Source organism: Pan troglodytes, chromosome 21, assembly GCF_028858775.2.
Source record: "Pan troglodytes isolate AG18354 chromosome 21, NHGRI_mPanTro3-v2.0_pri, whole genome shotgun sequence".
Taxonomy (NCBI): Eukaryota; Metazoa; Chordata; class Mammalia; order Primates; family Hominidae; genus Pan; species Pan troglodytes.
Window position 1 is genome coordinate 70,655,829 of NC_072419.2, and position 59,172 is coordinate 70,715,000.

Here is a 59,172-nt window from a genome sequence, read left to right on the forward strand (position 1 = left end):
AGAGTGGGGAAATTGTACAGACAGGTTTATGTTCCTGTTGGTTAGCAAGCAACAAAGCAAATCAAATACATTTAAAGTAGTATTAGTTCCTTTTATTCCAAAAAGTTACCAATAGATGTTTAGGTGGTGCATCACAGGTCGAGGAAACAGAACTGAAACATGCTTATCTGAAGACAGATTTTAAAACTCACCCAAGCTCCCTGCTTTTGCCCATGCTGGGCTATGGCCCTGGTGAACCCCTCCTCTATGGTCTAGACTGAGCCTAGAAAGCCAGCCCAAACCCTAGTCATTCTTCAAAATATCTGGGCCAACTTTGATTAAGTTAGACATTACTTAACTTTAAGCTCCAGTTTTTTTCACCTGTAAGATCGGGTTGTTGAGTGATTACCTGAGAAAATGCTTTTATCCATAAGGCATTGAGACTTTGTTAACTTTCAGCAAATTTGAGCTGTGGTTACTCTGGTTTCCTCAACTGCTCCCCATCCTGAGTTCCCTTGCCTGTGCTGCCTATGGCACCACTTCACACAGGGTATTAAAATCAGAGGGATGGGCTGGTCTCTTTCATTAGATTATATATTCTCTAACCACAGGAACCGTGTCTTCATCATGGTCACACAAGATAGTGGCGGACAATGTGGGCCTTGGACCCAGACTGCCTGGGACCTTCCTGGCTCCATCACTTACTAGTTCTGCGACCTTGGGCAAATTACTTCACCTCTCTGTGCCTCGTTTCCTCATCTGTAATAACGGTGTCTTGGGGCTACCCTAGGGCTGATAATAGTATCCACAGGCCTCAGGAGCTGCAGAGTTAATATACGTGAAGCATTTAGAATCACCTTGGCACCTAGAAAGCTGTCCAAAATGCTATCTACTGGTTATTTAAAAAATCGTTGTATCCAGTGCCTGGCATACAGGGGGGATGCAAGAAATATTTGTGGGAGAAGCACAGTCTGCAGTTATAGAAGGAAATAAAATTATTTAGGGTGAAGGCGACAGTGCACTGATGCTTGAGCCAAGTGAGAGAATCAGTGCTCAGAAGTAGATAACAGAAGACACCAAGGGAACAAAAACGCTGCTCATATGCGATCAACAGAGCAGCAGACTCACAGAAGCCCGGTGGCCTTCCTTTTCTACCAGCAGGTCTTAAAGATTCCAGCTTGCTCCTAAATTGAATCTATGATTTTAATCACAGACACTCCCCAGCTCAGGAAAGTCCTATACATACCCATGCTGGCTGGGATAACGCAGGGCACACATTTGTACCCAGAAGGATGAGAATAATGCATTTCTCCAAAGGTTCTATTAGAGGGTGGTTAGGTTCCCAGGAACACTAGAGGTTAGCTACACTGTGCTAAGTAGGCCTGTGAAAGAAGCGATCACTTAGAACAAGGTTGAAAACCAGTGGGCCTCAGACTGAATGTGGTGCTCAGCTGCTGTTTTGTTTGGTCTGCATAGCAGTTTGTTTGTTTGTTTTAAGACAGGGTCTCACTCTGTCATGTGGGCTGGAGTGCAGTGGGGTGATTATGGCTCACTGCAGCCTTGACACCCGTGGCTTAAGCAATTCTCCTGCCTCAGCCTCCCCAGTAGCTGGGACTACAGGTGCCTGCCACCACGCCTGGCTAATTTTTGTATTTTTAGTAGAGATGGGGTTTCACCATGTTGGCCAGGATGGTCTCGATCTCCTGACCTCGTGATCTGCCAGCCTCAGCCTCCCAAAGTGCTGGGATTACAGGCGTGAGCCACCACTCCTGGCTCTGTTATAATTTTCATTTGCCTGCTCAAGAGCGATGGGGTGCAGAGTTTCCAGAGCCATCTTGCTTTTGTCATACTTTTTTTTTTTTTGAGACAGAGTCTAGTTCTTGTCGCCCAGGCTGGAGTGCAATGGCATGATCTCAACTCATTGCAACCTTCACCTCCTGGGTTCAAGCAATTCTCCTGCCTCAGCCTCCCAAGTAGCTGGGATTACAGGTACCCACCACCACACCTGGCTTATTTTTGTATTTTTAGTAGAGATGGGGTTTTACCATGTTGGCCAGCCTGATCTCGAACTCCTGACCTCAGGTGATCTGCCTGTCTCAGCCTCCCGAAGTGCTGGGATTATAGGCATGAGCCACTGTGCCCGGCCTGTCATACTTTTTAAAACCCTCCTGACTGTGACATTCTAGAAGGGGAAGCAGGAGACTAGAAGGTGGTATAAAAAGAGAAAGGAGTTCAAGACCAGCCTGGGCAACATGGCAAAACCCCATCTCTACAAAAAATACAAAAATTAACTGGGTATGGTGGCATGTGCCTGTAATCCCAGCTACTTGGGAGGCTGAGGTGGGAGGATTGCTTGAGCCCAGGAGGTCAAGGCTGCAGGGAGCTGTGATGGTGCCATGGTGCCACTGCAGTCCAGCCTGGGTGACAGAGCGAGACCCTGCCTCAAAAAAAAAAAAAAAAAAAAAAAAAAAAATGAAGGAAGGGCTGAGCCAGGGTGGCATGAGCCTGTAATCCCAGCTACTTGGGAGGATGAGGCAGGAGGATTACTTGAGCCCAGGAGTTCAAGACCAGCTTGGGCAACATAGTGAGACCTTGTCTCAAAAAAACAGAGAAAGGAAACAGGAACAAGGAAAGAGTAGGAAATGGAGAAAGAAGGAGGAAAAAAAAACAGGAAGAGTTGAGGGGTTAGAGGAGAAAATGATGTGACTCAGGAATTTCACAGCTGTTGGTCAGCCTGGCAGTTCTGGGCATATCTAGTCACATCGGAGGTCCCAGTGTCCCCAAATTTGCATATCGAAGTGGTTTATTGAGCCCAAGATGCTTAGCCCTCACTAGCAACTTGCACCTACCTCCCTTCAAGTTTCCAGCCAGTAGTGGCGTTCAGATATGGGGGCTGCAGTGGGGTCCCACTAGGGAAAATTAGGTCTGGGGGAAGAAGCTGTCTCCTCTTTCTCTCCTCCCTGCCTTTCCTATTCGCAGTCTCCAGGCTTGCTCTTGTCTGCTATTTCCAGTGCTAATGAAGAGTTGAGGCAGAAGGGGCAACGGGCCAGGGCCTGCTGACAGCCAGGAAGCCTAAAGAGAAGCTGCCTGGCTATTGGCCTTTGGCTTCTTGCCCCCGATTCCTACTACCCAGCTTCTGTCTCCGGAGCTGCCTCTGGAAAGGCAGGACCTGATTCCATCCAGCAGCCTTGCTGCCTGGCGGGAGAGGTTGCCCCCACCTTCTCTGTGAGGCAGGCAGAGTCCCTGATTCTGCTTCTGGCAGTCGGGGGGCTCTTCTCAGGTTTCTTGGGGCCAGAGATTCTCAGGGTGGGGCTTGGGACCTCTGTGGCACTGTAAGGCTTTCCCAGGCCTTCTCAGGCTATCTCTATCCCCCACCCCATCTTACTGAGCCTCTCTGCTGTGTGGCCCCTGCCTCGCCTCCCATTTCCTTCCTTATTCAACACATGGAGGGTGTGGGGGGCCAGCTCTTGCCAAGTACACACGTGGGTGCACACGTGAGAGGCCTTACATCTTAAGGCACACATGCCTGATACACGTGTGGCCCCAAGCCTGTGAACGGGCTGTGCACCCGAGGCCTGCTTTGCCCAAATCACATTTCTTCTTCCCTCCTACACCCCTTTCTGGGGTATGCACAAGGGCTGCGGGATGGCCTGTGTCCCTGCTGCCCTTTGTGGGTATGGCCAGAGATAGAGCTGGTATTTAGGGGCCTGGGTGGGGGGACAGGCTTCCAGGGAACACTTTCACCCTCATGGGGCTACAGAGATAGTTCCTCTTGGGTGGGGAAAAGGAGCAAGAACAGGTTGCCAGGAGAAAGCAGTGGAGGCTGGGCACGGTGGCTTATGCCTGTAATCCCAGCACTTTGGGAGGCCGAGGCGGGTGGATCACGAGGTCAGGTGATCGAGATCAGCCTGGCCAACATGGTGAAACCCTGTCTCTACTAAAAATAAAAAAATTAGCTGGGCGTGGTGGTGGGCGCCTGTAATCCCAGCTACTCGGGAGGTTTAGGCAGGAGAATCGCTTGAACCCTGGAGGTAGAGGTGGAGGTTGCAGTGAGCCGAGATCGCGCCATTGCACTCCAACCTAGGTGACAAAGCTACACGCCATCTCAAAAAAAAAAAAAAGAAAAAGGGTTACAAAAGGTTCCCAGCTCCGGGGCATCAGCCTGAGTGCGCTTGAGCTGCTCCAAACCTGGCCCTTCCCCACTCCTCTAGCATCGCCACCCGCATGGCCCTGGAACTCCCGCGGCGGCGGGGGCGGGCCCGTGCCTGCTGTGCCCCGACTTCCCACACCAGCCGCGCCCACCGCAGGTGGGACTCAGGTTCGCCCTCTGGGCCAGGTCCTTCACGAGGAGGGAGCTACCCTTCGCCAGAAGTTTGTGAGAATGTGGCCGCCCTTTTCCTGCCCTCTGCGCCATGTGGGTGGGGGGCCTCGTGGCCCGGCCGGCGCCCCGTCCCCTTCTGCATGTCTGAGGCCACCGGCAACCGCCGCCCCACTCCAGATTTGCCCCCGCCCTGTTTTGAAAGCCCCTTATTTATAACTTTTATACTTTGTGCAGGTCGCGGCGCTTCCCGCCTCATCCTCGGCTGCATGGGGCGGGGGGGCTGTTTTTAACGTGCCCGTTTGTACTGATGTATGAACTTGTCAATAAACACAATTGTTTGTTAACCCTGGGATGCCGGCCAGTGGGGCAGGCCGAAGCGGGCGCTGCCAGTCGCTCCACCGCTTCGCTGGCAGAACCCGGTGTGTGTCCAGGGGCAGGACGGGGCGGGGTGCTGGGGGTGTGGCCTGCGGCGGGGAGGGCGGGGCGAGTGCTGGGGGTGTGGCCTGCGGCGGATGCCTCTGGAAGGGCGGGGCGAGGGTCTGGGGGTGTGGCCTGCGGCGGGGACTCCGGGGAGGGCGGGGCGAGGGTCTGGGGGTGTGGCCTGCGGCGGGGACTCCGGGGAGGACGGGGCGGGGTGTGGCCTGCGACGGGTGCCTCTGGAAGGGCGGGGCGAGGGTCTGGGGGTGTGGCCTGCGGCGGGTCCCTCTGGAAGGGCGGGGCGAGGGTCGGGGGGTGTGGCCTGCGGCGGGGACTCCGGGGAGGGCGGGGCGAGTGCTGGGGGTGTGGCCTGCGGCGGGTGCCTCTGGAAGGGCGGGGCGAGGGTCTGGGGGTGTGGCCTGCGGCGGGGACTCCGGGGAGGGCGGGGCGAGTGCTGGGGGTGTGGCCTGCGGCGGGTGCCTCTGGAAGGGCGGGGCGAGGGTCTGGGGGTGTGGCCTGCGGCGGGGACTCCGGGGAGGGCGGGGCGAGGGTCTGGGGGTGTGGCCTGCGGCGGGGCGTCGGGGAAAGGCGGGGTCTCGGCCGGCGCTGACGCAGCCGTGGCGGAGGCGGCTTTGGAAGCCGCGCGGAGCGAGTTACGAGAATTCCCGGCCGCTGCGAGGGGTGAGTGTCTCTCCCACAGGCTGCGGCGATTTCCGAACACGGGAGGGGCCCTGGGATGCCGCTGACACCGGGGGCTCGGAACCTCGTGTGTGCGACTGCCCTGAGGCCCCGCTCGGGTTGCTCTTCTGTGGCAACCTGCTTCCCTTCTCCCGTGTTCGCGCGCTCCCGCGGCTTCCTGGGTGATTCTGTTCACGTTATTCCCAAGGCCCGGTGCCGTCTTGACCGTGGTCGCGGCGAAGCCCTGTGTTTCCTACAGTCTTGAGCAGCTTGCTGTGGCCCTTGTTGAAAGCTCATCGAAGGCACACAGGTGGTGGTCGGATTCCTCCCCCACGTGCGCCGCCTCCGACCTCAACTCCCTTGTCGCTCTTTGGGAGGATTGCAGGCTGACCAAATGGTCCCTGGCTCTTCCCCTGCTTGGTTTTTATTCCTTTTCTTTCTTTCTCTCTTCCCTCCTTCCTTCTTTTTTCTATTTTTAAATGATTTCTTACCACTGAACAGCAACACAGGCTCATGTGTATGTGATGGGTATGTAATATACAATGGTGCGCAATGTAAATGAAGCAAGGTTCCCTCCCAGCCCCAGTTTGCATTCTTACAGAAAGATTGTTTATATCCGTGCACACACGACTTTTTACCCTTTTTTTGTACAAATAGTAGCCTGCTAAACACACTCTTCTGCACCGTGTATCTTGGAGATCATTTCACATTCCTCTACCTCAGTCTTTTTCACGTCTGTGTGCTAGTGCTGTATTCACTTAGTCACTTAGGTCATGTCCAGTCCGTTGTTTTCAATAATGCTGCAACGAATACTTTGAGGATTGATTTAACAAATACTTATTCAGCATCTCTGTGTGCCAGGCTCTGTTCAGTGTGTTTGAGATACATCACTGAACAAAACAAATCTGTCTTTTACAGTCTATGTCCTGTTACATTCTAAGTGAGAAGGTGGACAATTAACCACAGGTGTACTGAATGAGTACATTGTAGAGTAGAAGAAGTAGGTTAGAAGGTAAGTGCAGGCAAAGCCCTCTGTGGGAGTGTGCCTGATGTGTTTAGGAAACAGTGAAGAAGCCAGTCTGCAGGAGCAGCGTCTTCTGCACATGTGTGAGTATGTTTGTTGGTTAAATTCTTTATATTTTTTGAGACAGGGTCTTACTGTGTCACACAGGCTGGAGTGCAGTGGCACGATCATAGCTCGCTGCACCTCGACCTCCCAGGTTCAAGAGATCCTCCTGCTTCAGCACCTGGGAGTAGCTGAGACTACAGGCATGCGCCACCACGCCTCGCTAATTTTTTTGAATTTTAGTAGAGACAAGGCTGGTCTCAGATTCCTCAAACAATCCTTCCACCTCAGCATTCCAAAGTTTTGGAACGCCATGGAACACATAAGCCACTGCTCCTGGCCTTGTTAAATTCTTAGCAGAGTTATGGGGTCAAAGCAATTGTTTGGATCCCTTTTGAAATTTTCTCACTTGGAAGCCCCAGGAGAGGAAAGCAGCCATTCTCTAAAGGAAATGGTGAGCAAGTAAAACAAATCCCTAATTGCAGAAGTCCAAAGGGTGAAAAAATGGCAGTTTCCATGCATTTTCAGAATCCCAGGCTGTGTGCAGGACTCACGCCTGTAATCCTAGCACTTCAGGAGACCAAGGTGGGAGGCATCTCTTGAGGCCAGGAGTTCAAGACCAGCGTGGGCAACATAGTGAGACACCATCGTGTGGTGGCATGTGCCTGTAGTCCCACCTCCTGAGGCAAGAGGATTGTTTGAGTCCAGTAGTTTTGATGACAGTGGTGGGCAGTTTGAAGCAGATGCTGTCATCATGCTGGCTGCAGTGGGGAGGCACAAGTCGGGCAGCAGAAGCGGCTCTGGGAGCAGCAGTGGTGGTAGTGAGTCCCCTGTTCCCTGCATCCCCGAGGCAGCCGACTGCACCACCCCCACCCTCACATGGCTGGGCAGGACCTGCTCCTAAGCCCAGACCCTCTGCTGCAGCCTGAACCTCGCTCCCTGCCACATCCCAGAAGCCTGCGAGCACCCTGCCAAAGATGCAACTGGGACTTGTAGGGACTTGTACTTGTGAGTACAAAAATACTCACACATGTGCACAAAGACCCTGCTCCTGCAAACTGGCTTCTTCACTGTTTCCGGAACACAGGACTACTAGGCTCATTTGTTTGGGGTGGTCAGAGCTGCCATGCCATATGCACCTTGCCCGCCGCCGCTGTGGGGAAAATGCGAAGAGGAGAGGCAGCTGGGGCCACATGTTCCACAGACCTGGCGGGAACTGGGGACAAGTGGGAGCCCCACCCCTTCCAAGTTGGTGGAGTGGGAGCTCCCTAGGCGCAATTACAGCCACCCAAGCCAGGACTGCAACTCAGGCACCCCTGTGCTCTTAGGAGCCAGGAGCAGGCAGGAGCCCCACCCTCCTAGATGCAGCTGCAGCCTCCCAAGCTGCAGCTGTGGACCCAGGCATGTCTGCACTTTTGGGGACCCAGGAAGGTCCCTTCCTGCTGCCGCAGGCTTGGAAGTGCCTGATCCTGCTGTCTGGCTTCTCCCCACTGTCAGCACCTGATCAGATCATGGAGCAAAGTTGAGGCCGAGCCTGGGTGCTATTGCAGTGCTGACACACCAGCCCCCTGCCTCCTTGGCCCCCTCTGGCCTTTGGGTGCCAACGAGCATGGGAGGGAGGCCAAGAGGGGCTGAGGGCAGCTCAGTGCTGGCCTGCAGGCACCCCTTGGCACAAACAGCTTGGGTGCCGTGAATGGTGGCAAGAGGCAGACAGGTTCCTGGGTGGAAGGTGGCGGGTCCCGGTGAAGCCCGACCTTCAAGGCAGGGAAGGCCTGAAGCCTGGGGGCTGGGCTGCCGGTTCCATGGACCGGAATGGGAACTTTTGGTGCTTTTTCCGGCCCACCCGTGGCTGCCCATGGACCAATAGGCATGTACATCCTCCCCTGTGAGACCCATAAAAAGCCCCTGACTCAGCCAGACCAGAAGAGACGATGGGACGACCAGCTGCGGGGAGGAGCTGCCCGCTGTGGGTCTCCTCTGAGCTATTCTATGGCTCAGTAAAGCTCCTCTTTGTCTTGTTTACCCTCTGCTTGTCTGTGTGTACCTCATTCTTCCTGGATGCAGGACAAGAATTGGGACCTGCTGAGTGGCGGGGCTAAAAGAGCTGTAACATGAAGAGGGCTGAACCATGCGTCTTGCTCGCCACATTGTGGGTGACCAGAAGGAAAGAAGAGCTGCGGCCCTTTGGGGAGTCCAGACCCAGGAGCTCCCCAGGCTGGGGTTCTGACACCCTCTTTAGGGCTCTGCGGTTCCTGGTATCTGCAAGCTTCCAGGCACCACCATGCTTCCCAGTGTCAGCTGTGGAAGCTGCTTATGGTACACCTGGTCTAGCTGCAGCCTTGCAGGAAACCAGCGCCTGTGTTGGCACCTGAAGCTGCCTGCCCCACCGCAGCCCACACGCCTAGCTGTGCACAGTGGCCAAACCCCACACTCATTCGCTCACACACCCCTCGCTGCCCCACTCGCCCTTGGCAGGTGTGGGATCCAGGCCGGTAGCATGAGCTGAGCACAGCCTGCAGGGCCAAGTGGGCCCAATGGGCCCGAGCAAAACAGGCAAAGGCATCACTGGCCACAGAGGTTTCCAGCTGGTAAAGCAACACCCCAAAGATCCCATGACAGTTTATGGCTGCGGTGAGCTATTATTGCGTCACTGCACTTCAGCCTGGGCAACAGAGCAAGACCCTGTCTCTTAATCTCAGCGAGTACAACAGGAAGATGTACTGAGCCCCAGACCACCCCGTCTCTCAAGGTGACTGCTTGGGTGGGCTGGCGTGACTGGGAAGGCCTTTGCCACTTTGCTGTCTCCTGGATTCCATATCTACTGGATGGGTGCCATCTTGCCTCTAGCCAGGGAAGCAAGCAGGCACACCAACTCTTTCCAGTATTCCTGGGCCCAGTGGGGTCTTCTCACTCAGTTACAATATTTGATCTAAGAACATTCACTTTCCAACTGATCAGAAAGTAAAGGTGACTGGCATGGTGTTGCTGTGAGAGGTGCAGCGTAACCTCAGAGGTGAACATCAGTGCTGGGACCATTTGGAGCAGCATGTGGTAACCACCAAATGGGAACCACGGCCTTCTGGCTCGACCTAGAGCATGAATGTAGCAAAGCGAAGCCCTGTACACTTTATAACAACCAGCAGAAAGACACTCCAGTCTGAGTGAGCAGCTGGAACAAAGGTACCACCTGAATAGAGGGTGTGTGGCAAGGGCAGGCACGAGACAGGAAATCAGACTGGAAGAGTAGGTTGGGCCTGGTCGTGCATGCCAAGGCAGGCGGCATTCTCTAAGGAGCAGTGGTAAGCCATCGAGGCATTTGTTACTAGGGGTATGACAATATGAGATTGTATTTTCAGAAGATGACTGGGGCTATGATGATGAATGCTTTGGGAGGGAGTGGAATTAAGCCAGAGAAACCAGCTAGTTCACTACTGCAACCATCCAGCCAGGATACTGGAGACTTTTATTCAACATTAGGCAAATACTTGCTGAGCACATGCTGTGTGCTAGGTACTGTTCTAGGTCCCAGGGGTGCATCAGTGAACAGACAAGTGTCTCTGCCCTTGTGGAGTTCACATTCTAGCAAGGGTGAAAGAATGATAAACAGTTTATGTAGGTGAAATATATATATATATATATAGAGAGAGAGATAAAGTCTTGCCCTGTCACCCAGGCTGGAGTGCAGTGGCACGATGATAGCTCATTGCAGCCTCTACCTCTTGGACTCAAGTGATCCTCTGGCTTCAGCCTCTAGCGTAGCTAGGAGTATAGGTGCATGCCACCATGTCCAGTTAATTTTTAATTTTTTTGTAGAGATGGGGTCTCCCTACGTTGCCAAGGCTGGTCTTGACCTCCTGGCCTCAGCAATCCTCCTGCCTCTGCCTCCCAAAGTGCTGGGATTACAGACATGAGCCACCACATCTAGCCCTAAAATATATAGCATGTCAGATGGTGATGAATGCTAACGAGAAAAAATACGGAAAGGGATATAAAGATTTGCGGCAGGGGGACAGATTATAAATTTAGAAAGTATAGTCGGAGAAGGAAGTCTTATCAATGTGATATTTGAGTGAGGACCCAAAGGAGGTAGCTGGAATGTGGATGCCAGCGGAGGAGAGGAGACGGTGGGTTTGAGAGACATAGGAGACAGAATCAACAGGACTCAGAGCCAACCAGTAGGATGATGGGAGTGAAGGAGAAAGCTGAGTCAAAAAGATTTTGATTAGAGGTGACACAGGGCCACTGTAGACCCCTGCGCAGGCGGCACACCACGCAGCCTGCCGAAGTGTACGTGGTGGCCCTGGGTGTCTGGAGATGGTGATGCTGTTCAGCAGGACCCAAACCATAGCCGAGCCCTTCCTTTTCCTCCATTGGTGTCATCTGGTAGTTTGTCTTCCCGGGTAAGAAGGTTGTAAATTTCTTAAGATGATGATTGTGTCATCCCTGATAGCCCCAGATTAGCCAAGCCAAGTGCTGAGCACATTCCTGGTGCTCAGTAAATGTCACTGTTAAAGGGGGCTTCCCAGAGCCACACAACACCCAGAATAGCCCGTGGCCATGGGGCCTCAGCCTTACTCATTCTGGAGCTCCCAATGCCACTTCCATGGTGGCCTTTCCTGGTAGATGCTAGGAGGCTGGCCTCTCCAGGGTGGGAAGGCATAGGGTCCACTGTGCAGACACAGCCCCACAGGGGATTTGGCTTATGGGCTGGGTAGCAGCCTCTGGCCCCGTGGACGGTCAGAGCCCATGCTGGTGTGTGTGCATGATGCTTTCTGCTTTCATTTTTCCATCCTCATCTTTCTGTTACTGGTTGTCCAGGGTCCTTTGGTCACCAACGAGCATTTCCCAGTGACACAGCGCGGCCTTTCCAGGGAGGGCATCTCTTGGGCAGGGACTGGGTGCTGCAGACATCAGCCCTTCCATCCCCTGTCGTTTTCTTTCTCTCAGAGCTCTGCGTGCCTCTTGCTGTGCCCTACCTGGACAAACCCCCAACTCCGCTCCACTTCTACCGGGACTGGGTCTGCCCCAACGGGCCGTGCATCATCCGCAACACTCTGCAGCACTGGCTGGCCCTCCAGAAGTGGTCCCTCCCCTATTTCAGGTGGGAGCTGCCCTGGGGTCAGGTGTGAGCAGTGATTACTGGCATCTGGGCATGGGCTGAGTGTCCATTCCTCTAGAGCCACAGTGGGCTCCACAGAGGTGAGTGTGGCCGTGACCCCGGATGGTTACGCGGATGCCGTGAGAGGGGATCGCTTCATGATGCCAGCTGAGTGCTGCCTGCCCCTGAGCTTCGTGCTGGATGTGCTGGAGGGCCGGGCCCAGCACCCTGGAGTCCTCTATGTGCAGAAGCAGTGCTCCAACCTGCCCACCGAGCTGCCCCAGCTGCTGCCTGATCTGGAATCCCATGTGCCCTGGGCCTCCGAAGCCCTGGGTGAGTGGAGGTGGGGTGGTCCTGGCCCTGGACAGGGAAGATATGGGAAGGAGGGGGGTCAGCCTGTTTGCCCTTAGGTGATGACCTGGCCTATGGGCTTGGTCCTGTCAGCATCTGGTGCAGCTCACTAAATACATTCCCAGGCCTTGACTTAATCATAGATGAACTGCCAAAGATTGTTGTCCTTCCTTCTGACCCAGGGAGGGAGGACCCCTTCCCCAAGATTTCCCAACCTCTGCCTCTTCTCCCTGACCCCTTTCTTGGGATTCTCCTGTGCTCACCCAGGTTTTGGCTCTGGCATCACTGGATGGCAGCTTTCCCCAGCCTGGCCTTCCTAACTTGCTCTCTGCCTTCTGCCCTGCAGGAAAGATTCCCGATGCTGTGAACTTCTGGCTGGGGGAGGCGGCTGCGGTGACTTCTTGTAGGTGTAAGGGGAATACAAAGGTGGGGAAGGAGCAGGTTGGGGCAGAGGGAGGGAAGACGAGGCCAGGAGTGGAGGGATGGCCCTGGGTGGAGGTTGGGCTGTTCTCTAAGATTTCTTTTGGCTTCTAGGACTCGGGCACCACAGAGGGTTTCCCCTGACAGCTGAGGTCGGGGAGTGGACCCATGGCATTGGGGGCGGGTGCATTGTTTCTTCTAGACCCAAAGAAACCTCCCTGAAGGCCCGCTGGGCCAGGGGGTAAGTGTAGGAGAACTTCCCCTCTTGTTGAAGAGGAGTCCAGGGCCTGGTGAGCATCAGGTCCCTGGTAGGCAGAGTTCCAGAATGCCCATCAGAGCCCCTGGCATCTCCAGCCCACTGGCTCTGTGCGTGCTTCTCTTTTGTCATAGGCTGTCTTGGGGTGCAGGGCTCTCAGCATGATGGTTTGCCTCCTCCCGTGCCCCTGCCCTCCATACCCTGCCCCCGGGCCTTCTTTCTGTTGGCAGTGCACAAGGACCACTATGAGAACCTCTATTGCGTGGTCTCAGGAGAGAAGCATTTCCTGTTCCATCCGCCCAGCGACCGGCCCTTCATCCCCTATGGTAGGGGATGTGGCCTGCAGGGAGGGGCTGGGGAATAGCTGGCCCAAGGGGGAGGGAGGCAGCAAGAGCCTGGGAGGCCAGTTCCCAGGCCTGAGGTGTGGCTGTGGCATCCCCAGTGTACCAGGGCCCCTGATCCCCTTGCCCCTGCCCAGGGCTGGCTGGGGTGGAGGAGGGTCTGGCAAGTTCCAGGCTGTTTGCAATTCCCCCACACCCTTCTCCCTTGGGCTCCAGAGCTGTACACGCCGGCAACCTACTAGCTAACTGAAGAGGGCACCTTTAAGGTGGTGGATGAAGAGGCCATGGAGAAGGTGTCTGTCCTGTTCTTGGGCTCTAGGGAGGGAGAAGGGCAGAAGCCTGGCTCTGAAGAGCAGGCACAAAAGATCTGGGGAGAGGTGGCACCTTGCTCTGAAAAGTCCCTAAGTCTGAGGCCTTTCAGTGTGAGCCAAGCAGGGCCTGTGGTGTTGACCTTTGGAAGGGACAGAGCCTGAAGTCCTGGGGGGTCTGGGGGGCTGCTCCCTGGCATCTGATGTGTTCCCAGGTGCCCTGGATCCCACTGGACCCCTTGGCGCCAGACCTAGCACGGTACCCTAGTTACAGTCAGGCCCAGGCCCTTCGCTGCACGGTGCGGGCCGGTGAGATGCTCTATCTGCCGGCTCTGTGGTTCCACCACGTCCAGCAGTCCCAGGGCTGCATCGCAGGTGAGGAGTTGCCCAGGCCGCCTGGGGACAGGCCCTGCCAAGGTCCAGCAGGGCCTCTGGGGGGAGGCTTGGGAGGCTCTGGGTCAGAAGAGGGATCTTCATGCTCAGATCCCCATTCTTCCCACAGTGAATTTCTGGTATGACATGGAATACGACCTCAAGTATAGTTACTTCCAGCTGCTTGACTCCCTCACCAAGGCTTCAGGCCTTGACTGATGGAGCACTGGTGAACACGACCAAGCACGCCTCGGGGGACGGGGCCAGCCCCTCCCTGGCCGGGTCAATTCTCGAGAGAGCCTGGAGTGTGCATGCTGGCTGCTGGCCCCGGGTCCAGCATGGCTTGAGATCAGCTTTGGAGGATCTTGGAATGTGGTCATAAGGACTCAAGGTGCCAGGCAGGTCTGGGTGAGGGTTCTCAGGAAGTTGCCACACAGGTGAGCAGAGTGGGGATCAGGTGCAGCGGCACCTCTCCCCAGCGCTGTGATATTGGGCGAGTCACTGCGTCTCGGGCATTGGTGTCCTGTCAGTAAAGAGATAATAATGGCTGTACCTTGTGGGGCTGTTGTGGGCTTGGAGATGATGTCTATGAGGACCAGCATGGAGCTGGCACACAGGACATGTTGAATAAAAGGTAGCTGTGAGTCGTATGTCCTTTTTTTTTTTTTTTTTAAGATGGGGTCTCGCTCTGTCACCCAGGCTGGAGTGCAGTGGTGTGATGTCAGCTCACTGCAAGCTCCGCCTCCCAGGTTCACACTATTCTGCCTCAGCCTCCCAAGTAGCTGGGACTACAGGTGCGTGCCACCATGCCCGGCTAATTTTTTTGTATTTTTAGTAGAGACGGGGGTTTCACCATGTTAGCCAGTATGGTCTTGATCTCCTGACCTCGTGATCCACCTGCCTCTGCCTCCCAAAAGTGCTGGGATTACAGGTATGAGCCGCTGCGCCTGGCTTATGAGTCGTATGTTCCCTCTTGAATTTGCCTTCTGTGGTCTAAGGAGGGCCTGAAGGTTCAGGTAAAAACTTCAGGGTGACCTTCACTGGGGGTGAGGGCTGGATCCCAGCCTGGGCCCAAAGAGCCGTCAGCTGCCCAAGTCCCGCTGTCCATGAGAGCCACCGCAGCCCCTCCCTGGGACAAGCAAGCAGACCTGAGTCTTGTAGCTCTCTGGTCCGGACCTCTTTGGCCCAGGACCTTGAGAGCTATTCCTAGCTCTCCTATGGTTACTGTCCTCCCCCAGTTCAGGGGCAGCAGGTGGGACCTGGTGCCCTGGGGATAACCCCTGTTTCTCCCATAACAGGCACAGGCAGGAAGGGACGGAAGCCCCCGCCTCTCCTGGGGCTGTCCCTCTGAGGAAAGAGTTGGTCTCCACACGCTGACCCCCCCACAAACCATGCCCTGGAGGCAGAAGAACCCCCTGCCCCTGAGTGCCAACCCACAGGCCTCATCCCTGGCCACTCAGCCCCTAGCTTTGAAGGGCTGTTTTATGTGACAGCCACTCCCCTGCCTGTCGTGAGGGGGCCCGGGTGTTCATCTCAGATTGATGGAGCCCTGCCATCAAGACTGGGCATTCCTGTCCAACAGGTGCCAGAGTTGCAAAAGGCCTGTGACAGGGAACTCCACTCTTCCCTTGGCTGCTGTTCTGGGACTCACCCCTGCTTTCCTTCTGCTCAGCCCCTGGCAGCAAGCTCTGCAGGCTGGGATTGCAGGGCTGGGTGGGGCAGGCCCAGCTGGTAAAGGCTGGCGAGTGCCACAGAGGTATCAGGAGCTCTAGTATAGGCTTAGGGTGCCTCATTTCCTGGACAGGTGGCTGGTTCAGGAGTGGGTGTGGAGCTTAGGTGGAGCAGAGGCGGCGGGTAGGAGGGACTTGGGACCAATTGGGACATCACATCCCTGGCTCTGGGTTAGAAAGCTGACAGTCCTTGATCCTGTGGCCACTGCCCCATCATTCCTGCTCCTGAGGACTCAGTCTCATGGCTGTGATAAGGCCTGGCAGGGCCCTGGGTCCCTACTGGGACCCCTGGTCTCTACCTGGGGCTAGTTAATATGTTTCTTATGGGAGCTGTGGTCTTCTCCAGGGGTAGGGAGGGGAGTTTATTGACCACAAGACCAGGGTAGTGGGCGGAAGCCAGGGGAGAAGGAGGCTTGGGGATGAGGGATCCGTCCTGAGTGTTTTCTGTCCTGGGAACGGGCTCCTGGCAGAGCTCCCTGGCACCATAGATTTGGGCCCTGGAGACTCAGAGGCTCCCAGCTGCCGCCCTGAGGCCCTGGAAGCAAGTGGCTCCTCCATGCTCCTCTGACTCAGTTGCCTGGAGTGTGAGGGCCCTGGGCTGACCCTGGTGGATGAGGCCCTCCAGCACTGCCCTGGACCTGGTTGCTCCCTGGACTTGACCTGTTAGGGTCCTTGCGGAGGCAGGTGGAAGGCTGAAAGGAAGCAGTTGGCACAGGCTTCCCTGGTCCCGGTGCGCCTGCCAGGCTGCATTCCCAGAACCAGGGGCATGGGTTTGGAGGGAGCTACCGGGGGACCATCTTCAGCCTGACCTGGCAGGACCTGGAGGACATGACAGCCTATGAGGGGTCTGAGCTAGGAGCCGCCTCCCCTGCCCAGGAGAGAGCCCATTTCCAGGATGCTCTTCTGACCGGGGTGGAGGGAGGGTACGAGAGCAGCTCAGCCTGGGGCCCAAGGCCCTGATGTGCTACTTCCCCTCCCTCGATAGCTTATGTCCCCTGCCACCCAAGACCAGCCGGAAAGCTGCTTAGCTGGGGTGTGGGCTGGGGATGTGGGGTGGAGAGCCTAAAGGATACTAGCCCGAGAAGGTGGAAGCAGGTCTGTGTGAGGCATAAATCTGGAGCCAGCCTGCCCGGGCTCCAACCCCAATTGTGGACCTCAGGCAAGTGACTGCTTCTCTGTGCCTCAGTTTCCTTGTGGAGTGGGCCATCGTAAATAGTATCTGTGCATAAGGTGGTTGTGCGATAAATGAGTTAATGTATGCAAAGCCCTTGGCCCAGAGCCGGCGCAGAGCATCGTGTAAGTGCTGGCAGGCGTCGTGATGGAGATATCATGTCTCCTCTTGTTGATTCAGGATTCTGATGAGATGGAGGATGGGCCTGGGGTTCAGGATTAGGCCTTGAGGCACTGCTCCAGCCTCCTTTGTGGCCCCTGTCACCCTTGGCTTCATCAGCCCGTAGCAGGTCTCCCCTCTCCCACCTCTGCAGGCAGAGGTGTCCAGGACCTGCCTGCTCACGGTTCGTGTCCTGCAGGCCCATCGCCTACCCTCTAAGGACCTAGGTGAGTGCGCACCGCCCTGGCCCCTGTGCTGGGCTGAGGGAGGAGGAGGGTGCTGTGGCTGGATTTGGTGGAGGTGGGTGGGCCGGTGGGCAGGGCCTAGAGGAGGGAGCTGAGAGGAGCTTCTGGGTGGAAGGTGGCAGCTGGGGCTCTGCCTCTGGCCCCCACTTCCCCCCACTTCCCCTCCCCCTCAGTCTTAACCCACATGGGGCTCTAGGTGATGGAAGGAAGTGGGTCTGGGCGGCTGGGAAGGGCTCTTGTCCACCGCTGGGCACTTGTTCCTTCCCGCAGTGACCCCCTCTGACTGCTACGTGACTCTCTGGCTGCCCACGGCCTGCAGCCACAGGCTCCAGACACGCACGGTCAAGAACAGCAGTAGCCCTGTCTGGAACCAGAGCTTTCACTTCAGGATCCACAGGCAGCTCAAGGTGGGCCAGGCATCAGCGCTGACTCTACCCACATCCTCGCCAGCCACTGCCGCTGCCCTGCTCACCTTTCTGTCCCCTCCCTCCTGCAGCCCTGTCACTCTTTTCCCCTCCAGAATGTCATGGAACTGAAAGTCTTTGATCAGGACCTGGTGACCGGAGATGACCCTGTGTTGTCAGTACTGTTTGATGCGGGGACTCTGCGGGCTGGGGAGTTCTGGCGTGAGAGCTTCTCACTGAGCCCTCAGGCAAGGCGGTGTTTCCACGGCAGCCCTAGCTGGTGTGTGGGTTGAAATCTCCACGCGCACACATGCACACACACGCATGTCTCTCATACTCACTGACATATGTGCACTCCTTCTGACCCTTTCTAACTTACTTCTGGCTCTCTTCCCAGGGTGAGGGGCACCTGGAAGTTGAATTTCGCCTGCAGAGTCTGTGAGTCAGGGGCCTGGGGCAGTTTGGGTGGGAGTGCCTTGTGGGAAGGACAGCACTAGTGCCTGGGGGATGCCCAGGTCTCTGTGGGGTGGGAACCTGGACTCCTGCTAAGGGGGCTCTGGGGGCTCTTTCCAGGGCTGACCGTGGTGAGTGGCTCGTCAGCAATGGCGTTCTGGTGGTGAGTGTGCCAGTGCTCTGGGAGGCGGTCTGGGGTCCCCGGGACTCCCTCATGCCAGTGACTTGAGGTACAGGCCCACCGCTGCCTCAGCCTGGGGACCCTGGGATTTCAGTTTGTTAAGGGAATACAATCTCAAGGGCCCAGGTAATGAAGTGCAGACCAGCAGCAGCCAGGGTGCTGTGAGGGTGGGGTCCCTGAATGGGGGGTGGGGTTAGTGTCTGAGGGGCTGTCTTCATGACACAGGCCCGGGAGCTCTCCTGCTTGCACGTTCAACTGGAGGAGACAGGAGACCAAAAGTGTGAGTCCCCAACCCACTGGGACAGCCCCTGGCTCTCAGCTCTTGTCTTCCCCCTTTAAGCATTGGACAATTCTCCCTGGGGCCTGAGCTTTCCCCTTAGGCCTTCTCAGGGGACCGTGGTGGGGGATCCATCTCCACCAGACCATTTCAGCGGGGAGAGGGAGGTGCCCTCCAGGACACGCAGCAAGATGGGTTCTGTGGGCAGAGATACCGTCCCCAGCCTCTCTGCTCTGGTTCCTGTTTCCAGCCTCAGAGCACAGAGTTCAGCTTGTGGTTCCTGGGTCCTGTGAGGGTCTGCAGGAGGCCTCTGTGGGCACTGGCACCTTCTGCTTCCACTACCCAGCCTGCTGGGAGCAGGAGCTGAGTATTCACCTGCAGGTAGTGTGCCTCGCTCCCTCGAGGTGGGGCCCCCAGAACTTCCTCCCTCCCTCTGCACCTCCTCCCAGTCTGACCTCTGCTCCACCTGGCAGAGTGGGCACCCTGGCAGCATGTGTGGGCCCATGCTGGCCTCCCCTTCCCGTCCCTCCCATACCTCTATGGCTGCCGGCGGGAGTTTGGTGAGGTCTTTGCTAGGAGTGGAAGCGTAAAGATTCTTAGGTCTCCATCCTTTGTCCCCTGCAGGATGCCCCCGAGGAGCAACTAAAGGTGCCCCTGAGTGCCCTGCCCTCTGGTCAAGTGGTGAGGCTTGTCTTCCCCACGTCCCAGGAACTGGCCTCCCAGAGAAGGAAGCAAGGCGCCTGGATGGGGCTGGGACCCAGGCCACAAAGGGAAGGGCCTGCTTCCCGCTTCTCCGTGGGTCACACCCTGAGCAGGTGCTGGGGCCAGGCTCTTTGGGGAGTGTCCTCTGAGCATCCCTGCTTCAGGCCTGGCGCCTGTGGAGACAGTGGCGGGGCGGGGGTGGTGCGCCGGGGATCAGGGTAAGAGGACCAGAGCTGGGTGGAGGTGGCCGACCTTTTGTGACTGGGGCCTTCACGGTTTTCAGGAGCCCCTGATGAGAGTGGAGCTGAAAAAAGAAGCAGGGTGAGAGGCCTGGCTGGGGACTGGGCAAGGCCCTGGAAAACAACCAGGGCGCGGGGCTGGAGGAGGCCTGGAGGAGTGAGGGGGAGAAACAGCCGCCCCTCATCCTCATGCTCTCTGAAGGGGCTCAGGCTTGCGCTCGGGGGGGCACGAAGTACCGGGAGGAGTACTGGGAGGAGTCTTAGCACCTATGGTCAGAGGGGTGAGTGACCGGCCCAGTGCCAGGCACCCGGGGAGCACTTGATAAATGTTTGGCTGGAAAACGCAGGGAGGCGAGGATGGAAAATGGTAACATGGTTTGGGGCGCAGAGAGGGCAGGAAAACCAAGGGAGAGAAGAGGGGAAATTGCGCCCTTTTGGGTGGAAGCTGTTATGGCTGGACCTTAAATGATCTTCGTAGAGTTGTCGCCCACCCTGGCCCTCTGTCTTGAGAGAGTGGCTTCTCACCTCACAGACACAGGATTATTGGTCCTTTTCTGCCCTGCCCCCTGCCCTTTTTTTTTTTTTTTTTTTTTGAGATGGAGTCTCTCTCTGTCGCCCAGGCTGGAGTGCAATGGCGCGATCTTGGCTCACTGCAACCTCCGCCTCTGGGGTTCAAGTGATTCTCCTGCCTCAGCCTCCCGAGTAGCTGGGATTACAGGTGCCCACCACCACACCCAACTAATTTTTGTATTTTTAGTGGAGACGGGGTTTCCCCACATTGGCCAGGCTGGTCCTGGCCTCAAGTTATATGCCTGCCTCAGCCTCCCAAAGTGCTTTGAACTCCGTGGGTAAGGGACAGAACACGAGACTTGGAGGCGGGGATCTATGGTATGGGGCCTGCCTGGGGGCCTGTCTGCACCTGGGACCCCAAGCAGCCTCTTTCGGCCACGGCATTCTGGGTCCTGCCAGTCTGCTTTGCTGCATTCCCAAGCATGTCCACATGGACACACTCTCCCCAGGTGTCAAACTTCAGTCTTGTGACACGGGAGTGGCATTGAGGGTTGGGGAGAAGAGGGAGGGCAGTAGGTATTACAGGTGAGGCAGACCCAGCTTTCCATTCTCTGGGGAGGGTTGAGAGCTGTCTCACAGTCTCTTCCTTCCCCGGCCAGACTGAGGGAGCTGGCCATGCGACTGGGCTTCGGGCCCTGTGCAGAGGAGCAGGCCTTCCTGAGCAGGAGGAAGCAGGTGGTGGCCGCGGCCTTGAGGCAGGCCCTGCAGCTGGACGGAGACCTGCAGGAGGATGAGGTTTGGGGGCTGGGCTGGATGGGGTGTCCCCGGGCTTGCTTGGGCCTAGCTCCTGGTGCTGAACACTGGAGCTGCTTGTCCCCGATCTAGACCAGAGCTCGTAGCTGCCTGTCCCCACCCTGCTTCCTCTCACCTGGTGTTAGCAGGGACTTGGTACAGGCAGAGTGTTGCTTGAGGCACCTGGAGCCCGCATGGGAGCTACCTCATAGGGCTGGCTTTCCTACTCTGTTTCTTGGTTCTCAGCCTAGCCTGTCTGAGGAGGGAGACAGATATCTGGTATGAGGCCTGTTGGCCCAGGGCGCTTCAGGAGGTTCATATTAGCCTGGGCCATCTCCTGGGGGAGTGATGGCAATTTGGGAAAATTTTGAGGCGGGCCCTGGGGCTTCCAGAAAGTGAGCATCAGGCTCGGGGGCTGAGGGCAAGGAGATGAGGCTCAGAACTTGCCTGGGCCATTTTTTCCTGGAGCCCTTAGGACTGGAGGAGCTGGGCACTCAAAAGGCTGTTTCTGGCCCCCAGGGCTGACTCAGAACTGGTCCCAAGACCTGTGATCAGGCCTTAGCTGTGGGCTGGGTGGCCACTTGACCTGCTACCTCTTCTTCCTGTGACTTGGTCTTCCCCATCCCTAGGGCCTCTACAGGCCTGGCTCTCTTCTTTTCCAGATCCCAGTGGTAGCTATTATGGCCACTGGTGGTGGGATCCGGGCAATGACTTCCCTGTATGAGCAGCTGGTGGGCCTGAAGGAGCTGGGCCTCTTGGATTGCGTCTCCTACATCACCGGGGCCTCGGGCTCCACCTGGTGAGCTGGGGGCAGGCTGATGCTGGACCCTGTGTGGCAGGGGGTGCTTGTGGCAGGGGGTGCTGGTGCCAGGGTTCTCCTAGGCCTCTGAGAAAACTAGAAGGGCTGGGAGAATGAATGTGCCAGGGAGAAACGTGCTCAAGGGGACCCTGGGAAGGTCCCTGCCAGGCCATTGTCCTAGAAAGCCCAGGGCACGTGGGGTCTAGACGGGGTCCTTCAGTGACAGCCCTCTGGCTTTGGCTTTTCCCAGGGCCTTGGCCAACCTTTCTGAGGACCCAGAGTGGTCTCAGAAGGACCTGGCAGGGCCCACTGAGTTGCTGAAGACCCAGGTGACCAAGAACAAGCTGGGTGTGCTGGCCCCCAGCTAGCTGCAGCGGTACCGGCAGGAGCTGGCCGAGCGTGCCCGCTTGGGCTACCCAAGCTGCTTCACCAACCTGTGGGCCCTCATCAACAAGGCGCTGCTGCATGATGAGGTGTGGGGGCTGCGGCCTGGGGGCAGAGCCAGGGCAAGGGCTGGAGCTGGGGCTCGGTGCTGGACAGCAGGGTGGGAAAGGCCCTGGGCACCCAGGCCACTGTGGGTTTAGGTTCTACGCATCTTTCCCCAGCTCCATGATCACAAGCTCTCAGATCAACGGGAGGCCCTGAGTCATGGCCAGAACCCTCTGCCCATCTACTGTGCCCTCAACACCAAAGGGCAGAGCCTGACCACTTTTGAATTTGGGGGTGAGTGGCCCAAGAGCTGAGACCTGTGCCCTTGCAGTTGGTGGAATAAGGGGAGACGGGGCCTGTGTGCAGATTGCAGATGTCACACCCACCTCTCCTGAGCCAGGTCCCGTGCTTTCTGGAGACCGGCACCCTACCAGGGGCCTTAGGTCCTATGCACAAAGCCCAGGCCACAAGGCCTGGGCCTCCTGGTCCTCAGCTGCCCTAAAGCAAAACCCTGGGTCGGGGTGGGGGTGTGGGTGCCTAAGGGCTCTGCACCACGAGGCTGAGGGGTGGACTCCTCACAGAGTGGTGCGAGTTCTCTCCCTACGAGGTCGGCTTCCCCAAGTACGGGGCCTTCATCCCCTCTGAGCTCTTTGGCTCCGAGTTCTTGATGGGGCAGCTGATGAAGAGGCTTCCTGAGTCCTGCATCTGCTTCTTAGAAGGTGAGGGGCACTGGCAGGCTGGGGAAGCTGGGCCAAGCAGGGAAAATGGGTCCTGGGTGAGAGGGCAGCCTCGGTCAGAAGAGTTTCCTGGGCCAGGACTGGCCATGGGGAAGGGTAGGGTTGGGACAAGAGTCGGGGGCCCTCTTCCCTCACGGCCGCTCTTTCAGGTATCTGGAGCAACCTCCAGGACAGCTTATACTGGGCCTCAGAGCCCAGCCAGTTCTGGGACCGCTGGGTCAGGAACCAGGCCAACCTGGGTAAGTGCTCCGGCCCCTTCATAAGGGTGCCAAGGGGCAGCCAGCTGGGGCTGCACCAGGGGGCGGGGGGTTCACACCTCTTCCCCCTCCAGGGTCACCACCAAGGTGGGGATAAAGGTGCAGGAGTCCCCATTTCCCCACCTTGCCTGTGTAGACAAGGAGCAGGTCCCCCTTCTGAAGATAGAAGTACCACCCTCAACAGCCAGCAGGATAGCTGAGTTTTTCACCGATCTTCTGACGTGGCGTCCACTGGCCCAGGCCACACATAATTTCCTGCATGGCCTCCATTTCCACAAAGACTACTTTCAGCATCCTCACTTCTCTACATGGAAAGGTACCTGCTTCTCTCCAAAGTCCTCCTGTGGCCACCTGAGCCTTGAGTCCCCAGTCCAGATACCCCTCACAGTCCACTCCCATTCTCCTGCTTTGAGCTTGATTCCCTGGACTACTTGGAACAGGGGTCTTTTTCTCCTTGTCTTGGGGACCCAGGGCCCACCTGCAGGGCTGTGGGGGTGTTGGTTCAGCAGGAGAGCAGGGACCAGAGGCCAGAGTCTCTCCTTCCAGCAGGAATCTGGTACCCTTGGTGTCTGTGACAATTGCTGCTCTCCCCAACCTTCCAGCTACCACTCTGGATGGGCTCCCCAACCAGCTGACACCCTCGGAGCCCCACCTGTGCCTGCTGGATGTTGGCTACCTCCTCAATACCAGCTGCCTGCCCCTCCTGCAGCCCACTCGGGACGTGGACCTCATCCTGTCATTGGACTACAACCTCCACGGAGCCTTCCAGGTTGGGAAGGGTGGGCAGCCCAGCAGGGAGGCGGTGGGTGGCCCCTGTCCCCTGAAGAGAGGGGCTTTGGAGTCCAGTGTCTGGTTCAGCTTCCTTTAGGAGCTGTGACTGGGACACTGGAATCTTAATTTGCCACCAGAGGAGCTCATTCTTTTCCAGAAGTTGGGAAGCTGGCGAGGTTCTCCTGGTATCTTGTAGCTGGGTCCCCTTTACTGACCTGCGAGGTGTGGTCCTGGGCCTCTGGGCCCACCTGCTGAGTCTGCTTTGGCTCCCAGTGTCAGAACTGGAATGCTGGGAGTAACCCGGCTCCGTCTAGCCCCAGAGGAGCTGCCACCGAGGCCTGTCAGGTGTGGAGAGTTTTTTCCAACGACTGGCTTCGTAGGCCCCACTGGAGACCGTTTTGGCATCTGAGCCCCAGGTCCTGTGCATCTTACGTCAGCCCCAGTGTTGAGGATGCCAGGGGCCCTGTCCCTCTGAAGCCCCTTCTGCCTGCCCTGCAGCAGTTGCAGCTCCTGGGCCGGTTCTGCCAAGAGCAGGGGATCCCGTTCCCGCCCATCTCGCCCAGCCCCGAAGAGCAGCTCCAGCCTCGGGAGTGCCACACCTTCTCCCACCCCACCTGCCCCGGAGCCCCTGCGGTGCTGCACTTTCCTCTGGTCAGCGACTCCTTCCGGGAGTACTTGGCCCCTGGTGAGCTGCTGTTCACCTCCCCATCCTGCTGCCCCAGTCCCCCACACCTCCTCCATCCCCTGTGCCTCTCCAAACCCGTCTTCCCCACAACGTGTTCCCCATGCCAGGCTGCACTCTCTCCCCAGGGGTCCGGCGGCCACCCGAGGAGGCGGCAGCTGGGGAGGTGAACCTGTCTTCATCGGACTCTCCCTACCACTACACGAAGGTGACCTACAGCCAGGAGGACGTGGACAAGCTGCTGCACCTGACACATTACAATGTCTGCAACAACCAGGAGCAGCTGCTGGAGGCTCTGCGCCAGGCAGTGCAGCGGAGGCGGCAGCACAGGCCCCACTGATGGCCGGGGCCCCTGCCACCCCTAACTAACTCTCATTCATTCGCTGGCTGCTGAGTTGCAGGTGGGAACTGTCATCACGCAGTGCTTCAGAGCCTCGGGCTCAGGTGGCACTGTCCCAGGGTCCAGGCTGAGGGCTGGGAGCTCCCTTGCGCCTCAGCAGTTTGCAGTGGGGTAAGGAGGCCAAGCCCATTTGTGTAATCACCCAAACCCCCCCCGGCCTGTGCCTGTTTTCCCTTCTGCGCTACCTTGAGTAGTTGGAGCACTTGATACATTACAGACTCATACAAATGTGAGGCGCTGAGAAGGGCCATGTCATTCTAGGCTCTTGGCTGTACATGGCAAGGGCTGGTACAGAGCTCGCTCATCAGTGTTCTTCCTCCGAAGAGCACATTCTCTGCACACATCTGCGTCTACCTGTGCTCAGAGTCACCCCTTCCAGGCAAGGAGGAGGCCACATGGGCCTGGGGTAGCCCTGGCCTTGCCTACCTGCTCTGCCATAACACGTCTCCTCTTCATCCAGACAGCAATGCAGGGGGAGGCCAGGCAATGGCTGTTTCCTGCCACATGGTAGGACCCATCTAACCAGAAGGAACTGTCTATTCCAGAAGCTGGGCCTGGGGAACTGGGTTGAAGCAGCCACGGGAAGGAGCCCTTTTGCCTGTAGCTGAGTCTCATTCTGGTCCCTTAGATGTGTCCTCGCTTGTGCCCCTGAAGTTTGGTGTTGCACTGGGGTTCACCTCAGGGATCAGACCTGTTGGGAAAACGGAATGAATTTAGTAGGGTATGGCCACCCCAGAATCTTCTCCAAACAAACAAACACTGGTGCCCCTGCCCTCCCCTGGACCAGCCAGCCTCCTAGAATAAGCGTGGGAGTGGATTCCAGAGCTGACAGGTGCTGCGGCAGCGACCACAGTGACGGGTGAGTGGGTGGGAATTGCCTCGACTTTCATAACCCAACTCGACGTCTGTCAGCTGGCCCAGCGGCCCCAGCCCTGGGTTAGAGACAGCAGAAAAAATGGCTGTCCTGGTAGCCTCAGGAGCCACTGTGTCCAGGACAAGGCCTGTCCCGTCAGCAACACATCATCTAAATCATATATTGGGCTCTGCAGGACTGGGAGCAGATGGTTACACTGGAGACCACAGCCGTGGCTGCCACCCCTCATGGTATGAGCCCTCCAGGCACACGGCTGTATATGCGTGTGCACGTCTAGGCACATCCTGGCATGGGGCCCATGCACGGAGGATTTGCCTGTCTCCAGTCCCTCCTCCACTTTCACCTAACCTCAGGTGTCCCCTCCCCCTGGAGAGCCTGAAGCCCTCTGGTTTGGAAGGGAAGGACATGTGGGTGAGGGGGGTTGAGCATCGAAATGATGCTGGGATCTACAAGGAGGGACTGAGGAGCCAGGTAAGAGCCTCCTGCCCCCGCACATCCACCTTCACATCTCCTCCCTGGCCTGCAGGCCGGGACGTGCTGGCCCTCTCCATTGCCATGGAGTGGGGATTCGGGAAAGCAGGGGAGGACCAGGTAGAGAACGGGTTGGAACAAGGGTGGGGCAGGGTCTGGCCGTCCTGCCAATGTGCTGTGCCTTGGAGAGGGGAGAGGAGGGAGGAAAGTGAGGAGTGCATGGGAAACAAACCCAGGCAGGCTCTCAGCACTGGGCAGAGGGAAACCTGGCTGCTCCTCCCACAAGCAGCCGAGCAGGAAGGGCACAGGGAGCCTGGGCAGCTTCGTCTACAGGGACCCCACACCAGAGCATGGAGTGAGCCCTGGGAGGGGACCACTGTCGAGTCTGTGGAAATCTGGGCTTTGTGGCCTGGATTCCTCTCAGCTGAGAGTGGGCAGGGGCAGCTGAGGGTTCCAAAAGCATTTCCCTACAGCCCAACAGAGTAAGTCTGAGGCCCAGAACCTCAGGCTTCAGAGGACAGTGCCTGCCAGCCACTGAAGCCCAGGGCTCCCCGCCCTGCTTCCCCCACCCAGGTGTCCCACCTGAGTAGACATCCAGGCCGGGCATCCTTGGTCGTGCACTCATTCAGAGAGCTGACAGGTTTGGCTTTGAGTTCCGGGCTCAGACTCTGGGCTGCAGAGCAAGGGAATAACCACTGTTAGCCCGGCCCAGACCATCTGCAGGTGCCAGGTCTGGCTGCTCCTTCCTCCAGCTTCTGGAGGCTCAGCACAGCCTTAGGGAGCCTGGCCATGCCAGGCCCTTCCCACGTGGGGGTGTGGGGCGGGCTGAGCACTTGTGGGCAGGTTTTTCCCCCATGCGTCCTGCCTCTTAGGAAACTCCTCACAAGTGAGTTAAGAAAGGCTGAGCCTTTCTTAGGAGGTGGGGGATTCTGGAATGTCGAACAACTCAAGATCCCTTTGGGCTTCTGGGAAGACAGACTCCTGGGAGGAGAGTCCAGGGGAACCAGCGACAGAGCTAGGATCCCAGACACATTCCCTGAACACACTGTCCACACGGAGCCTCAGCAGAGCACGCTGACCACGGAAGAAAGTCCAAAGGGTTGTCTCTATATATTCCTCCAAGTAGAACCTGGCTTGCTTATTGTCTGCAAAACAACTCGAGGGTGGTGACATTCAAAGTTGTCTGAGGACTAGAAGGTTAGAGAAGCACCCAGATCAGACAGAACAGAGCCTGGAAAGCCCTTGGAAGAACTCAGTCCATGAGGATTGTGGCAGGAAGGGCTTGGGGCAGTCTGAGTGGCAGATCTCAAAAGGGGCAGAACAGGACCAGGACACAGCTGGGGGTTCAAAACTGGCCCCATCTCTGCTAATTAGCTGTGTGATCTTGGGCAAGTTGCGTAACCTCTCCAGGACCTAAATTCTTTGAGAAAAAACAGTAAGTCCCACTTCTTGGAGGTTAGAGATGCTAACTGTGAAACCTCCCTAGGATGCATAAAACACTAGGGGCCCAGGAGCTTGGGGCCCAGGGAGTCGGCCGCCCTCCCCGCATCCTTCCCCTGAAGCCCACCTGCAGTGCTGCCCAGGGCTCGCCACCAGCTCTCAGCCTGCTCTTCGGACGGTGCTGCAGACAGGATCTCTGCCCCACTGGTCAGCCTGGCACCCACACAGTCACAGGTCAAACTCCACTGTCCCTTTGGGGACCCCCACGCCTCCAGCCCCCGCTGAGCCAGGTGGCTGCTGGGGGCAATGCCGGAGTCCATGTCTCTCCGCTCACCTTAAGGAGAATGTGTGTTTCCTGCCATGGCGGCCCCGCAGCCTCTCACACCGGGCTCCCGTGAGGTCAAGGAGGGCTATGGAAGCTACTTTCTGAGGAGAGATGAGAGGCAGGGGTCACTGCGGCCATCTCAGCTTTTCCCTGTGGGGTCCCTCTGTCCTGGGGCCCCTCTGCCTTGTTTCCCAGCACCCTGATGTCTGCATCTCCCCTACCCCACCTGCTACCTCCGCTGCCATCCTCTCATCCAGGAACAGGCTCAGAGAGCTGCCCTGCAAGGTCCCGCGGCAGCTGTCCCAGGAGCTCGAGCTAGGCTGTGGAGAGGAGGCGGGAAGGTCGCATGAGCCACACGCAGGAAGCCAGAGCTAGGGCCTGTCCACGCCTCACCGTGTGTGTGGAGCTTCCCAGGAAAAGCGGTGGATTGGACCAAAGTCCCAATGGGGAAAGGGAAGCCACAGAGGGGCTCTGATGGGAAACCAAGCAGAAGGGGAAGAGCAGGTGGGGAGGAGGAATCCCAGCACCTCCTGGGGGGGTGGGTAGGTGGGGGCGGTGGCAGAAGCTGGGAAGGGTCCCAAGGAGCCAAACTGCCTGGACAGCATGGTGGGGGGTGGCATCTGCCCAAGTTCACAGTACAAGGGTGCCAGGCCCAGATGGCTCTTCGAGCCACTCAAGTGCTGCTGCAAGTGGGGAGCTGCCTGGAGAAGGAATCTCCAGGCACTCACCTGCCTCCCGCCAGGCAGCAGGTGCTGCTTGAACTCCAAAGACCCCTCCATGGTGGGGGTACCCTTTGCATCCTGAAAATGCAAGATGGGGCCCAGAAATGTCAGGACCAGCACCCTCAGGAAGGTGGGCAAGGCACCCACTGCCCCCGGCTCTCTTCCTCCCATCCAAGTACTAACCAGGCCTGACCCTGCTTAGCTTCTAAGATCAGATGAGATCGGGCATGTTCAGGGTGGTATGGCTGTAGACAGCCATCTTTATTCCTAATGACCTTCAGCTCCTGTACCTGGGCTCCCAGCACTGGCTCCAGGGTGTGGGCCCTCACCCCCACAGCCCCAGCCCCACTGCATGCTCCAGGGAGACCACGGCGGGGGTGCCTGCAGCCCCATGGGGACACCTGCCTGGGGGTCCCTCGTCTCAGCCAGCTGTGCTCCTAGCCCCTGGTGTCCAGAGGGCCTCCACTGAAAGGATGTCAGCGAGCTGCCAGCTCTCCCGGGCTTCAGCTCCTGTGGCTGCAGCAGGAGCTCCTGTTCCATCTTGGGGAGTGGGCAAGGTGAGCCAGGTCAGGGAGACCAGCCACACCTCGGGTTCCCGTCTACCTCCCCTCCCCCAGCCCTCCCGGTCAGAGGGGGCCTGCCTCCCCATCACTAGCTCTTTCAGCTTTGGCTCTGGAGGCTCACACCCAGTCCACAATGGTGCCTCTCCCACCACCGCAGCTGGCCAGGGAAAGGAGCAGGTAAGGCAGGGCCGGGTGAGGGCTCAGTGCCCTGGGAGACACTGATTTGCAGGCTGAGAGGGACTGTTCCCCCACCAGCCCTCAGCCCCTAGCCGAGGCAGTCATCACCTCTGTCTTCTGCATTTGGGCAAACTTCTCTTCCTGGGCTGCCAGCAGCTTTTCTAAGTCCTGGTGTCTGTGCAGCAGCAACTCCACATCTGACACTGAGTGCTGGGGAGAAGCATGTTCAGGTGAGGCCCAGCTTAGGGGGGGCCCAGAGCCTGGTAGCCAGCTAAGGGGCAGGACCCCCACTCACCCCATAGTCGGGTTTCAGCAGGAGGCCCTCCCGGCAGGCCAGCCAGGCCTCAGCCTGCTCCAGCCTCTGCTGAAGCTTCTGCAGGCCCCAGCTCTCGGCACAGCGTTGCCAGCGCAGGGCCCAAGCCTCCTCCAGCTCCTGCAGCCGCCCTTCCAGCTCCTGCAGGCACTCTGTCACCTGGTGGGGAGGGGCTGCTATGGGTGACAGCTTGGGTAGGGCTCCCACCATGGGCAGGGCAGGGCTGGAGAGCCAAGTGTTAATGGAAGTGCAGAGGGAAGGCTGTGAGACCCGCACCTGCCCCTTCCCAGCCTCTCTCCCTGCCTGCGCCCAGCCTTCCTTTCCCGCTGGTTTCCATGCCTGTGAGGGGCCCTGAGGCCCTGGGCAATCAGGCTGTATCCCCAGCCCAACCCCAGGCCCACCCTCTGAGTTCACACCTCCGCAGACATGAAGTGGCTGTTGTCCACCAGCTGCTGTCCTTCCTGCCGCAGGTCCTGGGCTTGAAGGCGGCACTCCCTGATTTCTTGCCCCAGCTCTTCATGCTGCCCAAGGAGCTGCTCAGCCCCCGCCAAGTCCTCAGCCAGCTCCTCAGAGGACGCCAGCTCCTGCCTCTCCTGTGCTCATGCTCTGTGGGGCAGGGAAGGGAGCTGTTGTCAGGGCTGGCTGGGGAGCAGGGGAGGGAGGGTCCAGCTCCCCCAAGAGCCAGGATACCCCCACCCCACAGGGTAGAGCTGAGCCGGCAGCTGAGGTAGGACACCTACAGCAGTTCCTGGCAGCGCCTGAGGAAGGCATGGCCCTGTGCAGCCTGCGCCAGCCACTGGCCTCGCTCCTGGGCCTTCGCCTGCAGGGTGGCCCAGGCCTCCTGCACCTTGGCCAGGCCCCCCGGAGCTGCAGGATGTAGCTGGCCCAGTCGGCAGGCCTCCGTCTGTACCCGTGCCACCTCCTTCTCCATAGCTTCCAGCTCTCTCTGCAACCAGAGCATGAGATCAGGCCTCAGTCCCCCAACTGAGCCGATGCATGCTCTGCATTCAGGAGCACCAGGTCTCTCTGAGGAACCACCTCCACTCTGCTGCACAAGCTGGGCCAAGTCCTAGGGCCCCTCGGGGAAGGATCTGGGTTTCTGGAGAAGAGGCTGAAGCAGGCTGGGGTGGGAGGGCTGAGACAGATCCCCTCAGCCACTGCCTTCGGGCAGGGGCTCAGACAGGCAGGCTGCAGGGCATGGGCCTCACCTCCAGGCACCTGTGCTGTTGCTGCAGGGTCCGCACAGATGACAGGCTGTGGCCTCCGTCCTCTCCCTTCATCAGGGCTGTCTTCTCCTGCATCCTTCCCTGGAGCTCAGCCGCTGCCTGCTGAAAGCTGTGGACCTCATGGGCTGCAGCCAAGTTCTGGGAGAGGAGAAAGGACCTGCTCAGGGCTGTTCTCTGCTCCCAGGATTCCTTTCTCCCTGGAGACATGGCCTTCTGGGCCACCTCCTTTTGAACAAGGAGGACCATGGGGCTTGATGTGTCCCCAGGTACAGAAACCATCCTCCATGCTGCAGCCCTCAGTGAACGTGATGATATGAGTCTGCGGCAGGCCAGGGGGTGGGGAGGGCGGGGAGAGGAGAGGGCCTCGTGCATCTCAGGGAAAGGCAGACGCGAGATGTTGGGTCCACGTGAGGGATCTGGCTGGCCCTGGCAGTACCACCTGCAGTGCCTCTCATGGGGCTGGGGGACCGGGTCAGCTCAGGAGGCAGCCCCAGCCCAGGACCTACAGAGATGGAATGTCCTGGGCTGCAGCCAATTCCTGGAAGAAAGCTGAGCAGGTGAGGGAGAAGGCGCATTCACTTGGGGCCAGCAGGGTGTGTGTCTTGTTGGAACCAAAGCCTGTGGTAAGGAGGGCTTAGAGGGATTTTTTGAAGACTCTGACACCCCTTAGCTTGGCCCGGCCTGTGATCACCTACCTCTGTGCGGGCTTTTATTGCTTGGTCCAACCTCTCCCAAGCGGCCTCAATGCAGCTCCTCTGGGCTTGGATGTGGGGATAGCGCCTGGGTGCACCCCGCTCCAGGGTGCCTGCCAACTTCCTCAGGGCATACACCTTGGCCTGGCCCAGGCTCTGAACTTCCTTTCTGAAAGCATCAAACTTCTCTTCCAGCACCTGCAAAGGTATGAGGCCCAGCAGGGTCACTTGAGATGGTATCATGAGCTCTCAAAGCTCATGAAGAGCTCAGCAGACTCTGATGGCTCTGAAATCCCTCAGCCCAGGTTCTGGAACCATCGGGATCCTCCCTAGGACACCCTCTCCAGGCTCCTTTCTGCTGACTCCCCAGCAACCCTTTCATCCCAAGGCAGGCCTTCCTCAGCCTCTGCCCACTCCCCGTGAGGTTTGCTCAGGAGTAACTCACCTTGACACCCTCCAGGTCCTGCCCGTAGTCCTGGGACTCGGCGGTGGCCGCCTTGGTGGTCAGTCAGGCGTCGAGGAGCAGGGTCTTTCGCTCCAGCTGGTGTAGCTGCAGCTGCTCCTGCAGGCCATGCCCCCTGGCCTCCGCCCTCCGCAGCAGCTCTGCGTGGGCCTCCCGAACTGCCTGCAGCTGGGCTAGCACCTTGGGGCTGTGGGAAGAGAGCGACAGTCTGGACTGCAGCCCTTCCTTTCCAGGCTGGAGCAGTCTCCTGCCATCTCTGTAGGGGGCTTCTCTCTGCTCCTTCCTGGATGGTGTGGCTTCCGCCCACCTTTCTGGGTTCTTCCTGCTCTCCAGGAGTGCTGCTGTCTGCTGCAGCCGCTCGATGCGTGGGCTGAACGCTTCCAGGTCTCTCTTGGTGGCCTCCAGCCGCTGCAGAAGGGCCTGTGTGGCTTCAGCACTGTGGCCCATGTCCTCGCTGTCCAGGGCATGGCCCCGCTCAGCCAGCCAGGATCCCGCCTTCAGGAGCTGGGGGTGACAGAGTGGAGATCCGTTTTCCCGGGGCACCCTCCAGGGCTCAGGATTTACAGCCACGATTCTGAGCCTGGCTGCACAGGGGAATCACCTGGGAGCTGTCATGCTCCCTCGGCCTGGCCCCACTCCTAAGCAGCCTCATCTGGTCCGGAACACAGCCAGAGCGGCAGTGTTTTGTAAAGGGTCCAGGTGATTGTTTTTTTCCATGCAAAATAGACATTTTATTCTTGGTTCATAGGCATAGATTTTGTCACTTAAAACCAAGTTTTAGCAAATATTCCTTGCAGTGTTTCTCCCTTTCATTTATTAGCCTATTTACTTCAGTTTTTCTTCCTTTACAATTGTATTCACCATCGTGAAGTAATTGAGGTATAATTGTCCGAGTGAAGGTTCCAGGTGATTCTCATGTAAAGCCCTGGTTGAGAACCACTGATCTAGAGGGAAAAAAGACAAAAGCCAACCCAGCCAGCAGCTGTGTTCTGGGAAACATGTGGAAGGAAGCCCTTGGGGGCAGGAGACCACTGAGTGGAGGAGACGAAAGGTGCCCAGGCCAGGAGCCCCGGAGTGACCTCCCGGCCACACTCGCCCTGTGTTCCAGGCCTGCCTGCTGTGCCCTGCCCATCACTCCCCTTACCTCAGTCAGAAACTGCTGGGCCTCCTGAGCCTGCTGCAGCAGAAGCCGCCTCCGCGCCGCCTCTGCCCGCAGGTGGGCCATGGCCTTCTCCAGCTGCTGCACCCGGGCGGCCACCTCGTGGGCGGCAAAGTGCCCAGCCTGCACCAGCTTGTGCCCAGTGCCCAGCACCACCCGGGTCAGAGCCTCGTGGCTGCTCATCTCACTCTCCAGGTTCTGTGGGGGAGGAGGCAGGAGGATGCGGATGTTGCTGACCCTTGGGGGACTCCCACAGTTGTGCTTGAAGTTTCACGGGACCCCACTAACTTGTCCCCAAGGAGTTCCCTGTCCCCATGACTCCCAAAGAATCCAGGGCATCCCCAAAGCCCCCACAGGCAGAGAGTTCCTGGCTGGGCCACAGAGAGTGCCATTTCCTTGGCTGAGAAGCCCTGCTCACGTGCGAGGCCGGCCCTCCCCGGGTGGGCCCACACCTGGTGCTGCTCCTGCAGGTGCCGCACCGCACTCAGGCTCTGGCCATAGTCCTGGGCAGTGGCCAGAGGCAGCTTCTCCTGCACCCAGGCCATTTCCTCGTCGGCGTCCCTGAAGAACTTCAAGAGGAGGCTCCGGGCCTCCAGGGCCGTCCTGCGCTCCTGCAGGGGCTCCCTCAGGCTCTTGAACCTGCAGCGGTGGAGGGTGCGACCAAGGGAGGCAGGGACCAGGGTGTCAGTATTAGGGATACCTGGTGACACAGATGACCCAGCTGTGGCCCTCACCATGGGCAAGGGGAGAAAGTGAGAAGACATCAGTTAAGAGGGCAGGGGTGGGGGTCCCTCCAGGAAGGCAGGGAAGAGAAGCTGAGGGCACGGGTGGATCTACCTCTGAAGCAGCCGCCTGGCCTGCTCTTCCACATCTTGGGCAAGGCAGTGGCCTTCCCTCACAAAGGCCTGGGCCTGGCGCAGCAGTGCCTCAGCCTGCCTGGCCTTCTTGTCCACTGCTGCCTCCAGCTCCCTCTGTGTGCCCAGGAGTTCGCCCACCCCAGGCAGGGCCTGGCCCACAGTGGGGGCTCTCAGCTCAACTTCGATGGGCTCCAGCCAGTTCTCCAGTTCCTCCATGCTCCGCCGCAGATGCAGGGCCTAGGGTAGAAAGTGAGGTAGGCAGGAGGGGAGTGGCCTGGAGCCTGGCCAGCCACCCCTCGGCCTGCACAACCTCACCTCACAGGCCTTCTGGAGCTTGGCCACCTTCTTCTGGGAGTTGTCTTGCAGCTCACCCCAGAGTGCTCCCAGCTCCTCCAGTCGCTCCTGGATGGCCTCCGAGGCTGGGTGGCCCCCCTGCAGCAGCCTCTGTCCCTCCTGCAGCCACAACATGAAACACACCTTGTGGACTCAGGACTGCCGGTACCAGGGCACTTGTGTTGACTCTGACCACCAGCACTAGAGCTTCAGAGTCCCTGTGGTCCAGCTGCATGATCTTGAGCAACTTTCTTTACCTAAGCCTCATTTTCCTCATCCGTATCATAGAGAAAATAATGGTTATTTTGTTTCAATGAGATAAGTCATATAAAATACTTAGCAGGGTGATTTATATCAGAGGGAGCCAGCCTGGGGTCAGGACCTGCCTTTGCAGGTGGAAAAGAGAATGTTTTAAAAAGTGCTATGCTGGGCACAGTGGCTCATTCCTGTAATCCCAGCACTTTGGGAGGCTGAGGCAGGTGGATCGCCTGAGCTCAGGAGTTTGACACCAGCCTGGACAACATGGCAAAACCCCATCTCTACCAAAAATACAAAAAAGTAGCTGGATGTAGTGGTGTGGGCCTGTGATCCCAGCTACTTGGGAGGCTGAGCTGGGAAGATCACTTGAGCCTGGGAGGCGGAGGTTGCAGTGAGCTGAGATCTTGCCACTGCACTCCAGCTGGGTGACAGAGCAAGACCCTGTCTCAAAGTGGCTATGTTTTGACTCCTTCGCTCACAGGACTGGTGGCTATGTCCTGTTCACATCAAAATGTTATCTTTAAAATTACTGAAAAGGTGCCATTTTTGGAGAGGGTGCCCGCCCCCCCCGCCCCCGCCGGAAAGCAACTTCTTCTCACTACACTTCTGCCTAAACAACCGCTTAGCCAGGTGCCTGCACACAGAAAGTACTGGATAACGCTGGCCACCGTTACTGTGGTTCAGCACCAGCTCTGGGGCACTGTCCTGTGTTCTGCCTGGAGAGCTGTCCCACCACCCTCCTGCCTGCAGGGCCTCACCTGCTGCAGCTCCTGCTGTTGGTGCATGCTCACGTCCAGCTCCGCCTGGAAATTCTGCTGCTTCTGTAACTGTGCTGGCAGCATGGCTGTGTCCAGCAAACCCTCCTCCAGGGCCACCAGGTTCTTCTCCCTCAGCCACGCAGCCACCTGGGCACGTGGGGAGGACAGGCCTGCTGTCCAGGGCTTTCCCCTTCCCCTGACCTCTGGGATACCCCAGAGGAAGGGTGGCCTTTCCCTGGGTCGACTCCTTCCCCCCCATGACCGCCTCCCTCTCCAAGCGAGGCGAACCTCCTGGGAGTCCTGCAGGAAGGCCTGCAGCTGCCGGAGCTCCTCCAGGCGATGGCGGCGGGTCCCGGCTTGCCTGAAGAGCGCCTCCTTCCTGCCAGGAGGAGAGGCTCATGGGCCTGGAGCCACCCCCGGGGCCAGGTGGGGTGCCCGTCCAGCCTAGGCTTTCTCGGGTATGAATAGACTCCGAGTCTGGAGTTTCCTTTGGAATAAAGGTACATTGCACTCCCCCTCTGTATTTGTGTCTGTTATGCGCCGGATTTTGTACCCCCAAGTTTATTTTTGTTTTTGAGACAGAGTCTCACTCTGTCACCCAGGCTGGAGTGCAGTGGCACAATCTCGGCTCACTGCAACCTCCACCTCCCGGGTTGAAGCAATTCTTCTGCCTCAGCCTCCCGAGTAGGTAGGACTATAGGCTCACACCTCCAGGCCCAGCTAAATTTTGTATTTTTAGTAGAGGCTGGGTTTCCCCATGTTGGCCAGGCTGTTCTTGAACTCCTGACCTCAAATGATCCACCTACCTCGGCCTCCCAAAGTGCTGGGTTTACAGGCGTGAACTACTGCACCCAGCCTGTACCCCTGAGTTCTTATGTTGAAGGCCTAACTCCAGAAGTGTTTTTGGAGACAGCGTCTTTAAAAGAGGTAATTAAGTGAAAATGAGGTCATATGGGTGGGTCCTAATCCAGTGTGACCTTATGAGAGGATGCAACTGGGGCAGACACAAGCACAGGGGGATGATCTGCCTCCTGCAGGAGTGCAGAAGCCAGGGGCTAGAAGTCAGGGTGGCACTGTGCTGGGGGAAGCTGAGCCTGCCAGGAACCACCTAAGGTGACTGGGGGAGGGGGTGGTGACAGAGACCAGCAAAGCAAAGTTTGCATTCTGTTAATTCAAAGACCTCCACAGGTACCCAGGTGTGGTCCACCTGCAAGAATGGAGAGGGGGTGGCCCCGACCACTGCCAGGACACCAGCACAAGGAGCCATGGCATTTGTGGGTGCTGGTTGGCTCTCTGATCGGCTCTCTGAGAAGGACAAAAGCCCCCACCAGTCCGGGATCTGGCTTTTGACCGTACCTGCCTTGATCTAAAAGTCTGAGGAGCTGCATGAAGCAGCCAAACCTGATGAGCTTTTACAGGGAAAAAAAACTGCAGAGCTGGGGTCTCATGGGCCATGCAGGTCACATGCATCTGTGTCTGAACTTCAGTTAGATGAGTTAAGACTTCTGCTAGCCTGCCTGTGGGGCCAGCACAGTGCTTTCGTCCTCATCACAGCCGTTAAAGCCCAGGATGTGAGGCTCAGCTGCCGTGAGGAGGAACTTGTCTGAGTCCTGCCATTAGTGGGCAGCACAGGGACTCAGGGCTGTGACCCTGGAAGGCCGATGCTTGACCTCTGTGCCCTGCGACCTTCCGTTTCGTGAGATGATTTCCTCTTGGTCTCCTAGCATAAGCCTCTCTTTAAACTCCCTTTGATCTCAACTGAATGAAGAAGGAAGTGGGATTTTCCACGTGGTGTTTGATGTCCATAACAGGCAGACACATTGCAGGGCCAGGGGTGGTGGGGACCCCCGGCATCTGACCTCAGTCCTTGGACAAGGCTGGTGAGCCTGGGCCAAGTAGTGGAAGGGTGGGAAGGGAAGAACCGGGATGCCAGATGCCTGTGCCAGCCTGCCCACAGCACCCCTCACCCCAGAGCCACCACTACCTCAGAAGCATGGCCTGGCACCTGTCCAGGGCACTCTGGGCCTCGGGGTGCCCACCCTGGTGCAGGCCACGGGCCGTGGCCTCCAGAGCACTGATCTTTCCCGCCTGCACCTCCAGGTCCCGCTCCAGCATCTTGTGCTTCCACAGAAGGGGCTCCATGGGGGCCAAGGGGTCCTGGTGGGAGTGGGGAACCCAATACTGTCCATGAGCCTCCCCCTCCCATCCCAGGCTACCTGCCTTCCCACCTAGAACCATCCTACCAAATGCTCATCCACAGAGTGGCTGCTCCGCCCAAACACATCCCTCACATCCCTCAAGGCTGTTTCCAGCTTTAGGACAGTGATTCCCAGCCAGGGGAGGCATTTGGATTAGGGATCAAGAGCCAGAATCTCTGAGGCAAGCAGAGCTTTTTCATGTAAGGTGAAAGCTCCCTCCTCTGCACTCCCTGGAGGACCATGTTAGTCCCCAGTTATCCTCTGAGGTCTCCTATAAGTTACACTCGTCTGCTTCAGGGTTGGGGCAGTGGCGGGAAAAGCCAACCTCTAGGCATTTGGGAAGCGAGGAGGGCAGGGGTGAGGTGGCAAGAATGGGTCAGGCCCACACAGGCACTCTAGAAGCTCCTTGGTGTTCGTGGTGGGGCCTGCCCACAGCTGCATGGGAACTGCTCTAGATGACGGGTAAGTAACTGCCGAGTGACGGATGTGGCCCAGGGTGGGGAGATGGCCCAGAAGGGGAGGATCCCTGGCCTGGGGAGCTCAGGCAGCACTGGCTGGTTTGACCCCTAATGCTGCTCTTGTAATTCCCCCCTCCTGCCCATTCCTGCTGGGCACCTACCCATAGACCCTCACTGGCTAGGGAGTCTTCCTTGCTGCAAAGCCAACGTTCCATCTTCTCCACTGAGCTCAGAAACAGCTGAGAACAAAGGAAAAGGCAAGAGACAGTCGGTGGAGGGTCCAGCCACTGCAGTTGGAGTGACTGTTCCAGTGGCACAGGTTAGGGAACCAGGGTCCTGGAAGGCAAGAGTGCTGAGTGGTGGGGAAGTCCCTGGCACAGCAGCCCCTCCAGTCTTAGCCTTGACCAGAGGCTGTGGGGTCAGCGCAGGCCCTGTTCGGGGGGGCAAGATGCAGGCTGGGGATGGGACTGTGCCTGCCTGTAGCTCCAGGGCCTGCTGCAGCTGTAGCTGATGCTCCTGCCAGGCCCCTTCCAGGCTGCTCAGCTCCTGTTCTAAGCCAGCCAGCACCTGGCGAATGTCAGAGCTGAAGGGGTGCCCCGCTGTGAGCAGTCGCTGCCCAGTGCTTCGGGCCAGGCTGATGCTGTCTGTCCAGGAGTCCAGCTCGGCCTGGAACTCAGGACTGGGCTCAGATCACTGGGGGCTGGAAGCAGCCCAGCAGGCAGGAGAGAGGTGGGGAAGCAGCTGAGGAGTGGGAGGCTGGAGGAGATAGGCAGGGCGGGACACTCAGGAGGCCCAAGAGCAAGGAGATGAGAGGAAGGGGAGGGCAGGGCGGAGCTGAGAGCCTGAGAAAGGCTTGGGCCAGCTGCCCATTCACCTTGCACTCCTGATGCTCTTCTAACATACGCCGGGCTTCCACAGGGGCTCGTGTCCATCTGAGCCCGCAGCCTCTGGGCGCTGACCAGCAATTCCTGCAGCGTTGCCTGGAGTTTCTGAGCTTGGTGCAAGGCATCCAGCGCCTCCCTCCTGCCCACAGCGCTCATCAGCTAGTCGTCAAGCCTTCAAACCCCTCTCCCCCATGCCCACTGGTGTCTTCTGTCCCTCAATCCCCTCAACCACAGGAGGGCCCATGGGCTGGGAGTTACTGGGAGGACAGTACAGTTATTTGAAGGGTGGAGAAGGAATCCTAGGGGAACACAGGGGCTGAGGGCAGCTGTGGGGACTGAGATGCTGGAGGATGGGTCAGCGAGGGCAAGGCCTGCGGGTTCATACCGCTTCTGGGCCCTGCTCCGGAGCTGCCACCAGCTCTCAGCCACCTCCTGCTGCCTGTGCCTGAGGCCGTGGGCTGCCTCAGGGCTTCTTTGGCAGAGGCGGCCCACTTCACGCTCTAGGGACTGTGGGGGAAGCCGGGCTCAGAGGCTGGGGCAGGGGAGCTCTGGGCCACCCTGGCATCCCAAAGCCCCTCCTCCCCACTTGTGCCCAGGGTCCTACTGAGGAGATGCCCTGGGCCCAGCTCTACAGCCAGCTACGAACCTCCACCTGGGCCTGGATGGGGTGCACTTCCCGCTCCAGCTCCTCGTGTTTCCGCAGCAGCCTCTGCACGCTCTCCAGATCTTTCCCACAGTCCAGGGCCTGGATCAGGGCTTCCTGGAGGAGGGGCACGGCCAGTTACCTGCTGGGCCTTTGCTTCGGCTCCTCCTTCCTGGCAAAGGGCCCAACCAGTGGCTTCTGTGTGCACAGCAAGTCCCCAGTGTGATTTCCTGGCCCCGACTTTGAGGGCCAGAGATCTCTTCCTTATGTGAGGGGGACGATTCTGAGGAGCAACTCTGGATTTGGAGTCTCCTCTGAGGGAAGAACCTCACGTGTGTGCTGCTTCCCTGTACAGTCTCACTCAACTCTCATCCCTTGAGGAGCGAGAAAGAAAATAGAGCAAGGATGGACAGGCAGGCCTGTGCAGTCATTTGAGGGCAGAAGCCAGCGGAGGAAACAGCCAGGCATGCCCAGCACAGGCAGCAGCACCTGTTTCACACAAGGGCTTCCTAGACCGGGTTCTAACTCTGCCAGATTCCAGCCCGGGGCTCTGTGGTTATGTACACAGTCCCAGGGCAAACCTCACGAGGGTTTGGGCTTCCTCAGGGATGGGAGGAAACAGAGAGTGTGTTTTCTGGCCTCTGGACCTGCCATGTATCTGGGGACCAGATCTGGGGGAGAAAGGAGACAGGGAATCCCCCACTGAGCTTGCAATGGGTGCTTCTATGGTCCTGAGTTGATCCCGAGGGCCAGCCCATCAGATGTCCCTGGTGCAGACTGCTGGGACCCACCTCCAAGTACCCAGCTGAACAGGAGAGGCCAGTGAGGGGGGAGACGCATGGGAGACTCTAGGCAGCGCCCCCTCCCCTGACTGCATTTGCTCACAGCCCCCACCGGGACCTCTTTCCACCACGTACCTTCTCCTGAATCCTCTTGGTGACATTGTCCAGCTCTCGGGACAACACGTGTATCTCCAAGGCCCCTTTGAGCTGCTGCTGGTACCGGAGCAGGTTGCCATGGAAACTCGCCCACCTGGCCAAGGGGTGGTGGTGTCATGTGGAGCCTGAGGTGGCCTTCCACCCCTCTTCCCGGCCCTTTGGTTCTCCCCAGCCTGGGACTGGCCTGTTGTTGAGCTGGCTTCGCCGCTGACAGATGATCTTGACTTCCTCAGGGTCCCGGTTCTTGAGCTGCAGTGACAAGTCACTGATGCTCCTGATGCAGGCATCACCCACTGTGTCCTGCAGGGGAGGTATGGGTGAGGGCATTGGCACCCCCCACACAGAGCCCCTTCTTCCCACCTCAGCAGGCACTGGAAGCATGCCTGGGCCCCGGAGCACGAGGAACTGCATATTTGGGCAGTGGGAAGAACTGCCTCCTGCCTCCTCTACTGCGGCAGGTCCCTGAGGTCACCCCATCCAGGTGAAGTGAGCAAGATCAGCTTGGAGCCTGCAGCCCCAGAGTCATCTCTAAGGCCAGAAAATGGGATCCCTGCACTGGGTACCATGTAGGAGGGGGAGAGTGGGCACATGCTCACTAACAGAGACTCTTGAGACGGAGTCTCCCTCTGTTGCCTAGTCTCCCTCTGTTGCACTGTTGTTGTAGTGGCACAATCTCAGCTCACTGCAACCTCCACCTCCCTGGTCCAAGTGATTGTCCTACCTCAGCCTCCTGAGTAGCTGGCACTACAGGTGCCTGCCACCAAGCCTGGCTAAGTTTTGTATTTTTCGTAGAGACGGGGTTTCACCATGTTGGCCAGGCTTGTCTCAAACTCCTGACCTCAAGTGATCTGCCCGCCTTGGCCTCCCAAACTGTTGGGATTACAAGCGTGAGCCACTGTGCCCAGCCACAGAAACTTTTAAAATGAAAATTCAGCTTCTTGGTTGAAGAGAAGCAAAGGGAGGTCGTGGAATGGAACAGTGAGCTCTGGCTTCCTGGGGTTTGGGTGTCCCCACCCCAGGACTCGTCTGAGCTGAGGCTGGTGCTGCTTGGACACTGGATGGGGTTTAAAGGTACACAGGGAGGGGTCCACCGCAGGGTGTGGTTGCAGATCTCCTGCCTCTGGCATCTGTAGAGCTTGTTTAAATTTCCAAAGCACTTTCCTATGAAGTGCCTCATGCAAGGTAGGCAGGGAAGGACATTCCCCTCCTTTTATAGATGCCGGAGCAGAGCTCAGAGGCTAACCTGGCTCCTTTGCGGCAGAGCCAGGATTCAAGCCCAGCTCCTTTAGAGTCTAGCTCTCTTCCTACTGCAGCATCTGGCACAGCGTCTGTGAAATTCCACCATTAACAAGGGATGTCTTAGGTGTAAGCACTGCCGCCTCTTAAAAAGTAATACATACATGTACCGGGGGACAAGGTTAGCACATTTGGTCTTTAACACCTGATTGTCAATACATTTGCCATTTTTTTTCCCTGTATACCACATAAGAGAAATAGATGTTTGGTGTGTGTATGTGTGAGGGGGCGGGTGTGGGGTGAGGAGAAGACGCTGAGACGCTGAAATAGTCACAGTGAAGGTGGGCGCTGATTATCTGCCACATCCAGGCATATGTCCTATCTTTTTAAGATTTTTTGAAATAATTATAGATGCCCAGGAAATTGCCAAAGTCCTGCAGAGAGGTCCCTGTGCCCTTCCCCAGCTTCCCTTACAGCAGCATCCTATATAATGATAACATTAAAACCACAAAGCTGACGTTGGTGTAATACTACCAACTAGACAAGACCTCATTCAGATTTTATTAGTTTTTGCAAGTACGCATCTGTGCGGGGCAGTGGGGGATAGGTCTATGCAGTTTTATCACAGCTAGAGACTCACGTACCTGCCACCACACCCGTGCTCTCTTACCTCTGAGGTGGGTGCTACCCCCATTCTAAAGAGGAAGGAGTGAAGGCGGGTGAGAGGAGGGAGCCTGCCCGAGGGCATAGGAGGAGCAGGCATGGCGCCCACGCCCTGCTCTACAGCCCACACTCTTTCCCTGCTCTCAGTTGGATTTTCAGTGCGGGATGCATGGCCAACCTCTACCCAGCAAGGCCCCCTTACCCCGGCTGAGTTTCCTCGGAACACGCAGAGCTGCCGTCGGAGCTGCAGGCAGTGCTCCAGGTCCTGGCCCAGGTCACCAACATTCATCTTCACCTCCTGTGAAGGCCGAGGGTGGGGAGGGAGCGCTCTGAGCACCAGCCCAGGCTCCTGGCACCTGCTGCTGGGGATCCCTCCTGTCAAGGGAGGGCTCCTCCCCCCATCTCTCAGCCCCCACCCAGCTGGGGCTACACCTTCTCCTGGATCCAGGCCTCTGCAAGGTCCACTCTCTGCAGGAACTCCAGGAAGTTCCGCCTGTCCTCCAGCTCCTGGCCCCTGAGGGCCATTGCCCGGCTCAGGTCTTCCCAGTGCTTCCGCAGGCCCTGCAGCCGCTGGGAGACCTCTCCGGCTCGAGGGTGACTCTGCCAGGAGAGCCTCTCCCTTCTGGAGGAAGAGAGGGGACACAGGACATCTTGCCTGCTGCACTTCCTCCTAAGACTGACATGGCCCCTGGGCCACACTTTGGGGCAGGCATGGGGCTGAGGGCCCTGTTGTTACCTTGGCAACAGAGGTCATGACCTCCTCATGGGCCTGGACTTCAGCCTCAAAGGCCTGGTGTTTCAGCAGGGGCTTCAGCTTATCTCTCAGGTCCCCAGGAGGGATCGGCTCCTTCAGCTGCTGGGCCCACGCCTGGATCCAGTCCTCAGCCTGGTGGGGGTGGGACATGAATGCTGCAATGTTCTGCAGCCTCAGGCCCCAGACGCCACAGGCCTAGCCCCCAGCCATTCCCAGGAGGCTGGCCTCAGGGGTTGGGGGGGCAGCACCTGGTAAACGAGCCCTGAAGGTTCCAGCTCCGGAAGGTTGCTGCAGGAGGCAGCCGGGCAGGGCCTTGGGTGGGCTCTCGTTTTGGAGGTGTGGCCCCTACTCCTGGGGCCCTGGGCTGCTCTGCTCCCTTCCCCACCTCTCTTGCCCTGGCGCTGCTAGAGCTCGGGACACTGGTGGGGTCTCCACACAAAGGGGCTTAGATCCCATGTTCTGGGCTCCAGCACAGCCTCTGGGAAAGCCATCCACCCCCGAACCTGTTTCCGCCTCACAGTGTTGCGGTGTGAAGGCGGCTGAAAACTGTCGAGTGTGGTTCCAGTGGAAGGCCCTGGGCTGGGGGTGCCCTCTGACCTGGGTTGCGGCCTGGGTGAAGCTGGCCATCAGCAGGGAGGCATGCAGGGCGTGTCCCCGGCTCTCCGCCAGCTCCTTCACTCTCACCCGGCGCTGCAGCAGGATGGGAAGCCGGTCCCGCACCCGGGGGCGCCGGAGCGTCTTCAGCCGCTCACGCAGGGCTGCCTCCTGTGGGGCAGGGGCACAGCTGCTGCTCTCCCACCCTGGGCTGGGGCAGGGCCTGGCCTGCAGGGCTCACAGTCCTTTCTTTGAGGGCCCCGGAGCCCTTACCTCAGCCCCATATGGCTGAGGGGTGTCTGATCCTCCCAGCCACAAGCCAGACCAGTCTGCTCCCCAAGGACCACACGGTGTGGACAGAGCCGAATGCCCCGTGTGGGTCTCTGCAGTGTGGCTCATCTCCCCCTGGGCCCTCTTCTTGAGCCACACGTACAACTTGCTCAGTCAACCCCAACCAGGCCCCCAGCCTCGCAGGCTCATCAGCACTGCCTCCAGGAACGCACCAAGCGCCCCGTGACCCCCTTCAGGACTCTCTCCCAACCACCACATTCTGACCACGCCCAGGCCTCCTGACTCCATTACCTTCTTGTCCTGGGCAGTCAGAACCTTCAGGAAGACCTCGTGCTTGCCAATCAACTGCTCTACCTCTTCCACCGAGCTCCCCAAGGCACTGGTTTTCAGGGAGACCTGGATCCACAGAAAAGTCAAAGAGGCCACCAAGCCTTCCAGCCAGCCAGCCCCTCCAGTTGCAGTCTGTGCCCATGGGCACTCTGGGTATGGCAGGGCCTTAGGAGTGCCCACTGAGCTTGGCATGGAGCTGTGAGGAGTGGGAGTCCAGGTTGGGAGGCTGCGACACCTCAACCTCTGCACCATGTGGGGAGCATGACCAGCCTCTGGCCAACTTCCTCGGGGCTCAGTCTGGGATAGGGGCTGGGGATGTCAGTGGACGCTCAGGGGCCTCAGCACTTCACCATGGCCACCTGGAAGGACTTGTGCACAGCTGCCTCATATTAGAGAAAAAGCCAGAGAGGCGGGAGGAAAGGGACTGAGCAGAGAGGGGAATGGAAAGGAGGAGCAGGAGGCTGAGCGGAGTGTGAGGGCGGGAGGGGACCTGCCTCCTGGGGCACGAGGATCTCCTCCAGGCGGCCGCACTCTCTGAGGAAGAGCTGCTCCTGCTGCTCGGCCTGCAGCCTCTCTTGCTTCCGTGCCCAGGCCTGATACACCTGGTCCCGCTGGTCCTGCAGGGCTCGAAGCTCTTCCTGGACCTGGGGATGGACACATGAGGAGCCTCAGCTGGGGAGGGTGGTGTGGGTGAGGTGAGGACTGGATCCTGAGGGAAGCTCCTGAGGAGAGGCCAGCATGGCACAGTAGGACGGGGCACCAGGTGGCCAGGCACAAGCTTGGTCAGCTAGGGTATGTGGGGGCACCAGGGGAGGGGGCCCACCTCCTTGGTGGGTGTCCCTGCAGCAAGAAGTGCCTGCTGGCCCAGCTGGGTGGCCTGCTGCCACAGCTTCTCCCGGGCCTCCAGCTCCGCCCGGAGCCACTGGTGGGCACTGAGCTTCTGCGGGCCGCTGCTAGGCTCTTGCGAACTCTCCTCCACCTGCAGGTCCTGGCGCATGCGGGCTGCCCAGGAGGCGTAGTCACGCACCTGATCCCGGGGACACGGAGGGAGAGCCGGGTGAGGGCTGGGCTGGGCAGCAGGAAACCAGGTGCTGAGGCAACTGCAGCCCACCTGAGTCCACTCACACAGCCCAAGCCGACCTGGGTCAGGGCCTCGGGTGAGGCACGTGTGGCCCTTTGTCACTTGGTTTCTCCGTTGTCATCCAACCCGATCCTCCCAGAACCACGAACCCCCTACATGAGCCAGACCCTCACCACGACACACCTCTGCCCTTTGTTCCTCCTGCCTTCCCGTCTCTACAGAGCTCACCTGGATGAGGCCATGAGAGGACTGGCGGCTAGCAAGATCAGCCCCATCAAGACTGCTTGATGGGGAAAGAAAGTTCACCTGCTCTTCAAAGGCCCCTTGGCCGCCTTTGCCTGGCAAAGCCTTCCCTGGTATTTGACATTGCACTGCTCTCCTTGTTCTCTGAATTACTAATTTAACCCTTACAGTCTTCTGCTGATTTGGGTACAACTATACAAGATTGGTGCTGGAGGGACTTCAGGCCCTTGTCCAAATATCTCATTGCACGGAGGAAGGAAGGGTAAATGGCACAAAGAGTCTTGTAAACTCTAAGTGCATGACAAACCCAGGGTTAAGTGCCTTGCTCAAGCTCACACTGCTAGCAAATCAGCAGAGTTAGGTCCCTAAACTCAAGCCTTTTTGCAGTGTCAGTTTGGGCCTCCTGGTCTGCCAGGTCCCAGGACATTGGGATGCCGGGGACATCCCATGGCCAGGACCAACTGTCCCAGTCTGATTCTCTGGGTTTCGGGCTCATCTCCCCAGGAAGCAGGGCTCCATGAGGGCAGCAGTTCCTCTGTCCATAGCTTCTATATTGCCCTCCTCTCTCCACCCGTGGCTTCAGCAGGGAGCTGAAGACAGACATTAAATAGATACTGACTGATCCAGAGGTCACTGTCTAACATCTGGGTCTCCAGTTATGAGCTTTCCTGGGCAGTTCTTACTCCCAGCCCTGGCTGGGACGCTGAATGACTGCCCTGCCACTCACCTTGCTGGCACTGACCCAGACCCTAAGGTGTCACTGCTACGCCCATGTGCTCAGCCCCTGACCAGCCAGACTGACATCCCGTGTGCTCGTGCTCTCCCACCCGAGTCCATGCTTGTTCTCCCTCCGGAGCTGGAGGGCCTCATGCGTGCATGCCCATGCATGGTGCAGCACACACACATGCACACACACGCCACCCAAGGGGCAGGAGCCCTCACCGCCGTGCGGAAGCGGGCCAGGAGGCGTGCCCGCTCCAGCTGGGCCCTGCGCTGCTCCATGCGTCGCTGCAGCACTGCCCACGCCTGCGTCACAGCTTGCTGCCTCTGCTGCACCGCATGGGCCTGAGGCCCCAGACACAGCTTCTGCACCCTGCCTGCAGTCTCCAGCAGTTCCTGCAGCTGCAGGAGGGGCAGGGAACAGGGAGGCAAGGGTCATGTCCTCCTGATTATCTCGCAGATGTATCCCTCGCCTGGGAACTCTGGCCCCCTTGGGCCACGTCCTGCCATGCACAGTAGGCCCATGGGAGGCTCTGAGGGAGAGTGGAAAATCTAGAGGAACAGGCGGGCCAGCCTGAGGGGACTGCAGGGGCCTGGGTCGGAGAGGCAGCCAGCTGGGCTCACCTGCCGCTCGGTGCCCACGAGTTCTCGCTCCAGCCCCTGGTGGCTTCTCAGCTGGGCCTCCAGCCCACGCAGGTCCCGTGCCACATTGTTGGGGAGGCTTGTGGCTTTCTCCTGAGGAAAGGAGAATGCCAAGGAGATGAGGGATGGAGGGTGAGCACTGAGCCTGGAGTGTATCCACTTCTAGCCACCCCTCCGGCTCACACCTGGACCTGGGTGAGGACTTCCAAGAGATCTCTGTGAACTCTGAGGGTGGTCTCGGCGTCTCGGAGCGCGTGGCCTCGGGCCTGGGTCAGCTCCCACAGCTCCGACCAGGCGGCCCTGCCCACGGCGTGTGGAAGACCAGCCGGGGATCAGCTGCCGGGCCGTCTCATTCCTCCCTCCCGCTAGGTCTGGTCAGCCCGCTCCTCTCTGAGTTGTATCGGGACTTGCCCAAAGCTCCTCCTCTTAAAACCTCTCCCGCCTGTGGCCCTGCCTACGCACCTTCTTCCTGGGAGCCTGTCTTCTAGCTTTACCATGAATTCAGTGCTTTGCTGCTGTAATGCTCGGCACTGCATGGTATCTGTGCTGTGATACTCCTTACATCCTGTGCTTTGACTCATAGTGCGTCACCCAGGTTATGATCACAGATGCTTTGTGGGCAGGGGCCACATCTCTCCGTTCCTCGCTAACTCTGCAACTGGCTGAGCTCCTAAGGCTTCTGCCAGGCCAGGCTCTGGGCTAGGGGTTATGAGCAAGTCATGACCTTGCCTCAAAGCTCACAGGCTGGGAGTGGATCCAAATCAGCCAAGTGGACAGCTAGGAACCACACGAGTCATGGGCTGTCCCAAGTGAGCACAGGAGCTGGGGTAGCTCAGGGGAAGGCCCTGATGTCTGGCCCCACCATCTTCCCACAGCTCCTGCTCTCAATCCTGGGAGCAGGACTCTGACCTGCACACCCAGCCTCACCTCCCTTCACAGACCAGAGCCTGTGGCGGGCTCAGCTTCTCTGCAGCTAGGCCCCCTGCAGAGCCCTGTGGGCAGCCAGGGCCAGCGTGGCCCTCACAGCATGCCATCCCCTCTTACCACTCTGGGCCCTGCCTGCCCAGCTCCTTCCCCCAAACCCCATGCTGGCCTGGCCCGCTGGGCACTCACTGCAGATCTTGCTGCCTCTGACGGACCATGGGGCCAGCACTGTGCCCATGCTCTAGCAGGCTCTCTGCCAGCAGCCGGCAGGCGGCCACCCGCTGGCTGCCCATCTCCACTTGGTGCTGAAACTTTGCAAACTTGGTGCAGAGGTGCTGAGAAGAGGGGAGTGGGTGACAGGGTAGCCCCCGGCTGGTTAGGCGTCAAGCAGCCTGGGAATTGAGGCACCTCAGTGCCCAACTGGGTGATGTGGGGTTGGACAGCCACGGCGTCTGCCCGCTCCACTCAGGAGGCCCCACCTCAGCCAGGGCTCACCGCTCTGCTGCCACCTTCTTCCTCCGCCCCGCCAGAGCCAGCTTCCCCACCCCATAGGCTCTTCCCCAGGGCACCCTCCTTGACCCTGGCCCTCTTCTCACCAGGGCGTGCTCGGGGTCCTCCCCCAGGCTCTCCCCTCCTTTGGCTGCCTGCTTCTGGCTTGCCAGCCAGCCCTGCAGGTCCTCGGCCTCCCTCAGGAACTCGTGCAGCCTCAGGGTCCCCTCCAGTTCCCGGTCCCTGTGGTGACAGTCCGTGGTTCCCCAGAAGTGAGTTGCCCACCCCCCTGGGGGCCAGTCGGGCCAGCCAGAGGGGCCAGTCTGAAAACTGGGGTTACTCATGGTCTCTGTCCAAGCCTGCGGCTCACGATTCAGGGAGTAGTAGACACAGCAGTGCAGGTGTAGGGGCAGAGGAGGGTGTGGACGTGGGGAGATGGACTGCAGGGAGTTGTGGGGCCTCACTGAAGAATTTATGGAAAGAGGTGAGCAACACACACCCTTCTCCCAATGCATCTCTACAGCCTGGGGTCATGGGTTCTGATTGACTTTGGGCCATGGCATGGGAACAGTCAGCTGTGGCTAGGCCTCCTGTACCCACTGATGAGAGGGGTTATGGTGTCCTCACCGTGTGGCCGCCAACTCCTGCAGTGCCCGCAGCTGCTCCCGGAGCCTCTCCCACACCACACGCGGCTGCTCAGGGACTTCGGGGCCAGTGAGGGTTTGGGCCGTCTGGTCAAGCTCCTCCATGGAGCTCCAGTAAATGGCTAGTTCCTCCTGTAGAGCCTATGATGCATGAGGACCCATGCCAGGCTCAGCCTGGGTGACTCATCCACCCACCTGTCCGTCCCCCACCCATCCAGTCACCAATCCCCATCCATTCACCCACCACTCACACGCCCATCCATCTACCTCAACTCATTCATCCACCCACCCAGCATCCATCTACCCATTACTGATGGAGTAAGTACTTATTGTTCCATAAAGTGAACACCTGGTCTGTGCCCACTGAGGGCTCATTATTTAGCAGGGAAAGGTGAATGCTGGCTAATCTGGGCCAAGGAAGGGAGGGCACAGGAGGCATTAGACTGGACCCCAACATCCATGTGTAAGAGAGAGGCAGAGTTAAACAAGCTGTCCAGTATAGCCGGGAGATGGGTGCTCCGTGAGGCCAAGGCTACAGGCCTTTAGAAAGACCTTCTCTGAAGGTCCTGTCGCAGAACACACTGGAACTGGGGCTGTGCAGGAAACATGCCCAGACAGGAGGACAGTTCAGTGACAGCAGGAACCGGGACTGCCGTGGGCTCCAGGCTTTGAAGCTTGTGTGGTTCTGGGAGTCCGAATTCAGGAGTGAGGAAGGGGACTTCGAGACCTCCCTCCCTTCAGCCAGGGGATGTTTGTGGGAGGAGGTCGGCTTCATGAAGGGCATTGGGTTAACTCAGAGGATGACGGGTAAAGCCTGGGAGGAAGACACCTGTGGGAGACGTGGAGCGGGCTGGGCAGGTGACCTTGACAGAGGAGAAAAGTGCCAGGGGTGGGGTAGAGAGGAAGCAAGAGGAGGCGGAGAAACCCCAGGGCCACAGGGAGAGGCAAGACTCATAAGAAGATGAAGGGAGAAAGCGTGTACATCACAGTGCCCAGGTTGCCTTGGAAGAAGGGGCACTGTGGGATCTGGGTGGGCAGTGGGGATGGGGCTGTCTGCGTCTCCAGGAAGCAAGAGCAGGGCTCTGTGCCTCTGAGAGAGGGAGGGTGACAGCCCTCTCCCCGTGGTCCATGATCACCCAGACCACACTGCAGGGGAGGCTCAGGACGTGGTACCTGGTGCTTGTTAATGAGCCTGAGGGTGGCTGCCTCGTCTCTGCCATAGTCCCGACTGCTCACCAGCGGCCGCTTCTCCTCCACCCAGCCCTCCAGCTCTGACACATCCAGAAAGTACTGCCAAGAGTGGGGCCAACTCACCTGGAGGATCTCAGACAGGACCCTCCGTCAGCCCTGGAGACATCTGCCCCTGCTCTCCAGCATCAAAGGGGCTTCTGTGCCCATAGGGGCACCCATCAGCTCCCAGCCCAGAGCCCCCACCACTGATCCGCCTCCCTGAGAGTCCCACAGGTGGCCCCTCAAGGAGCCCTGACTTCTGCCTCTTCCCCCAACCCCACCTCTCTGCATCCTACCTGCTGGAAAGTGACAGCCTGCTGCAGACACTGGGCCCGCGCTTCACATGCCCTCTCCAGCTCTGCCCAGTGGCCTTCCAGCTCCTGGCACTGCTCCACGATGTGTTGGGCTTGGGGGTGCCCTGAGGCTGCTAGGCTCTGCCCAGAACTCAGCACCCGTTGCACCTGCCCCTGGTGAGCTTTTACCTCCACCTGGAGCTCCTGCCACAGAGTGGCTTGAGAGGCTGCTGCTCTTAACCCAGGGGCGTCCGGAGCAGAGCCATGGATGTGGCTCCAGGCCCCAATCATGGCAAGACCCCCAGGGTCAAAATAGCTGGGGCAGAGATTTGGAAATTGGGATACCCAGGGGTGAGGGCTTAGAGGCCAGGACACCTGAGTAGGGGCAGAGGGTTTCTAAGGTCTGGGAAGCGGATGTCGGTAATCCTGTAGGAAGAAGAGGGCTATTACCTTGTGCTTGCGGTGAAGGCTCTGGGCACCATTCAAGCACTCGGTATAGCTGATAGGGCTGCCATGGGGCATGTGCTCGGCTACCCAAGAGAGCTCCATGTTGCTCAGGTGGCAGAACTGGTGCAGCTCCACTGAGGCCTGCAGCTGCAGGCCCCGGACGGCCAGATGCCCCTGCAGAAGCTCCAGCCTAGGAGGAGGAGGAAGAGATTGGAGAGGGTGGGAACAGAGTGAGCACAAGGCTCCTGGTTCTCTCCTTGGCCAAGCCAGGGCCCGTGAAGAACAAGACCAGGGAATAGAGCAAAGCCCCATCTGACAAAGGGAGGCAGTGGAAGGGCGCCAGGGCCCCACCTCATGGCCTAGATGACTCGCCTGACCGCACTGTGGGGGTCCTGCTAAGGAAGCATAATGGGGTCTCCGACCCTCCCATCCCAGAAAGACTCTACTCATAAGGGAGGAGGTCTGGACACCCCGGTCCTGTGGGTGCCATCTTGTGGGACCTTAAATTCACATGGAGGAGTGACACACAGGTGGGTGGGAGGACAGACCCCACCTCTGGAGGTGCTTCTGGGTCTCTTCCAGGATGGCCGAGGAGGCGGCCACACCATGGGCCTTGGAGGCGAGGGCAGCCATCTTGGCAGCCAGGGTCCGGCTCTCACTCTCCAGCTGTTGGTGCCGTTTCTGCAGCCTCTGGCTGGAGCGCAGGTCCTGCGCTCAGGGGGAAGTGGGCGAGACACGTGAGCATCCACCCATCATCCACTCTGAGCACTGATCACCCTGTCCCTCCTCTTTCCCTACACCTCATACCCCTCCTGGCCCCCGGCCGAGGCCCAGGCCTCGTGGCATCAGCCCTAACACTCCCTTCTTGCCAGCAGGAGTTCTGTTACGAGATCAAGCATGGGGACCTGGCCAAGAAGTCCCTGGAGGTCACCGTTTGGGATTACGACATTGGAAAATCCAACGATTTCATTGGTAAGGGGGCATAGTGGGAACACCGTCTCACTGTGTGCCTGTCCTGGATCAGGCCACAGCCCCTCTTTCCTGGTCCATGGGGAAAGCTGGAGCCATGGACCACCTGCCCCTAGGTCAGACCTTCTCCAGCCTGACCCTTGTGCCCCAGGAAGAGACAGGCCCAGAGACGGAAGGAGTTCTGGGAGGGTGACACAGCACTCTGTGGTGGAGCACAGACAAGACACAATGATGGGCAGTGCCTCGGGCTGGACTCTGAGCCCTAGAGGCCCCAAATTCCCAGTGGGCCTGGTGGCTGCGCATAGTGGGGCTGCCCGGCCCTTTCTCCCCTCTTCAGGCCCCCATTCCTTGACCCCTGATGCTGCCTCTGCACCCTGCCCCTATCCCTGCCCTGGTGGAAGAGAGACAGGATGGCTGGGCCCTGACGGGGCCAGAGTGTGGCATGGAGGTCAGGTCCTGTTCATGCTCAGAACCCAGTGGGCAGTGGGAGAGGCTGGCCTTCGAGCACAGAACCTGGGAGGGGGCATGGGCCCCACGCCTGGGAGTTGGGGGTCCCTGTGCCCCAGCTGCCCCTCCTGTCCTCCTGCAGGTGGTGTGGTTCTGGGCATCCACGCCAAGGGGGAGCGCCTGAAGCACTGGTTTGACTGCCTGAAGAACAAGGACAAGCGCATCGAGCGCTGGCACACGCTCACCAGCGAGCTCCCAGGGGCTGTGCTCAGCGACTGACGCCCACCCGCCACTGCTACCCCTGCCGCCACCTGCGCCCGGCACGGCCGGCCCCGGGCTTCCCCAGCAGCCAACAAGGCCTGTGGTCCCCACACTGGGGGAGATCCAGAACCCCTGCTTGGACACAGAGCCACTGCAGTCCCCGCTCGGAGGACGTGGAGGGCTCAGCCACTCTGGGACGGGGAGGGCAAGGAGCTGGGGTGGGGGGCTCTCAGCCCTCTGGGGCCCAAGAAGCCGGTGGTGGAAAGAGACCTCAGCACCTGCCCAGGGGAAGGGGACACGCCCATCTGGGAGCAAAGACCCTTCTAGAGGCCAGCCCTGGCTGAGAGGACAGGAGTGTGGGGGCGCCTTGGCGGACAGTGGGAACAGAGGAGGGAGGTGGTGAGCAGACAGACAGGTGGAGGATGGGACCTTGAAGACTGGCTGCTCCAGCCCAAGAAAGCCTGACTGCATCCCTCATCTCCTTCGCTGCTGGGCAGATGGAAGAAGTGGGCTTGCCGGCCGAAAGTCTGCCAGAGTTCCCGGAGGCTCCTGATGACGGGTAAATTGGCACATGCTTCACTCAATGATTCCACAAGCCCTGGGGGTGAATGAGACACAGGGCCTGCCCTCAGGGAGTTCCCATCTAGTCAGGAAGCCGGAACAAACCATTCCAACTGGGGTGAGAAATACCAAGACCAGCTTGACCAGTCTGCAAGTACCGTGGGCTCTGCTGACTCTGCCGGGAGGTCAGGGAAGGCTTCCTGGAGGAGGCGGTGCTTCCGTAAGGCCTTGGAGGGTGAGTGGGGGCTTCTAAAAGCAGTCCAGGCAGTGGGAGTGGTCTAAAACGGCCTGGAGAGAGAAAGCCAATGGGGCTGGGGTGCTGTGGACCCGGGGTCTCCTCTCCAGGGGAGGGTTTGTTAGGAAGGTGTGAGGCTCGAGGCAGGAGGTGGGGGACGTGATGGAAACACCATGGAGAAACTGGTGTAGGCTCAAGTTCAGACCTCAGACCCAAGTCTCCCACTCTGATCTCTTTCTACTCCTGAGGGACCTCAAGGACGGAGCCCGCCCCTCCTCCTTCCCGGCATAAGCATCAGGTCAGCTGCGGTGGAGAAAAGGGTCCCTTGTGCTTGGAAAAAAAGCAAGCATTCCTACACGTCCTGACTCTGCCCTTTCCCCTCCCCTCCACTCCCTGGCTCACACTGGGGGCCTCCGGGTGCTTGCTCGTGGCATCTTGGTCCCACCACCGCCACAGATGTCCCTTTTGGGAGTAATCAGTGGCAGTCCAGGGCAGTGTCTCTGGGGAGGCCTGTGGGGCCAGCTCCACCCTCCAGGAGCTGAGCAAGAATCACCCTGGCTGGTGGGCCTGTCTGCTCCCCTGAGTCAGACTCCCCAGGAGGCTTGAGAGTATCTGAATCTTGGGGCCCATGCCTGAAGCCCACAAACTTTCTCTGCCTACCAAGGGCCCCTCAGGAACGCTGGGTGAACAGATGCAGAGCCAAGGAGTTGCACAGCCAGAGTCCCAGTGTGCTCAGCCCATCAGTGTGTGATGGAAACAGAGGCCCAGAGAGGTCAGGTGACCTGCCCAGGGCCTTCCAGCCCCACACATCAGGCCTTTCCCAGGTTGCAGGGAAAACAGGACCCCAGCCCCTACACAGTCCCTGGCTACCTGCTGCTCATGGAGACTTGTCTCCCCATCTTTAGGAAGGGTTTTTATGTGAAGGTTTTTGCATGCACTGGTCTGAACGCATGTTCACAGCCCTGCAAGGTGGGTTTGATTCTCATCCCCATCTTGCAGGTGAAACAGGTTCCCAGAGTCTGAGTAGTTTGCCAAGGCCACACAGCCAGGAAGGGGTGAACCAGGACTCAAACCCAGGTCCTCTGACTGCCACTTTCTCTCTCTGGGGATCGGTACCCCCAGTCCCTTCCCTCCTGGTCTGTCAGAGACTCAGCAGAGACACCAGGTGAAGGCTCAGTAAGCTCAGGTGCATGATGGAGACCTGGGGTCTTGTCACTGTCCTGCCACCTCATCCGCTGGCTTTGAAACCATCCGTGCTACTTCAGGCTTCCCCAGAGGTGTCTAACCTGGCCCCCAAACTCAGCCACCCCACCCTAGCCTCTGGGGGCAGAGGCAAGGGCTCCTCTTTTCTCCACACAGAATGGGCACCCTCTGGGGGCCTAAGGTAAGAGGTGGTCTATTTCTAAAAGGCCTGGTGTCTAGTTAAGCTTTGGGTATCTTCTTAGCTTTGCTTTTTTGGGGGTCTCATTCAGAGAGGAGATTTGACAGCCTCTCTGAAGACACAGAAGTGAATGGCAAAGCGAGAAGAGGCTGTACCCCCCACCTACCATGACTTCCTTATTAGGCACATGGGGAATAAGGGGCCTGAAGGGGCACAGCTGGGACAAGAACCCAGAACTCCAGCCCCCCAGTCCAGGGCTCTCTACTGCCCAGGCTGTGCAAATGGGGCTGGGACCGAAAGATGGGGACAGTCAGGCTGGGAGGCAGGCTTACTGGCCAGCCAGCCCAGGGGCAGCACAGGCACTCGGGCAGGAACTCCCCAGGAAGTTTGGAAACCTTCCTTTCCTAGGATCTCAGCACCCTTCTAGATCCCGTGCAGATTGTCTTTCTGTTAAAGCATTTTGAGGCCGGGCACGATGGCTCACGCCTGTAATCCCAGCACTTTGGGAGGCCGAGGCTGGCGGATCACCTGAGGTCGGGAGTTCGAAACCCGCCTGGCCAACAGGACGAAACCCCGTCTCTACTAAAAATACAAAAATTAGCCGGGCGTGGTGGCGCACGCCTGTAGTCCCAGCTACTCGGGGAGGCTGAGGCACGAGAATCGCTTGAACCCGGGAGGTGAAGGCTGCAGTGAGCCAAGATCACGCCACTGCACTCCAGCCTGGGCGACAGAGCAAGACTCCATCTCAGAAAAAAAAAAACAAAAAACGCTTTGAGAAGCTGCAGAAGCGGCTCTGCCTTTGACCCCGAATGGGCATCTTTACTCGGGTCCATCATCCCCACAAAGACAGGAAATCTGATGCCAAAAAAAAAAAAAAAAAAGTCATTCCAGGTGTCAGTAACCAGGCGCTGCCTCCAGCCCCGCCCCGCCCGCCGCCCCGCCCGCCGCCCCGCCCGCCGCCCCGCCCGCCGCCCCGCCCGCCGCCTGCGCCAATCCCCGACGGGCCCGTCTTCCAGCCCGGAAGCGGTCACCTCCTGACCTCTAGTGGCGAGCGCGGGGAACTGCGCCCCGGCCCGTCCGCCCGCCGAGCCCGGGCCGTGCATGCCGTGCCCGTTGTTCCTTCGCAAACCGAGTGAACCTCCCGATGCATGGACTCTGGCTGTCGTCGACGCAGACTCTCGTGCACTGCTTAACCCCGTTTTGCTGCCATGTGACGGCTGCAGACACTGTCCTCAAACTGCAGTCCCACAGACAAGTTTTGTATTTTGGTCTGACCTACCCGAAGGTGTCCTTTTTAAGTCTTATTTGTTAATATTTATAATGACATATAATCCAAAGTAAATGGAAACGTCATATTGCGATCTCATTGCCTTGGCGAGACTCTCACCTTTTAATAGATTTGAAGGGGGTGGGGGCGGTGGCTCACGCCTGTAAGTCCTAGCACTTTTGGAGGTCGAGGTGGGAGAATTGCTTGAGGCCTGGAGTTCGAGACCAGCCTGGTCAACATGGATAAACCACGCCTCTAAACACACACAATGACAATTAGCCTAGCGTGGTGGCACACACCTGTAGCCCCAGGTATTCAGGAGGCTGAGGTAGGAGGAGGAGGATCGCTTGAGCCTGGAAAGTGGGGATTGCAGTGAGCTGAGATCACGCCACTGCACTCCAGCCTGGGCAACAGAGGGAGACCCTGTCAAAAAAAAAAAAAAAAGATTTGGAAGGGTAGGAGGGGAGGGTGGAAAGACGGAGGAAAAGGCAACTGAAACCTACTCCGGATATAGTCTTGTTACTCTTCACCAGGAACCCATTTGAGGTAGGCCCTCAAGTTACAGATGGGGAAACTAAGGCCCAGAGAGGTTAAAATACTTTTACAGAATCACACGGCTGGTCGATGGCAGAAGCAGGATTCAAACTGAGGCAGCCGAAGACATTTTGCACCAGGACCTCTCGGCCATGCTGTTGTCCACTCATCCAACAAACAGCTGTGGAGTATTGACTATCGCCAGCCCGTCTGAGGCTCCAAGAGTCGTACATTTTAGAAGGTAATTTAAGACATGTACTGCTTAGGTTTGGAGGGAAAAAAATAAACCTTCCTAACCACAGATTAGTGTATTAGGACTAGTAGCAATCCCCACACTTTATACTTTCATTCCACCTTGTTAGAAAATGTTGATCAATGGTTGAATACAGTTTATTGTACATCATTCTTTAGGTCAGAAATTTCTCGAGATAAAAGCCTTTGCTTTCTAACATCGACTAACGAAGAAAATGTTTGTCACTGAATGTGCAAACCTCTCAATCTCTTTCCTCTATGTCCCCCTTCAGGGTCAGGGTCAGGGTCCAGGTCCGGGTCAGCGTTTCGCATTTAGTCAGGGTTTGGTGTTCGGTTTTGGCCGGGTTAGGGTGGGTTAGGACTCGGGTCATAGTTTTGGGTTGGTGCGGTTGGCATCCGTGCTGGAATTTCCTTTCTGGCTGTCACCGTGACCGTAACCCGAATTCTGGTTCCACTGCTCAAGATCAGGGCTCTTTTCACCGCTGGCTCCATTCATTGCTTGCTCCTCCTGCTTATCTCTCCTGTCCAATCTGCAGAGCTCGCCACCTTCTTGTTCCGCCCTCTTCTCCCTAACATCCAATAGCAGCCTTCTCCGCAGTCCTTGCTCCGACCACTCCTGTCTCTTGCCCAATCAGCAGGCTCTACCAATGCTTACTCCGCCCACTTCTCTCGTCCAATTGGCAGGGTCTCCTCAGTGCTCGCCCCACCTACTTCATGCCCGTCCAATTGCAGGATCTCAGTGCTAGCCCCGCCCGCTTCTCGCTCCTATCCAACCAGTAGAGACTCTACCAGTGCCCACCCTGCCCACTTCTCTTTCTTATCCAATGACAGGATCTCCTAGTGCTCACTCCGCCCACTTCTCTCCCCCATCCAATCAGCGAGCTCTGCCAGTGCTCGCGCGTTCCTGTCCTTGGGGGAGGGAGCCCGGGGTCTCTCGGGGAAACGGAAACGCAGGCTCAGATGTGCGGGTCCAGTTTCGAGGCGACGCGGCCGAAGCGCTCTTCCGCCACACAGTGGTTTTGTGGGGCAAAGGCCGCGCGATTCCGCAGGCCCTGACCCTGCAGGGACTCAGGATGGCCCTGGGCGCTTTGTCCGGGTGGAGCAAGGGCCCGCCCGGCGGGACGTCTGCGGGCGGCTGCGCAAATGGCCCCGCCGGCACCGCGCCCGCCTGGGGATGGGGGCAGCCTGGGGAGGCAGTGCCTGCGGGTGCCGCCCAGGCCGAGCGCTCTCTGCCTCCCCGAGCACTCGCTCCGGACTCCAGGGCACCGTGCACCGAGTGCCATCCCCACTGTCCGCACAGGGGCTCGGCTGGGCTCCCGCTCCCTCTCTCGGTGGAATGAGCTTTTGCAGAATGAGGGGACAGACTTCGAAGGAAACACATTCAGGCCTGACACCTAAAGAGAAAGCCAGCTGTCCCTGTGGTTTATTTCTAGTATTTTGTCTGATTGCTTTTCAGTGAGTCAGTGGTAGCCAACATCTTTAGTTCCTAGTACGTACCAGTGCTGTTTGAACACTCTCCCTGCGCTCTGTGCTCTTCCCATGATGAAGTGAAAACTTCATGTAAGGACAGGGAAAGTGTATCCTGGCCAGCTGTGGGGCTGGATCCACGTGGGGTCAGCCCATGGCATGTTTGACCATCACACCGAGCTCACTGCTGCTCCTTCTTTTCCTTATACTGTTATGACATCAGCGTCTCTCCTGACACCACCTGTGCCTGCTCATATTTAGGCCTGATACTGCCCAGGTGTGTGACCCTAGGCATGTTCTCAAACCTCTCACCTGTAAAATGGGGATGGTGCTAGGACCTGCCATGGGGTGGTTGCAAAGGTTAAGCGGGGGTGGTTAACCAAAGCCTAGGAGCATCAAGGAGCACCATTGAGACACAGTGAGTATTTGTGGAATATTAATTCTTAATTCTTTAATAATTCTCTAATGAATTATTTACTTAATTCCTTTAGGATCAATCATCATTTATTCACTCAACTGTTAGGCTCATCATTTTCAGTTAGGTTAGGGATAGCATAGGGTTATGACTGTTAGGGTTAGGGTGGGGATTAGAATTCTATATGAGATTTGGGTGGGGAAACAGAGCCAAACGATATCATCAGTCCAATATTTTATATTAAGAGTTACAGAGATGTCGAACTCCTTACCAACTGATAACTATAGTGCCCACATTTTGCTCATGGGGAAACAGAATTAGAAAAATAAAATATCTTGCCTAGACTCCCAGCTAGCAAGTGACCTATGCCAGGCTTGAGTCTACTGACAGATCTGAGGTCTTGGACTTTTAATTACTATTCCTATTCAAGTCTATCATTTTGGATGTATTTCCTGGGTGACAGGGTGAGACCCTCTCTCAAACAAAAAAAGAAACCCAAAAAGTT

At 58.2% G+C, this 59,172-nt stretch overlaps 2 protein-coding genes and 1 pseudogene across 2 annotated transcripts; 2 read left to right on the forward strand and 1 right to left on the reverse strand.

Annotated features, from left to right (window-relative positions):
* Window positions 1–5,293: 5,293 nt before the first annotated feature.
* Window positions 5,294–24,778, forward strand: LOC129138203 (cytosolic phospholipase A2 beta-like; annotated as a pseudogene).
* On the forward strand, window positions 13,230–14,251 carry LOC134809160 (bifunctional peptidase and (3S)-lysyl hydroxylase JMJD7-like). The gene is made up of 2 exons (XM_063802786.1): window positions 13,230–13,610; window positions 13,738–14,251. The coding sequence occupies exons 1-2, from the start codon at window positions 13,439–13,441 to the stop codon at window positions 13,824–13,826; spliced, it is 261 nt and encodes an 86-aa protein (XP_063658856.1). The 5' UTR covers window positions 13,230–13,438; the 3' UTR covers window positions 13,827–14,251.
* A 178-nt stretch (window positions 24,779–24,956) lies between the features above and the next one.
* Window positions 24,957–51,294, reverse strand: LOC129138202 (spectrin beta chain, non-erythrocytic 5-like). Its single transcript, XM_054674641.2, is given in 46 exon segments — window positions 24,957–25,236; window positions 26,473–26,563; window positions 27,458–27,543; window positions 27,665–27,756; window positions 27,889–27,975; window positions 28,384–28,455; window positions 28,783–28,917; window positions 29,226–29,327; window positions 29,413–29,589; window positions 29,847–30,036; window positions 30,171–30,376; window positions 30,639–30,794; window positions 31,352–31,546; window positions 31,794–31,998; window positions 32,119–32,315; window positions 32,956–33,168; window positions 33,423–33,609; window positions 33,808–34,064; window positions 34,143–34,280; window positions 35,177–35,323; window positions 35,465–35,555; window positions 37,161–37,333; window positions 37,994–38,071; window positions 38,310–38,498; window positions 38,707–38,752; window positions 38,754–38,855; window positions 39,102–39,223; window positions 39,363–39,476; window positions 40,277–40,391; window positions 40,482–40,597; window positions 42,399–42,494; window positions 42,629–42,800; window positions 42,802–42,818; window positions 42,933–43,082; window positions 43,548–43,715; window positions 44,127–44,231; window positions 44,660–44,809; window positions 44,989–45,192; window positions 46,432–46,611; window positions 46,834–46,944; window positions 47,037–47,151; window positions 47,965–48,110; window positions 48,372–48,507; window positions 48,892–49,049; window positions 50,082–50,198; window positions 50,435–51,294. Coding segments are annotated over 46 exon segments (6,405 nt in total). The 5' UTR covers window positions 50,723–51,294; the 3' UTR covers window positions 24,957–25,223.
* Window positions 51,295–59,172: the final 7,878 nt, after the last annotated feature.

Excerpts from the sequence above, each read along its gene's own strand:
- LOC134809160 (XM_063802786.1), top strand. The coding sequence starts at position 13,439 with ATGTGTTCCCAGGTGCCCTGGATCCCACTGGACCCCTTGGCGCCAGAC. Across the intron at positions 13,611-13,737 it reads GTCCCAGGGCTGCATCGCAG|TGAATTTCTGGTATGACATG; the intron begins GTGAGGAGTTGC and ends TTCTTCCCACAG.